This window comes from Ranitomeya variabilis, chromosome 3, assembly GCF_051348905.1.
Source record: "Ranitomeya variabilis isolate aRanVar5 chromosome 3, aRanVar5.hap1, whole genome shotgun sequence".
NCBI lineage: Eukaryota > Metazoa > Chordata > Amphibia > Anura > Dendrobatidae > Ranitomeya > Ranitomeya variabilis.
The window spans coordinates 162,156,323-162,228,411 of record NC_135234.1 but is presented as its reverse complement, the minus strand read 5'-3'; positions in this window follow the sequence as shown (position 1 = coordinate 162,228,411).

Here is a 72,089-nt window from a genome sequence, read left to right as displayed (position 1 = left end):
CTGTGTGCACATGCCATAACCCTAACCCTACCCCTAACCCTAACCCTACCCCTAGTTCTAGTTCTAACCCTAGTTCTAACCCTAGTGGAAAAAAAATATATATATATTTTCTTTATTTTATTATTGTCCCTACCTATGGGGGTGATAAAGGGGGGGGTTTATTTATTATTTTTTTATTTTGATCGCTGTGATAGAACCTACCACAGCGATCAAAATGTACTTTGCCGGCCGGCAGATGCGGCGGGCGCACTGCGCATGCGCCTGCCATTTTGGAAGATGGCGGCGCCCAGGGAGAAGACGGACCGACTTCGGGAGGCTCGGTAAGTATGAGGGGGTGGTGGGGGGGGGTGGATCGGAGCACAGGGGGGAGGATCGGAGGACCGGGGGAGCGGACAGGAGCACGGGGGAGCGGACAGGAGCACGGGGGAGCGGACAGGGGGACGGAGGGGGGTACCGGAGAGAACGGAGGACTGGGGAGGAGATCGGGGGCGGTGGGGGGGGGGCAGAACATGATTTCCAGGCATGGCAGATGCTATTGCAGCATCGGCCATGGCTGGATTGCAATATTTCACCATTTTCATAGGTGAAATATTGCAAATTGCTCTGATTGGCTGTTGCACTTTCAACAGCCAATCAGAGCGATCGTAGCCACGTGGGGGCAAAGCCACCCCCCCTGGGCTGAAGTACAACTCCCCCTCTCCCTGCAGATCGGGTAAAATAGGAGTTAACCCTTTCACCCGATCTGCAGGGATGCGATCATTCCATGACGCCACATAGGCGTCATGGGTCGGATTGGCACCGACTTTCATGACGCCTACGTGGCGTCAAAGGTCGGGAAGGGGTTAATTCATAGTTTTGATGCCTTCAGCGTGAATGTACAATTTTCATAGTTATGAAAATACAGAAAAATCTTTAAATGAGAAGGTGTGTCCAAACTTTTGGTCTGTACTGTGTATATATACACATACACACACATAGGCGTATCTAATGAAGTGGTCTGAAGTGTCTCCCCTGGGGGCTGCATTCTATCCCCCCGGGGATTGGGATTAAAGCGGCTGTCAAGCTGACAGCCGGCTCACAGAAGCTGTGGCGCCCTGGCTTTCAGAGTACAGTGAACAATTGTACTCACGTATTTCAGACGCAAGTACAATTAAAGCTCTCACCATTGGACAGAGTGACATCAGCAGCGTTATCAGATCATGTGATCAAGCTGCTGACGAGAAGAGCATCGGTGGTGGTAAGTGCTCCTGTGGCTGTGGAGCTGAAGACACCAAAGATTCAGCGTGGGGGGGATTTATACTGTGTGGGGGATTTATTCTGTGTGGGGGTTATTCTGTGTGTGTGGGGATTTATTCTGTGTTGAGGGGGAATTTATTCAGTGTGGAGGGGGATATATTCAGTGTGGAGTGGGGGATTTATTCAGTGTGGGGGAGTGTATTTATTTTGTGCGCAGGGAAGATTTATTCTGTGTGTGTGTGTGTGTGTGTGGATCTATTCTGTGTGTGAGGGGTGAGTGGGGAGATGGGTGCAGACACAATATGAGTAGCGAGGGTGATGTGATACGTGCGGAGGAAGTATGAGGAGTCGGGGAGATGTTTGAGGAAGAAGTATGGAAAGAAAAGGGATAAATACGTGAGAAGACAGTATAGTTAACAGGGGGCACGTACATGAGGAGAGAGGGGAAACATGTGAAGAGACAGTATGGGGGAGAAAAGGGTGAGTGTGCACAGAATAGAGACTGAGTAGTGTGGGGAACAGTGTAAAGGCACAGTCAGAAAGGGACAGTATGCCAAGGAGGAGTGTGATGAGGGGGCACAGTATAGAGACTGGGCCCTATAGAGGGGCAACAGTGTGAGAGGACAGTGTGAAGAGGTGGCCCAGTACGGAAAGGAGAGGGCAGTGTAGAGGACATGCACCATAAGGGACAGTGGGGGGGTCATATTTTGTGCAGGTAATATAGTGAGGGTCAATTATTTATTTAGCGGCTCAGCGTAGGCCAGATATTTTTATTCAGGGGCATTATAATGACACTGCTTTTTTAAGGGCATCTTGTGGGTATGTGCTGCACAAAACCAGAGAAGATTGAAATCTTCAGAGATGAGCCGTGGATGAGAAAAGTCATCATGGAGTCTGAACAAGATGATGAAAGAGAACGACTCCAGAGACAACGTCATCTATAATGTACCTGGATGTCATTTTTTTTGTGATATTGAATAATGCTCTTGTTTTAATTTATGTTAGGAGCATTAAAGGGGTTGTCTAAGTTTATGTTGAGTCTGCAGTCATTCTATGTGACAGCAGACCTCTGAATTCTTACAATGCGCACTGCACGCTGTCAGGATTGTCTCATGCCGGCAATTTACATGCATGCAGTCATGCAGTCAACGAGACATGTGTGACCTCACTCAAACGAAAACAAATTGAGCGAGGCCGGACACGTCTGGTGGGAATGTGGTCAGAAGTATACAAATTGCATTCTTATGTCCCACATGACCATCCACTCTTGCCACCAGCAAGAGAGAATCTTAAAATTGTGTAGTGCATGCGCAGTGAGAATACAGAATCCTGCAGTCACAAAGAGTGACTGCAGACTTAACCTCAAACCTGGACGAGCCCTTTAATCATGAAATGAAGCCCTGTAGCCAATCCTAACAGTGTGTTCTATATTCACTGCCAGATTCAGCTATGCTTGCAGGTTCCTGCAGTCATTATATGGCCACTTCACTCACGTGATTTTCATACTGACAGTCATGTGACAACTCACTTTTCTTCCTGCTTCTCTCAGTTTTCCAATGAACATTGAGAGAATTAGAGAGAGCAGCTCGTCGGCATGTGACTAAATGTGAAAATCACATATGTGCTTGGTGGGTCCCCAAATTGAATTCGATACATGTCTGCACACACACATACATATATATATATAAATTATATATACACATAATAGACATACTGTATACAGTGGGGGAAATAAGTATTTTATCCCTTGCTGATTTTGTAAATTTGCCCACTGTATATAATTTTAAGAGTAGGTTAATTTTAACATTGAGATATAGAATATCAAAAATAAAATCCAGAAAATCACATTGTATAAATTATATAAATTTATTTCCATTTTGCAATGAGAAATAAGTATTTGATCCCCTACCAACCATTAAGTGTTCTGGCTCTTACAGACCAGTTAGACGATCCTAATCAGCTAATTTTCTGCATTAAAGACAGCGGTCTTACATAGTCGCCTTTATAAAAGACTCCTGTCCACAGACTCAAGTAATCAGTCAGACTCTAACCTCTACAACATGGGCAAGACCAAAGAACTTTATAAGGATGTCATGGACAAGATCATAGACCTGTACGAAGCTGGTATGGGCTACAAAACCATAAGTAAGACACTGGGTGAGAAGAAATACAAAATGACTGTCAATCGACATCAATCTGGGTCACTATGCAAAATCTCACCTCATGGGGTATCCTTGATCATGAGGAAGGTGAGATCATGAAGAAGGTGAGAGATCAAGCTCAAACTACACGGGGGGGACTTATTAATGATCTCAAGTCAGCTGGAACCACAATCACCAAGAAAACCATTGATAACATTGCACCGTAAAGATTTAAAATCCTGCAGTGCCCGCAAGAAAGCTCATGTGCAGGCCTGTCTGAAGTTTGCCAATGAACACCTGGATAATTTTGTGAGTGATTAGGAGAAGGTGCTGTGGTCAGATGAGACAAAAATTGAGGTCTTTGACATTAACTCAACTCGCCGTGTTTGGAGGAAGAGAAATGCGGTCTATGACCCAAAGAAAATCCCATTGTCAAGCATGGAGGTGAAAACATTGTGCTTTGGGGAGTTTTCTCTGCTAAGGGCACAGGACTACTTCACCACATCAATGGGAGAATGGATGGAGCCATGTACCGTAAAATCCTAAACGACAACCTCCTTCCATCCACCAGGACATTAAAAATGGCTTGTGGATGGGTCTTCTCAGCAAGAAAATGACCCCAAACAGCTAGGCAACAAAGGAGTGGCTCAAAAAAAGCACATTAAGGTTATGGAGTGGCCTAGCCAGTCTCCAGACCTTAATCCTATAGAAAACTTATGGAGGGAGTTGAAGCTCCAAGTTCCCAACCGACAGCCTCAAAATGTTAATGATTTGAGATGATCTGCAAAGAGGAGTGAACCAAAATTCCTCCTCACATGTGCACAAACCTCATCATCAACTACAAAAAACATCTGACTGCTGTGCTTGCCAACAAGGGTTTTGCCACCATTAAGTCTTGTTTGCCAGAGGGATCAAATACTTATTTCTCACTGCAAAATGCAAATAAATTTATACAATGTGATTTTCTGGATTTTATTTTTGATATACTATCTCTCAATGTTAAAATTTAACCTACCCTTAACCCCTTCCCGACCTTTGACGCCACGTAGGTGTCATGAAAGTCGGTGCCAATCCGACCTGTGACGCCTATGTGGCGTCATGGAATGATCGCGTCCCTGCAGATCAGGTGAAAGTGTTAACTCCAATTTCACCCGATCTGCAGGGACAGGGGGAGTGGTACTTCAGCCCAGGGGTGGTGGCTTCACCCCCCCCCCCCCCCCCCCGTGGCTACGATCGCTCTGATTGGCTGTTGAAAGTGAAACAGCCAATCAGAGCGATTTGTAATATTTCACTATGAAAACTGGTGAAATATTACAATCCAGCCATGGCCGATGCTGCAATATCATCGGCCATGGCTGGAAACACTGGTCTGCACCCCCCCACCGCCACCGATCACCTCCCCAGTCCTCCATCCTGTGCTCCGCTCCCCTCCGTCATCCTGTCCGCTCCCCCGTCCTCCTGTCCGCTCCCCCCGTGCTCCGATCCCACCCCCCCTGCTCCGATCACCCACCCGTGCTCCGATCCCCCCTCATACTTACCGAGCTTCCCGCTGTCCGTCCGTCTTCTCCACGGGCGCCGCCATCTTCCAAAATGGCGGGCGCATGTGCAGTGCGCCCGCCGAATCTGCCGACTGGCTGATTCGTTCCAGCTACATTTTGATCACTGTGATAAAACCTATCACAGTGATCAAAATAAAAAAATAGTAAATGACCCCCCCCCCTTTATCACCCCCATACGTAGGGACAATAATAAAATAAAGAAAATATTTTTTTTTTCCACTAGGGTTAGAACTATGGGTAGGGTTAGGGTTAGGAGTAGGGTTAGGGGTAGGGTTAGGACTAGGGTTAGCATTAGAATTAGGCTATGTGCACACGGTGCGGATTTGGCGGCGGATCCACAGCGGATTGGCCGCTGTGGATTCGTAGCAGTGTTCCATCAGGTTTACAGTACCATCCGCTGTGCCCATGGTGCGGAAAATACCACGCGGAAATGCTGCATTGTATTTTTCACAACATGTTAATTCTTTGTGCGGATTCTGCAGCGTTTTACACCTGTTCCTCAATAGGAATCCGCAGGTGAAATCTGCATAAAAAATGGAAATCCGCGGTAAATCCGCAGGTAAAACGCAGTGCCTTTTACCTGCTGATTTTTCAAAAATGGTGCGGAAAAATCTCACATGAATCCGCAACGTGGGCACATAGCCTTAGGGTTGGAATTAGAGTTAGGGTTGGAATTAGGGCTAGGGTTGGAAATAGGGTTAAGAATAGGCTTGTCGTTAGGGTTATGGTTAGGGGTGTGTTGGGGTTAAAGTTGTGGTTAGGGTTGGGGTTAGGGTTAGGGTTCGGATTTAGGGTTAGGATTAGGGTTAGGGTTGGGATTAGGGTTAGGGTTTTGGTTAGGAGTGTGTTGGGGTTAGGGTTGTGATTAGGGTTATGGCTAGAGTTGGGATTAGGGTTAGGGGTGTGTTGGGGGTTAGTGTTGGAGTTAGAATTGAGGGGTTTCCACTGTTTAGGCACATCAGGGGGTCTCCAAACGCAACATGGCGCCACCATTGATTCCAGCCAATCTTGCGTTCAAAAAGTCAAATGGTGCTCCCTCCCTTCCGAGCCCTGACGTGCACCCAAACAGTGGTTTACCCCCACATATGGGGTACCAGCATACTCAAGACAAACTGGGCAACAACTATTGGGGTCCAATTTCTCCTGTTACCCTTGCGAAAATAAAAAATTGCTTGCTAATACATAATTTTTGAGGAAAGAAAAATTATTTTTTATTTTCACGGCTCTGCGTTATAAACTTCTGTGAAGCACTCACTTGGGGGTTCAAAGTGCTCACCACACATCTAGATAAGTTCCTTGGGGGGTCTAGTTTCCAAAATGGGGTCACTTTTGGGGGGTTTCTACTGTTTAGGCACATCAGGGGCTCCGCAAACGCAACGTGGCGCCCGCAGACCATTCCATCAAAGTCTGCATTTCAAAACATCACTACTTCCTTTCCGAGCCCCGACGTGTGTCCAAGCAGTGGTTTACCCCCACATATGGGGTATCAGTGTACTCAGGACAAACTGGGCAACAATTATTGGGGTCGAATTTCTCCTGATACCCTTGTGAAAATAAAAAATTGTTTGCTAAAACATAATTTTTGAGGAAAGAAAAATGATTTTTTATTTTCACGGCTCTGCGTTGTAAACTTCTGTGAAGCACTTGGGGGTTCAAAGTGCTCACTACACATCTAGATAAGTTCCTTGGGGGGTCTAGTTTCCAAAATGGGGTCACTTGTGGGGGGTTTATACTGTTTAGGCATATCAGGGGCTCTGCAAACATAACATGATGCCCGCAGACCATTCCATCAAAGTCTGCATTCCAAAACATCACTACTTCCCTTCCGAGCCCCGGCATGTGCCCAAACAGTGGTTTACCCCCACATATGGGGTATCAGCGTACTCAGGAGAAACTGGACAACATCACTTGGGGTCAAATTTCTCCTGTTATCCTTGGGAAAATTAAAAAATTCTGGGCTAAAAAAATATTTTTGAGGAAAGAAAACACATTTATTATTTTCACGGCTCTGCGTTATAAACTTCTGTGAAGCACTTGGGGGTTTAAACTGCTCACCACACATCTAGATAAGTTCCTTTGGGGGTCTAGTGTTGTGATTCGGTTATTTGGCTCCCCCAGTGGTCGCTTGTGGTACTGGTGTCTTGTGAGCTTTTCACCTGTTTCTATCAGGATGTGGGAGTTTCCTATTTAGCCTTGTTCCTCAGTCATTCCAATGCCGGCCATCAATGTAACCAGAGTCTTTCTGTTGCATGTACCTGCTCCCAGTCTGCTGACCAGCTAAGTTGGACATTTCTGTCCTTAGTCTATTTTTGTATGTTTTGTCCAGTTTGCAGTTATGTGATTCTCTGCAGCTGGAAGCTCTTGTGGGCTGAAATTGCCACTCCGGTGCCATGAGTTGGCACATGAGTTTAAGGTAATTTCAGGATGGTTTTTGATAGGGTTTTGTAGCTGACTGCGAAGTCCACTATTGTATCTTTCTGCTATCTAGTTAGTGGGCCTCGCTGTGCTAAATCTGTTTTCATACTACGTTTGTCTTTTCACCTTAACTCACCATTATTATATGTGGGGGGCTACTATCTCCTGTGGGGAATTTTCCTCTGGAGGCAAGCCAGGACTGTGTTTCATCTATTAGGGGTAGTTAGTCCTCCGGCTGGTGCGAGACGTCTAGCGAAAACGTAGGCACGTTCCCTGGCTACTATTAGTTGTGTGTATAGGTTTAGCATCGCGGTCAGCTCTAGTTTCCATCACCCGAGAGCTTGTCCGTTTTTCTATGTTTCTGATGTTCCCCTGCCTTTGGGAACCATAACAGTATGGCCGGCCTACATGTTTAATCTATGGGCTGAAGCAGGAGAGAAAAAGGAACTGTGTGGAATATATATTTTTTTTTTCTCTGAAGTTGCACTCCAGCTCTAATTGCAGTCTCCTGCTTTCCTCTTCTCTTAACCCCTGAATGGCTCAGATTTTATCTGTTGAAATATGGATCTCCAGAGTCTGGCTACAAATTTGAATAATCTTGCTGCTAAAGTTCAGAATATACAAGATTTTGTTATACATGCTCCTTGGTCTGAACCTAAAATTCCTTTACCTGAGTTTTTCTCCGGAGATCGATCTTGTTTTCTGAATTTTAAATACAATTGTAAATTGTTTCTTTCTCTGAGATCTCACTCTGCTGGAGATCCTGCACAGCAGGTTAAAATAGTGATTTCATTATTGCGGGGTGACCCTCAAAATTGGGCATTTTCATTGGCGCCAGGGGATCCTGCGTTGCTCAATGTGGATGCGTTTTTTCTGGCCTTAGGGTTGCTTTATGAGGAACCTAATTTAGAGATACAGGCTGAAAAGGCCTTGATAGCCCTCTCTCAGGGGCAAGATGAAGCCGAAATATATTGCCAAAAATTTCGAAAATGGTCTGTGCTTACTCAGTGGAATGAGTGCGCTCTGGCGGCAAATTTCAGAGAAGGTCTCTCTGATGCCGTAAAAGACGTCATGGTGGGGTTTCCTACGCCTACGGGTCTGAATGAGTCCATGACAATGGCTATTCAGATTGATTGGCGTTTACGGGAACGCAAACCTGTGCACCATTTGGCGGTGTCTTCTGAGAGGGTACCAGAGAGTATGCAATGTGATAGTTTTCTGTCCAGAAGCGAACGACAGAATTATAGGCGCAAAAATAAGTTGTGCTTCTATTGTGGGAATTCAACTCATGTTATATCAGCATGCTCAAAACGAACAAACAAAGTTGCTAAATCCTCTGCTATTGGCACTTTGCAGTCCAAGTTTATTTTGTCTGTGACTTTAATTTGTTCGTTATCTTCTATTGTCGCGGATGCTTATGTGGATTCTGGTGCCGCTTTGAGTCTTATGGATTGGTCCTTTGCCAGGCGCTGTGGGTTTGATCTAGAGCCTCTGGAAGTCCCTATACCTTTAAAGGGTATTGATTCTACACAATTGGCTAGTAATAAACCACAATACTGGACACAAGTGACTATGCGTATGACTCCAGACCATCAGGAGGTGATTCGCTTCCTTGTGTTGTTTAATCTACATGATGTATTAGTGCTGGGATTGCCATGGTTGCAAACCCATAACCCAGTCCTTGACTGGAAAACAATGTCTGTACTAAGCTGGGGATGTCAGGGAAATCATGAGGGCGCACCTTTGGTTTCCATTGCTTCATCTATTCCCTCTGAGATCCCGGCTTTTTTGTCTGATTATTGTGATGTTTTTGAGGAGTCTACTCTTAATTCTCTTCCCCCTCACAGAGATTGTGATTGCACCATAGATTTGATTCCTGGCAGTAAATTTCCTAAGGGTCGTTTATTCAATCTGTCTGTACCTGAACATGCTGCTATGCGAGAGTATATTAGGGAGTCCTTGGAAAAAGGACATATTCGTCCTTCTTCGTCTCCTTTAGGAGCAGGGTTCTTTTTTGTAGCCAAAAGAGATGGTTCTTTGAGACCTTGAATTGATTATAGACTCTTAAATAAGATCACAGTCAAATATCAGTATCCTTTGCCATTGCTGACAGATTTATTTGCTCGCATTAAGGGAGCTAAGTGGTTCTCTAAGATTGATCTTCGCGGTGCGTATAATTTGGTGCGAATTAAGCAGGGGGATGAGTGGAAAACCGCATTTAATACGCCCGAGGGCCATTTTGAGTATTTGGTAATGCCTTTTGGTTTGTCAAATGCCCCTTCGGTCTTTCAGTCTTTTATGCACAATATTTTCCGTGAATATCTGGATAAATTCATGGTTGTGTATCTGGATGATGTTTTGATTTTTTCGGATGACTGGGAGTCTCATGTTCAACAGGTTAGGAAGGTTTTTCAGGTTTTGCGGACCAATTCTCTGTTTCTCTGTTTGTAAAGGGTGCAAAGTGTGTTTTTGGGGTTCAGAAGATTTCTTTTCTGGGGTACATTTTTTCCCCTTCTTCTATTGAGATGGATCCTGTTAAGGTTCGGGCAATTTGTGACTGGACGCAGCCGACTTCTCTTAATAGCCTTCAGAAATTTTTGGGCTTTGCTAATTTTTATCGTCGATTCATAACTGGTTTTTCTAGCGTGGTCAAGCCTTTGACTGATTTGACTAAAAAAGGTGCTGATGTTGCCGATTGGTCTCCTGCTGCTCTGGAGGCCTTTCGAGAGCTTAAGCGCCGCTTTTCTTCTGCCCCTGTGTTGCGCCAGCCTGATGTTTCACTTCCTTTTCAGGTGGAAGTTGATGCTTCCGAGATTGGAGCGGGGGCGGTTTTGTCACAGAAAAGTTCAGATGGTTCAGTGATGAGACCTTGTGCGTTCTTTTCTCGAAAATTTTCGCCCGCCGAGCGAAACTATGATGTTGGTAATCGGGAGCTTTTGGCGATGAAATGGGCATTCGAGGAGTGGTGTCATTGGCTTGAGGGTGCTAGACATCAGGTGGTGGTCTTGACTGATCACAAGAATTTGATGTATCTTGAGTCGGCCAGACGTCTGAATCCTAGACAGGCGCGCTGGTCGTTGTTTTTCTCTCGGTTTAATTTTGTGGTCTCGTATCTGCCAGGTTCTAAAAATGTGAAGGCTGATGCCCTTTCTAGGAGTTTTGAACCTGATTTCCCTGGTGATTCCAAACCTACGGGTATCCTTAAGGATGGGGTGATATTGTCTGCTGTCTCCCCTGACCTGCGACGTGCTTTACAAGAGTTTCAGGCGGATCGGCCTGATCGTTGTCCGCCTGGTAGATTGTTTGTGCCGGATGAGTGGACCAGTAGAGTCATCTCGGAGGTTCATTCTTCTGCGTTGGCAGGTCATCCGGGAATTTTTGGTACCAGGGATTTGGTGGCTAGGTCCTTCTGGTGGCCTTCCCTGTCTCGGGACGTGCGTACTTTTGTGCAGTCTTGTGATGTTTGTGCTCGGGCCAAGCCTTGTTGTTCTCGGGCTAGTGGATTGTTGTTGTCCTTGCCTATTCCTAAGAGGCCTTGGACACACATCTCTATGGATTTTATTTCTGATCTCCCTGTTTCTCAGAAAATGTCTGTCATCTGGGTGGTGTGTGACCGTTTTTCTAAGATGGTTCATTTGGTACCTTTGCCCAAGTTGCCTTCCTCATCTGAGTTGGTGCCTCTGTTTTTTCAGAATGTGGTTCGGTTGCATGGTATCCCGGAGAATATAGTTTCTGACAGGGGATCTCAGTTTGTGTCCAGATTTTGGCGGGCGTTTTGTGCCAGGATGGGCATTGATTTGTCTTTTTCGTCTGCATTTCATCCTTAGACGAATGGCCAGACGGAGCGTACTAAGTAATCAGACCTTGGAGACTTATTTGAGGTGTTTTGTGTCTGCTGATCAGGATGACTGGGTCACCTTTTTGCCATTGGCAGAGTTTGCCCTTAATAATCGGGCCAGTTCTGCCACTTTGGTTTCCCCTTTCTTTTGCAATTCGGGGTTCCATCCTCGTTTTTCATCTGGTCAGGTGGAATCTTCGGATTGTCCTGGAGTGGATACTATGGTGGACAGGTTGCATTGTATTTGGGGTCAGGTGGTGGACAATTTAAAGTTGTCCCAGGAGAGGACTCAGCATTTTGCTAATCGCCATCGTCGTGTTGGTCCTCGTCTTCGTGTTGGGGACTTGGTGTGGTTGTCTTCCCGTTTTGTCCCTATGAGGGTCTCTTCTCCTAAGTTTAAGCCTCGGTTCATCGGTCCTTATAGGATTTTGGAAATTCTTAACCCTGTGTCTTTTCGTTTGGACCTCCCAGCATCCTTTGCTATCCATAATGTTTTCCATCGGTCGTTATTGCGGAGGTATGAGGTGCCAGTTGTGCCTTCTGTTGAGCCTCCTGCTCCTGTGCTGGTTGAGGGTGAATTGGAGTATGTGGTGGAGAAAATCTTGGACTCCCGTGTTTCCAGATGGAGACTTCAATATCTGGTTAAGTGGAAGGGCTACGGTCAGGAGGATAATTCTTGGGTTTCAGCTTCAGATGTTCATGCCTCTGATTTGGTCCGTGCCTTTCATAGGGCTCATCCAGATCGCCCTGGTGGTTCTTGTGAGGGTTCGGTGCCCCCTCCTTAAGGGGGGGGTACTGTTGTGATTCGGTTATTTGGCTCCCCCAGTGGTCGCTTGTGGTACTGGTGTCTTGTGAGCTTTTCACCTGTTTCTATCAGGATGTGGGAGTTTCCTATTTAGCCTTGTTCCTCAGTCATTCCAATGCCGGCCATCAATGTAACCAGAGTCTTTCTGTTGCATGTACCTGCTCCCAGTCTGCTGACCAGCTAAGTTGGACATTTCTGTCCTTAGTCTATTTTTGTATGTTTTGTCCAGTTTGCAGTTATGTGATTCTCTGCAGCTGGAAACTCTTGTGGGCTGAAATTGCCACTCCGGTGCCATGAGTTGGCACATGAGGTTAAGGTAATTTCAGGATGGTTTTTGATAGGGTTTTGTAGCTGACTGCGAAGTCCACTATTGTATCTTTCTGCTATCTAGTTAGTGGGCCTCGCTGTGCTAAATCTGTTTTCATACTACGTTTGTCTTTTCACCTTAACTCACCGTTATTATATGTGGGGGGCTACTATCTCCTGTGGGGAATTTTCCTCTGGAGGCAAGCCAGGACTGTGTTTCATCTATTAGGGGTAGTTAGTCCTCCGGCTGGTGCGAGACGTCTAGCGAAAACGTAGGCACGTTCCCTGGCTACTATTAGTTGTGTGTATAGGTTTAGCATCGCGGTCAGCTCTAGTTTCCATCACCCGAGAGCTTGTCCGTTTTTCTATGTTTCTGATGTTCCCCTGCCATTGGGAACCATAACAGTCTAGATTCCAAAATGGGGTCACTTGTGGGGAGTTTCTACTGTTTAGGCACATCAGGGGCTCTGCAAACGCAACGTGACGCCCCCAGAGCATTCCATCAGTCTGCATTTCAAAACGTCACTACTTCTCTTCCGAACCCCGACGTGTGCCCAAACAGTGGTTTCAGCAGTATCAGCGTACTCAGGAGAAACTGGACAACAACTTTTGGGGTCCAATTTCTCCTGTTACCCTTGGGAAAATAAAAAATTGTGGGCTAAAAAATCATTTTTGAGAAAAGAAAAATTATTTTTCATTTTCATGGCTCTGCGTTATAAACTTCTGTGAAGCACTTGGGGGTTCAAAGTGCTCACCACACATCTAGATTAGTTCCTTGGGAGGTCTAGTTTCCAAAATGGGGTCACTTGTGGGGGAGCTCCAATGTTTGGGCACACAGGGGCTCTCCAAACGTGACATGGTGTCCGCTAATGATTGGAGCTAATTTTCCATTCAAAAAGTCAAATGGCGCGCCTTCCCTTCCGAGCCCTGCCGTGCGCCCAAACAGTGGTTTACCCCCACATATGAGGTATCAGCGTACTCAGGACAAATTGGACAACAACTTTTTGGGTGAGTTCGTGGTCCAGTTTCTCCTTTACCCTTGGGAAAATAAAAAAATTGTTGCTAAAAGATCATTTTTGTGACTAAAAAGTTAAATGTTCATTTTTTCCTTCCATGTTGCTTCTGCTGCTGGGAAACACCTGAAGGGTTAATAAACTTCTTGAATGTGGTTTTGAGCACCTTGAGTGGTGCAGTTTTTAGAATGGTGTCACTTTTGGGCATTTTCAGCCATATAGACCCCTCAAACTGACTTCAAATGTGAGGTGGTCCCTAAAAAAAATGGTTTTGTAAATTTTGTTGTAAAAATGAGAAATCACTGGTCAAATTTTAACCCTTGTAACTTCCTAGCAAAAAAAATGTTGTTTCCAAAATTGTGTTGATGTAAAGTAGACATGTGGGAAATGTTATTTATTAACTATTTTGTGTCACATAACTCTCTGGTTTAACAGAATAAAAATTCAAAATGTGAAAATTGCGAAATTTTCAAAATTTTCGCCAAATTTCCGTTTTTTTCACAAATAAACTCAGAAATTATCGACCTAAATTTACCACTAACATGAAGCCCAATATGTCATGAAAAAACAATCTTTGAACCGCTAGGATCCGTTGAAGTGTTCCTGAGTTATTATCTCATAAAGGGGCACTGGTCAGAATTGCAAAAAACGGCCAGGTCATTAAGGTCAAAATAGGCTGGGTCATGAAGGGGTTAAAATTATAGACTGCTCATGTCTTTGTCAGTGGGCAAACTTACAAAATCAGCAAGGGATCAAATACTTATTTCCCCCACTGCATATATATAGTTGTGTAAAAAAGTGTTTGCCCCCTTCCTGATCTCCTATTCTTTTTACATATTTGTCACACTTATGTTTCAGATCACCAAACAAATTTAAATATTAAACAAAGATAACACAAGTAATCACAAAATGCAGTTGTTAAATGAAGGTCTTTTTTATTAAGGGAAAAAGAAATCGAAACCTACAGGGCCCTGTGTCAAATAGTGATTGCCTCCTATACGTAATAACTGGTAGAGCTATCCTTAGCAGCAGCAACGACAACGACAACAATCAAGCATTTGCAATAACTGTTTGGCAATGAGTCTTTTACAACTCTCTGGAGGATTTGTGTCCCACTTATCTTTGCAGAATTTTTGTTATTCAGCCACAATGGAGGGTTTCCGAGCATGAACCAAATTCAGTAGTAGCCATAGGAAAACCATCTTCTCAACCATCTGATGGTTCAGGGTTCCTTATTCCATCAGTGACAGCCCAGATATGAAAAAAAAACCAGAACAATCCCTGGCACCAATGATCCTACCATCGCCGTGTGTCACAAATGGAGTGAGCTTGTTTTCTTGCTTTCCCTACTGTATGATTAAAACAAAAATCTCTATACTAGTGTCATCCAGCCACAAATCATTGTTCCTGTACCTTCAGGCTTGTCCAGGTGCAGACGCGCAGCAATGATATTTTTGGGGAGCCGTGACTTTCTCCTTGCTGTCCTGCCATGTTCAATATTGTTGTTCTGTGTCCTCTTGATGGTGAACTCATGAACACGTACATACATGCAGTTTTGTAGTTTTTTTATGCAGTTGTGATGCAGATATGAACCACATTATATTGAACATTTTTTGTGTGGCCTTCCATCTTAAATATACTTCCCGTGAACAGCCTCTAAAATGTGTACACGTAGTAATCAATAAATCAATATATTTATTTATTGTGATAGTACATCATGTTGTGAGCAAGAGACAAATAATTAATGCAGTACAAGATTTCTTGGATAGGCAAACTAAGGGATAATAAGCCCAACTATAGTAAAACATCATCTTGTATATGTTTATCATCAATTAAAATGCCTTCTTGCTATGTGGATCCCGGCCAAATACTCAGTCTGTTAATGAGAACAACTCCTAGAGCCAGGAAAAAATAAAGCTGCCATGTGTTTGTAGGATTTCTGTCACCTAGAGACCGAACAGATGCAGGTCTTAATAATACGTTCGAATGTAGCATGTAGTTAGTATCTTGCACTTCAAAAAAATGCAGAATATAATCAACTTCTGTTGAAAAAAAATAGATTATGTAATTAAATCTGCGGTTTTCTACAATGTATTAGTTTCTTTATAGAACAGAGTTATCTTTGCTGGCAGTCTGTGGGCTTTTATGTGAATGGTGCTTTTAAGAAAGTCTTTCCAAACAAATACTCATTACTGACCACATATGTGGATGTATTCTATTTAAAAACTGTATACCTGGAACAATGAATACGCGTGGATATATAAAACTCCAGATGCCCAATAATACCTGTGGCTTTTAATGTCCTCATATCTTATGTCTATAATGCCCACCATATTGGGCGGATTTTGTGGAAGGTTTTGTAATTATTACAGGTATTATGCCATGAGGGATGTCCCACTCTTGACCCTAAATGTGTGTTTTACTCAAAGACAAAGCTCATTTGTCAAATTTTCTTGTGATTGTTTAGTTAAACTGCTTTTACACTGAAAGATAACCTTGAACGAGTATTCTTAAGAATGTTCATTTCTCAATTAGCTTTCACTGTAAACAGGCTGCCGATCATCCGTTGAACAAGCAAAATGGTCATTTATTGGGTGAAATTATCTTTTGCACAGTGCACAAAATCATTGTTCTTGGCAGTGCATCATCCTGTGTAGTAGACAGGACTTGCACTGCCGAAAGTCATGGCAGCCTATGCGCACTGAGTGATCTATTACAGATCGATCAGTGCGCAACGATTACTGCAGTCTGCCTGTGTAAACAATATAAACATAAGGGTGAATGACCTCGGGGAGATCAAAACATCCAACACCGCGGAGACACCATCACGTGTTTCTCAACGCAGTGATCCAGAACACTGCCCCCATCCCTAATGGGAAATATGCAAATGCATGTAAAAAAGCCGCGGAGACACCATCACGTGTTTCTCAACGCAGTGATCCAGAACACTGCCCCCATCCCTAATGGGAAATATGCAAATGCATGTAAAAAAGCCGCGGAGACACCATCACGTGTTTCTCAACGCAAGCAATGAATAGCCAGGTCTTTCACCGGGAAGGAACAACCACGGGAAGGGCAGCATCCAATAAAGGAAAACCACCTATGCCAAAACATGGTATCCATCCACAGACAGCTTTTTTTTTTTTTTTTCTTTCCCCTCAGATGGGAAGTTCCACAGTCAGGTAACCAAAACTATAAGGAACTCATCTCCCAAAACAGCGTGCCACACACTTAGTGCCACCGCCATTCCCATCATCATTGGAAAACACACAAAAAATGTTTTAATTAACAACCAAAAACCACTTCAAGATACATTAACAAAATGTTTCCACTTTTTAGTCTTCCAAATTCCCTCTGCATCCACCTCCCCTCTCCTCCTCTGATCACACACAAAGCAAAAATACAATTTTCCCAAAATAATTTTTATACAGTTTTTAACCTCAATATCCTTCCTTTTAAACACATACACATTCCTCACATCCCACAAAACCTCTTTTATACATGCCATCATCAACCACAATACTCTCTCCTTCTCCCCACACATACCCAATCCAAACATAAAGAGCTCAAAAGACAACAGATTTACCTCACACAGCTCCTTACACAAACGACCCAGACCTGCAATCACACTTCTAGCATACTGACAATTCCAAAACAAATGCACCACACTCTCACTCCCACCACATCCACTCCTCGGACACCTCTCACTCCTCACTAAACCCCGATTTTTCAGAAACTCCCTCACTGGCAACACCCCATGCAATGACTGCCATACAATCTCACTCTGCCTATTTGTCATACCATTCACACGTACCTTCTTCCATACTTTCTGCACATCATCCCCTCTTACCATTTTAAAATCTGGCAAGAACAGCCTATGGGCTCGTCCTACAATAATGTCACATTCCATCTCTCTACACTCAATCATCTTATATACAGCTTTCTTCTTTTCTAACAATCTCACATCCACATCACAAAGTTCATACTTCACTAAAAATTTGTAAACCCACACATACCACACAGGAACCTCAAAAGCCACTGGGCTCCTAAGATCTCTTTCACGCCATTTCAAACGAAACAATAAATTTCCAAACAAAAACCTGCACATACATGCATACTTCCCATCCATCCTAATCACACCTAGTACAAACACCATAATATTCACGCCGAAAAAAACATTCAAATTTGGGAAACCCAGTCCCCCCTTATCCAAACTCTTCATAACAATCTCTCTCCTTGCACGCTCCATACATGAACCCCAAAAAAAGACAAACAAAACCCTATTTAATCTTCTAATACACATGTGGCTTGGTGGAAACACCATCGCAACATACAAAAAAATAGGTAACACAACACTCTTAATAACTAAAATTTTACCAAAAAACGTAAGATCCCTCAAACTCCAAAAATTTAACTTACGCTCCACTCTCTCTCTCACATCCACCCAGCTTTCCTCTCCATCCAATTTCTCTGAAAATTTCACACCCAAAACCTTTATCGATCCACTCACCACATTCACTCCAACATCATCGCTCAGACTCCTTCCCCCAAAATTCTTACACTCACTCTTCTCCCAATTCACTTTAAAAGCAGATGCTCCACAAAAAATAGAAACCAACAACTTCACACGCCGTACCGAACACTCTGAATCACACAGCACACACACATCATCCATATAGCCACTCATCTTCCATTCTCTCCCCCCACCCCCGGGTACTTGCACACCCCGAATCACCTTATCTTTTCTTAACAAACATAACAAAGGCTCAATTGCGCAAATAAAAACGATAGGGGACAAAGGACACCCCTGCCGAACACCCAAAAATACATTTACTCTCCTCCCCACATTTCCATTCAACAACACACAACTGTAAATATTCTTATACAAACTTCTCACTCTCTCAACAAACTCAGAAGGAAAACCCATCTTCACCAACACACTAAACAAAAAACCATGCGCCAATCTATCATACGCCTTCTCAAAATCCAAACTCAACACATACACCCCTTTCTTACGATTCATGCAGTCCCACAAACAATCTCTCAACATACACAAACTTCCATGTATTCGTCTTCCAGGCACCGCACAACATTGCTCCTCACCCACCACACTCCCAACCACACCACGCATCCTGTTAGCCAAAAGTTTCGCATAAATCTTATAATCACAATTCAGCAATGTGATCGGCCTCCAATTTTTTAGATTTTTCAAATCACCTTTTTTTGGCAATAACACAACCACCCCTGCACGCATACCATTTGCCACCTCTGCATTCGCCCACATATACTTACATACATCCACAAAATCCTTCCCAATCACATCCCACATCACACGATAAAATTCCACCGGTAGACCATCCTCCCCCGGTGTTTTATTCAGTGCCATACTGCACACTACCTTCCATACTTCTTCACCCGTCACCTCACCCATCAAACTTTCCCTTTCTATCCTATTCAAACTATTTTCCAAAACACTCAACACCTCACCCTCCAAACCTTCATCCCTCCATTTCACAGCATACAAATCATCATAAAACTTTGCCACTTCCTCACACAAGTCCGCGCCACTAACTTCATTTCCATCCATCCCATTCAAAACACTCATACTCTGTCTCTTCCCAAAAACTTTCTTAAAGAAAAACCGCGAACACTTCTCATTCTTCTCCAAATTCTCTAATTTGGCCCTATACACAATACTCCTCCCTCTTTCTAACAAAAAATCATTCACTTCTTTTTTCACTTTCACTAAATCTTCACTCACATCCATCCCTCCCGCCCTCAACTTATACAACAAACTCAATCTTGCATTTAAAAAAACAAACCTTTCTCTCTTTGCAGCCGCACACTTGTACCCGAGTTTTTTAAAAAAACTCTTGGTTCTCCATTTAACCCAATCCCACCATTCACACACATTTCTGAAATCACTCCTGCACCCACACCACTCTGCATAATGTCTTTCATACTCCTCTCTCACCCCCCCTCCTTCCAGCAAACTCACATTCAACTTCCACACACCTTTCCCAGCCACCTCATTAACATGCAAATCCAATTCACACTTCATACACACATGATCCGAAAAAAACACCCTCTCCTGTGCATAACTAACAGGAATCAGATTTTTTGAAACAAAACAATAGTCCAATCTAGACTCCACCCTCCCACTGTCAGAAAAAAACGTATTTAACAACGGAGTTATCTTGCATGCCCGCTGCATATCTTTTAAACCAAAATCACTCACCATATCCATTAACACTTTCCCTGATGCATCGACATTCACACTTCCCACATCACAGTTCATATCACCCACTATCACAACAGGCACTCTTCCTGGAATAAAAAACTTAATTTTTTCAAATAAAACTCTACGCTCCTGTTTATCCACAGGCGCATATACATTAATAACGCAAAAACGAACATTTCTAAACTCAAAATTTGCCAACACACACCTTCCAACCTCAATCACCATATAGTCACACAAACTCACATCATTTCCCTTCACCAAAAAACCCACACCATCATTTTTATTACAGGCACTCCCTGACCACACAGACGCACCATGAGGCCATTCACTCCCCTTCACACCATCCACAATACCACACTCCTGCAAACAAAAAATTCCTGCATTTTGAGTTGCAAAAAAATCCAAGATGGCCGCCCGCCGCAACCTGTTTTTAAAAACCCTCACATTTTGTGATATAATAACAAAACCCATAACATACACAGAAACAAAAATACTAAGAAAATCAACCTACAAACATAACATTACGCAACTTACATAACAAAAAAAAAAAAAAAAAAAAAAAAAAACATTTTTTAAAGGCAAATGCTACTATATACAAAAACACTTAGCTACTGAAATAATAGCACATAGCTAACCAGCACCGCTACTGTCGTCCTCCACCATCTGCGCCGTGCAGCTTTCAGGGCCGCTAACCTCCATACACTCCTCCAGACGCGTCTTCTTCTGTCCAGCCTTCCTCCGGGGCACTCCTTCACCATCCTCAAAGTCACTAATTTCCCCACCACCCTCCCTGGGACACTTTCGACCTCCAGGCTCCTCTTCTGAGGAAAAAGCACCAATGTTTCCTGGGTCAGACCCATGAATCACAGACTCAGCCATCTCCTCCGCCCCAGAAGTATCAAAATCCATCAAATCACCCAACTCGACTGCTTTGGTAACTGGGGACTCCTTTTTTTTTTTATTTTTATTAATCATAGCACGCTCTTCCTGCTTTGCAGCTCTCCAGAATTCCTTGTCCTCCTGCTTCTCCCTCTTCCTCTCAGCCTCCTTGTCCTCCTGCCGTTTATCCCGCCTTCTCTCAATCATAGAGGGCGGAATTACCTCAGAGCTTTGCTGCACAGACGCCTCGCCATCCTCCCGCTTCCTCTCCTCCTCTCGCTTCTTAACCTCCTCCTCTCTCTTTTTTTCCTCCTCCTGCCTCCGCTCCTCCTTACGTTTCTTTTCTTCCTCTTCCCGCCTCTCCTCCTCTCTAGTTGGCCTCCTCGGCACACCATATGGACAATCCTTATACAGGTGCCCTGTATTACCACAACGGTCACATTCACGTGGCATCGGACACTCAGCCGCCACATGGCCTTCTCTTTTGCAGTTACGGCAAACCAAACTTTTATCGCACATATTCTGCAAGTGCCCAAACTGGAAACACTTCCTGCAGTATAGAGGCTGCCCTGCATATGTCAGAAAGCCCCTATGACCCGCCACTGAGAAATTCGCCGGGGGGTGGGTGAAACCTCCCAAACAACTTGGGTCTCTCTTCAGTTTCACACGAAACACAAGTTTACAGTTAAAAATGCCCAAGCAATTTCTCTGTTTGTCTCCACCCTTAACATATTCGCAGTACCGAGCCAGGAACTGCTCCAACAGACTTACTTCAGTATAAGGATTATAAACAGTAACCGTCACAACTTTTTCCATGAGCCCAAACAGAGGCTCCACCCGCACTCCCTCCAGGCATGGGTCACCATCATGACTTCTGAGCCACTCAAAGACTGTTAAACAGCAAGGCTCACTCACAAAGGTAACATCATAAGTACCTTGGTTATGAAATTCGTTCACGCTGAAAATATCAGTCCGATGAGCTCCAGCCTTTCCCTCCAGCAGGTCACGAACCACGTACACCACGTTGTTTTTGGCACCATCTTCCACGACCACACGAATTGTATTCTTAATGAACATCTTCAAACTTCTCTGCCGGTACGAATACCGCAGCAATAAATTAGCAGCACGCTGCTAGGAAACACTCGCACCCTCTGACCGCGACACAAGATCGCAGCCAGAAGGCCGAGAGGCACTCCTACCCACAGACAGCTGATTCGGGGTTTTTGCCCCTCATCAGTGTGGAGTAGGAAAATGGCTATTAGGAGCAGTGCCTAGTGAAAAGACTATAAACATAAGGATGAATGACCTCGGGGAGATCAAAACATCCAACACCGCGGAGACACCAACACGTGTTTCTCAACGCAGTGATCCAGAACACTGCCCCATCCCTAATGGGAAATATGCAAATGCATGTAGAAAAGCCGCAGAGACACCATCACGTGTTTCTCAACGCAAGCAATGAATAGCCAGGTCTTTCACCGGGAAGGAACAACCACGGGAAGGGCAGCATCCAGTAAAGGAAAACCACCTATGCCAAAACATGGTATCCATCCACAGACAGCTGTTTCGGGGTGTAAACAGGCATGTAAATGAACACTGATCTAGAAAGATTTAATAATTGCTGACCATATCTTGCCACTACTGGATACCGCGTCACTGATGACTGCACGCTGGCACCCCCACCCACCCAGGTACTATCTTATACAGGCTCCATGCCCAGCGCCTAGTGCATGACCAGACACATTTAAATTGACTATGGTGTCACTCCTATTATCGCACTGAACGCAATTAACCATTATACTGCAGTCTGTTACTGATGAAGGCCAGTGAGGCCGAAACATCTATATTATTTTCTGGCTGCATTAAAAAAATCCAAAAATATTCTTGAAGTTGAGTGCCAAGTTTTGTTTATTATACATGTATGGTGTGGGGCCCTACTTGAGCACCTTCTGAGGTTGTGCATACGGTGTTTTTCCTTTCCATTAAAAAATTGTCAGATTCGATGTATGCAGTTTTTTCTTTGCAGCAAGTTTAGCTAACAATAAAATGCCTACTGTTAACTGAGGAAGAGGGAGGTCACAAAAATTGGCATATAAGGGGTTGACTTATATAAAGCCCCGCTGCTGTATGGAATTGTAGAATTTACAATAGCTATCACTCATTTATGAAGTGAAATCTGGCATTGTACTATACCTATATTTCTCTGCTGTATCTGTGCATCATGAATCGTGGTATGTGCTAAAGTGGGGCCCACTGAGACTCTTTCGCCCCGGGGACCTCAAAAGCCTGGAGACCCTGGGGTGGAGACAATATATGTGAGTGGAGAATATGTGCGTGTCTGTCTGCGGATGTCTGTGTGTGTGTGGGTGTCTGTGCGGGTGTATGTGTGCGTGGGTGTCTGTGCGGCTGTATTGGTGTCTGTGCGCCTGTGTGCAGGTGTCTGTGTGTGTGCAGGTGTCTGTGTGCGGGTGTCTGTGTGTGTGTGCGGTAACACTCCCACCGGTACTGTCGATCGCAGTGCTGTGGGATCATGCTGGCAGATGTCAGCGTGATTCTACAGCTGACTGTGACCCGCAGCGGTGACCTGCGGTAAAAAAGCAGGCGTGGGCCAATGATACTATTGCTGCCATCCGGCTATGTCTGCTGTCACTGATAACAGTGACAGCAGGTGCCGCTGATGGGAGAGTAGTATCATCTGCCGGCGCCTGTGCTCACAGTAAAAAAAAGTAAAATTACATACATATTAACTTAAAAATAAAAACCCATTATAATCACCTCACACCAAATCCCCAACGCCCTCGTCTCCTAGAAATAATGTAAAATAATAAACCAGCATATACTCTCTGTCCACCGTAGTCCAGGTAATCCAAGTGTCCCACGGCGATCTCACGTGTAGAAAGGTCACATCAGGACATGTGACCGCTCTACCCGGCCTCCAGCGATACACTGACAGGAGGTAATATCTCCCACAGTGTATCAGCTGATCAGCTCTGGTGCTGTCACTTACGGCACTAGCGCTGTGTGAGAACTTTCTCACGCAGCGGTGCCGTAAGTGACAGCACCGAAGCGGATGAACTCCGGTGAACTATCAGTGATACACTGCGGGAGAGATTATCTCCTGTCAGTGTATTGCCGGAGGCCGGGTAGAGCAGTCACATCTCCTGATTTGACTGTTCTACATGTGAGATCGTTATGGGACACTCGTTATTAAATGGACTACATCAGACAGGGAGTATTATATGTTGGTTTGTTATTTTATTTTGTTGCAGGAGAATGAGGGCGTCGGGGATTAGGTATTCAGTAAGTATGGTTAACTAAGAATCAATGAAGGAGTCTGTGTGATTATTTCAAATAAAGGACTTTATTTTGGCCGTGTCTTTATTTACCATGTAACTTTTGGATTAGCAATGGATAGGTGTCTTATAGACGCTTCTCCATTACTAAGTCGTAGGTTTGATGTCACCTGACAATGCAAAGGTGATATCAGCCCCATAAATATTACCACACTTGCCACTGCTACAGGGCAAGTGGGAAGAGAGAGGCTAAGTGCCAGTATTGGCACATCTTAGAGATGTGCCTTTTCTGGGGTGACTGAGAGCTGATGTTTTTAGCCTAGGGGGAGCCAATATCCATGGCCCCTTCCCAGGCTATTAATATCAGCCCATATCTGTCTGCCTAGTCTTTGTTGGTTTGATTTTATAGGGGACCCCAAGTCAATTTTTTTCTGGGGTTCCCCTGTAAACTAGCCAGTAAAGGCTAAGCAAACAGCTGTGAGCTGATATTAATAGCCTGGGAACCTTTATGACTATTGGCTCCTTCCCAGAATATTAACATCAGCCCTCAGCCATCGGCTTTCCCTCTGCTGGTTATTAAAATTACACGGGAGCCCACGCAATTTTTTAAACATTTTTTTTTTTTTAAATAAACAGATATTGCATTTCACGCAGATTTCTGAGGGTATATTCCCACAGTCAGTAAATGCTGCAGATTGCACGCTGCGTACATCCACAGCATCCAAACCACAGTGGCCAGATGTTACAGCATAGTGGATGGGATTTCAAGAAATCCCATGTCCACTATGCGTGCACCGGAGCCCGCGGCTTCCCTGGTGAGACAGACATGTGGCGGGTCTTTCCAGACCGCACAACGTCTATTTATCTTGTGGAGACGCTCAGTCTCCACAAGATAAATATCACGGGTCCAATGTATAGGGCGCAGTGATTTCATGAGTGTGTTCATTGAACCATGCGGAATCACCTGCGTTCAAAAGCCAGCAGCGCTTTGGACACATGCTATGTCCAAAGCACTGCCAATTACTGACCATGGGGAATTAGCCTAATAACAGTTGCTGTTTTGTTATAGCAGCAGGTGCAATTTTAGCCCTACTTGCAGACAGATTTGCAGACAAATTTGAGCAGTTTTTGAAAGTGAATGATCAGTGCACCAGATAAAAAGTGACTGATAAGTGGTGAGAGAAGCTTATTTCTCTGAGAAAATATTACAAAGTTTCTTATCTACACTATGTGTACTGAGATATGATTTACTAGAAGCAATGCTTTATTGGGCCTTAATATACAGCTCTGGCAAAAACTAAGAGACCACCAAAACCCTGTCATGGCCAGCCCAATCTCCAGGACTGAACCCCATTGGAAACCTCTGGAATGTAATCAAGAGGATCATGGATAGTCACAAGCCATCAAACAAAGAACTGCTTACATTTTTGCGCCAGAAGCAGTGTGAAAGACTGGTGGAAAGCATGCCAAGCTGTGATTAAAAATCATGGTTATTCAACAGTATTGATTTTTTAACTCGTCCTGAGGTAAAACATTAGTATTGTTGTTTCTAAATGATTATGAACTTGTTTTCTTGCATCATTTGAGGTCTGAAAGCACTGTTTTTTTTTTTTTATTTTGACCATTTTTCTTTTTCACAAAAAAAAACCCAAAATGTATTGCTTGGAAATTTGGAGACATGTTATCAGAAGTTTATAGAATAAAAGAACAATTTACATTTTACTCAAAAATATACCCATAAAGAGAAAAATCAGACAAACTGAACATTTTGCAGTGGTCTCTTAATTTTTACCAGAGCTGTATAAAGTTTGGTCTAAGGTTAAACAAACTAAAAAAATAGAATTCTATACGATATATTCAACCATGTGGAATAACAAATATCTCCCAGAAATTGCAAAGTTATCTGAGCTTTGACATTGGACATCCATGGGACTTTTATATGTTAATCAGTAATGATGTACTCAAACCCAGGAGGAATTTCACCTGCCTTAAAGTACCTTATTTTTCAGACTATAAGACGCACTTTTCTCCTCCAAAATTTTGGAGGAAAGTGGGGGTTGCGTCTTATAGTCTGGATATACCATATATATGTGTCCCCTGTCACTGTGGAAGGGAGAGGAGCAGCATGGGCAGACGAGCACAGGAGGCAGGAGCCGGCTGCTGCAGCTAACACTGTGCCTGCTGTAAACAATGTTAGCTGGGGAACAGGGAATATTCCGGCAGCTGATCTCGGCGTGTGAGGGTGCATGGCAGTGACATCATGCGCTGGTTCCACGCTGCAGACAGCTGCCGGCATCCGAACAGAACACCGCTGTGAGAGAGCGAAAGGAAGAGAAGTAGAATTGTTTTTTTTTTTGTTTGTGCAGCGTGATGGGGCATGTATACCAGGGCAGGGATGAGAGGGCCATGTATACCAGGACGGGGATGAGAAGGCAATGTATACCAGGACGGGGATGAGAAGGCCATGTATACCAGGACCGGGATGAGAGGGCCATGTATACCAGGACAGGGATGAGAGGGCCATGTATACCAGGACGGGGATGAGAAGGTCATGTATACCAGGACGGGGATGAGAAGGCCATGTATACCAGGACCGGGATGAGAGGGCCATGTATACCAGGACGGGGATGAGAGGGCCATGTATACCAGGATGGGGATGAGAGGGCCATGAATACCAGGATGGGGGACCATGTAAACCATGATGGTGAACCATGCTTTGGTTCGTTAAATACAGTGGTTTACTTCAATACTTCCAATTTAAACATGTATATAAAGCACAAGGCAAGTTAAGTAATTTTGTGGTTCAAGAAGATATTACTTTAGACACTATTTGTTCAGCAGGGGTTACTAAGGGAACAATGTCTTGCATATATGATGACTTGCTATTTGTGTTTCTGAAAAAATTCCATTTGGTGGTTAAACAAAAATGGGAATTAGAGTTGGGGATCAAGTCTAAGGATAGGTGGTTTTCTATCCTGCAAAATATCCCCAGTCTTTTATTAAGTGAACCTGGTAGACTCTCACTGCTGTATGTTATACATAGAGAACACAGATCACCAGTGGTGTTGTTCAAAATGGGCATCAGACCAAACTAATTGCCGGCATTACTCTGGGGAGGAAGCAGGAATATTTCATATGTTATGGCCTTACCCGCAATTATATACATTTTGGCTTGTGGTTCTTAACCTTATAGAACTGGCATATGAATGTATTATAGGATACGTTGATGAGTTATGAGTGGAAGTGGTGGGGAAAATTGCTATTGCATGTGTGGCGCCCCTGAGGATTCAGTCGCCACAGAGGTACTGCACCTCATTCAGAGATGTGGTATACCACTCTCAGGTAAGGAGGGGGCACTACCCAGGACTCTAACACCAGCATCCAACACCTCACCACTCCAGTCAAGGCACCTGATAGTACCATATGGGAGGATGGCCTTATCCCAGTCTGGAGAGGGTTACTAGGTAGAGGGTGTGGGTGGAGAGAGTAGAGTTGTCATGGAAACAGTAGGAGGAGTCAGGAAAGGTCTAGAAAGTTAGTCAGTCTATGGGGAGGAGGAGAGCAGAGCAGACGTGCAAGTCAGCTGGAGCTGGGGACTTGAGCTAGTCCCAGCATCAGAGACAGAGAGAGAAGCTACAGAAAGTGAGAAAGAAGGGGTCCTAGGAGCATGGGTAGTGAGCAATCCACCCATGGGGTTCGCATCCACGCTGACCATCGCCAGGTGGAGGGACCAGGTCACAGTGGGGAACCGGCCCCCAAGACTAGTGGAGGACTGCAAGGCTCAGCTAGCAAGCCGGAGGCTGTGGCAGCTGTAGGTGCCACAGCCACATCCATACACATTCGCTAAAAAGGCAGCCATATAGGAGCAAGGGGACTCAGTAGAGGTCACCCGACAAGGTCCGCGGCTGCTGGCATGGGACACTGTGTGTGAAGGTGCAGGGCAGGAGAGGTAGGAACCAGCGCCGTGAGACGGCCAGGAAAGGAACATAAGAGAGAAGTGGAGAAGTGTATCCCAAATCATCTTGGCTGGACCACAGACCCGAAGGACACAGCACACGGCTGGAGACAGTAATCTGCAGAACTGTGAGTAAAGCGTTGAAAACTGCACCCAGCTGTGTCCTCTGAATTATTCCTGTGCCACTTGCCCTGCACTACAACTACCACAACCATCATCACAATTAACACCTATATCTCTCCAGGGGACTAGCTCTGCCCATGGAACAGCTGAAACATTTTGCTGCGTCACCAACTGCCCCAGTGGTTCTGAACTGCAGCGTTGGCCATATTGACTGAACACCACTGGTGACGTCACGAACAAATCCCCTATAAACTTTACTTTCCCCTTCAATTTCATTGGCTCTTTTACTGGACACCTAGGGCCATGGACTGGGTCACTGCTGCCGTGACACATCCCTTTAAGAACTGGCCCGGTACCGAGTATTCCCACGGCCCTGGCGGGTGCTCCATTTTGGCGTCACGAACAGGCTTGTCCGACCCAGTGAGCTGGGTCCCGTGCACCTATTTTGGACTGTATTTCTAAATGGTACAAAAGCTGTACCCGCTTAGTGTAAAGATTACAATGCAAAAAGAACAGGCCTGTTGGCCAGAGGGATACGCCTCTTGACTAGAAATGCCATACCAAGGAAGAGGAACCACCCAAGAAGGGAGAGAAACCGCCCACGTAGACAGGCATGGTGGAGAGAACACGCGGGAAACTGTGCTGAAGCCGGAGGAGCAGCACACCCGGGTGATGTGATGGCGGAAGGAGGAGAGCCAGTGCCGGTGCGTGGGGTGGAGGTGGAGGACTCCCCCAGCCAACGGGAAGAATATCTGGGCGATCAACTACCTGTCACGGACCCGGAGTTCCTGGGCGTGGAGGTGGAGGAGCTGACCTGCCAGCTCATGCAGACTCAGCTGGCGGCGGTGAGCAGGTGGAAATCAGTCCTGCAGAAGAAGATCAAGCTGGAGGAGCAGACTCCCATTCTGCAGCCAACGTCTCCAACCCCAGTGGAGGAAGAGACCGGCACTGGTGAGACACCAACAGCAGGTACTGTGATCTATCCTGCCTCGGTGACCAACCCCGCTCCGCTGACCGACCCTGCTCCAGCGACCAACCCTGGTCCAGTGACCGATTGGACTTTAGTAGGCCCACTTCTAACCCCGACAGCCCCTAGACCTGGCTGGGCATTCAGAAATGCATCCTGGGTCCAGATGCCTGGCATTCTGGACAGGATGGCAGCCCCGCTGACACCAATGAGTGGGCCACAAGAGGTACGCGCTGAGCCGGTGCTATTTAAAGGGTGTCCCCAGGGGGCTGATATGATTGAGCTCCAGGGGAGACCACGGCTATCACGTGGGAAGAATATCGCAGGTGGTGGGCAGCAAAATATGATTCAGAAAGGAGGGCCTGGCAGGAAGAGATGGAGAAGAGGAACCTGCAGGCTAAAGCCCAAGCCCGTAAGAGCAATTGGGAAGCAAAGTAATTGAGATCCATCATTCTGGAATAGGTTATAAAGTCATTTCTAAAGATTTGGGACTCCAGCGAACCACAGTGAGAACCATTATCCACAAATGGCGAAAACATGGAACTGTGGTGAGCCAAGAACTGCAGGCCTCACTTGCCTAAGTTAAGGTCACTGTTCTTGACTCCACCATAAGAAAGACTGGGCAAAAATGGCCTGCATGGCAGAGTTCCAAGATGAAAACCACTGCTGAGCAATAAAAACATAAAGGCTCCTCTCAGTTTTGCCAGAATACACCTTGATGATCCCCAAGACTTTAGGGAGAATACTCTGTGGACTGATGAGACAAAATTTGAACTTTTTGGAAGTTGTATGTCCCATTACATCTGATGTAAATACAGCAATTCAGAAAAGGAACATGATACCAAAAATAAAATGTGGTGGTAGTGTGATGGACTAGGGCTGTTTTCCTGCTTCAGGACCTGGATGACTTGCTATGGTAAATGGAACCATGAATTCTGCTGTCTACCAAAAAATCCTGAAGGAGAATGTCCGGCCATCTGTTCGTGACCTCAAGCTGAAGCGTACTTGGGTTATGCAGCAGGATAATGATCCAAAACACACCAGTAAGTCTACCTCTGAATGGCTTAGGAAAAACAAAATTAAGACTTTGTAGAGGCCTAGTCAAAGTCCTGACCTTAATCAGATTTAGTTGCTGTGGCATGATCTTAAAAAAAGACGGTTCATGCTCGTAAAACCTCCAATGTGGCTGAATTACAAAAATTCTGCAAAGATGAGTGGGCTAAAATTCCTCCAGAGCATTTTAAAAGACTCATTGCCAGTTATCGCAAACGCTTGATTGCAGTTTTTGCTGATAACGGTGGCCCAACCACAGGGCTACGTAGGTTTGGATTTATTTTTCCCTTAATAATAAACACCTTAATTTGTAAACTGCATTTTCTGCTTACTTGTATTATCTTTGTCTAATATTTGAATTTGATTGGTGATCTGAAACATTTAAGTGTGACAAACATGTAAAAGAATAGGAAATCAGGAAGGGGCAAACAATTTCACACCACTGTATGTCTGGCGTGTGGAGAAACGTGGCAAGGCAGAAGCCTTTTTTTTCTTTTACACAGTAAAAAAAAAATTAAAGCCATCACTATGTTTGACTTGACAAAACCTACATCGAATCTGCCAAAAGCATGTAGCATGTGGGAAAACGTGTTATGATATGATAACGCCACGGTTTAACTTTTTTTGCCATGATTTCAAAGGGTATTTTTGGTGCAAAGGCAACACTGTGCATGACCATAAGAACAACATACCAACAGTTAAGCATAGTGAAGATAGCATTATGCCTTGAAGCTTTTTAGGAACTGGGGCTTTAGTGAAGAGAATTATGAACAGTTCCAATTATCATTCAATTTGCATCAAAACCTTTAGGTCTATGCTGGAAAACTGAATATGAAGAGGAATTTCACCATAACAATGTCCCTAAGCATACCTCCTATTCCTATTAACAGAAGATTGGCTTTGCCAGTAGAAAGTCAAGGTTTTGGAATAACCCAGCCAGAGCCCAGACCTACTGAAAATCTGTGGGTGGACCTGAAAAGGGCACTGTAGACAATCTGACAGATTTGGAGTGCTGCTGCAAGGCAGTGTAGGCAAAGATTTGACAGATGTGCCATGATAAGAGACTTTTAGCCTAATAGACTGAATGACATCATAAGCTCAAAAGGTACTTCAAAGTATTTGTTTAAAGGGAACCTGTCAACAGGATTGTGCTCAGTAACCTACAGACAGTGTCAGGTTGGCGCCGTTATACAGATTAAAATGATACCTTGGTTGAGGAAATCAGTCTTGTGGTTGTTGTTTAATCTTTATTTTCATTTTTTTAGTTAATGATATGCTCGTGCTTCGGAGCGGCCTGTGAGGGGGGGGTCTTCATCTGGTGCTCTGTGTAACATCCCTGCCAGAGTGAGCAGGTTGAGGTATGCAGTAACGGAAGGGAAGCAGAGCAAGGGTTAAGACAAACTTTACTGTAACAGGGATATACTCCACACAGGGAGAACAGAGGGTAGAGGGAACACTTTCAATATACTGAAGGAGGAAACGAGGGCGGAAGGTATAACAAATGTTCAATAATAGTAAACTTATCTGTCCAACGGCTTCAGAGTGAAGAGTCTCAGATGCACGTGGAGGTGTCAACACGGTCAGCACTTGATGGATGAGATGCAGGCCTACAAGCGTCAATGTAACGGTTCCAGGCGGTGATGATGAGTCCTCGATGTCTGTCCCACGGTCCTGAGTAACAGGGAGCAGACCAGTCTTTTGCACTGCCGGGGCTGGACAGAGCCCGGCAGAAGTAAGCGTGTGAGTAAGTGTAAAGTTCTTGATAAGTCACCCGGTTCCTTTTAGGCATTATACGATGGCCCGTGATGTAGAGTTACTCGAGCAGTGGGGGCCAACGGGCAGAAAACGGTTCTCCGGTCGCTGTCTTTGTAAGGAGCAGCCGGGACAATGTAGTGCGGTCCTGTGCTGTCACGGTGCTCAGAGGAAAGAGCACCTAAATTCCCCGGTCCGGGTCTCTAAACTTTCCACCCGGACAACAAAGGTGACAGTCCCGGCCGAGATGCGAAAAAGGTACCCTCGATCCGGGCTGTCTTCTTACACCGGCATCACTGCATGACTTCCCATCTCCCATCTTACTCACCACTCCGGGCCATGCTGTGAGTTCTGTCCTTTGCCTGCTCCATTTTGTGAACCTCATGTCCTTGCTTGCTGCATACTTCCTGGCTGTATGCTTAGGACAGCGGCCCTGGAACTTCCTACATCTTATAGAGACAGTGTGTACACTTCTAATTTGTTCCCAGCCTATTGCCAAGAGGTATTGGGTACTTAAGGCATCTCCATCCATAGGGAGATGCCTGAGCAACAAACTCTCTCAGTCTGCTTTCTGCTGCTGAGTTGCCAGGTCCTGTCCTTGTCACCTGGGAGCTGTACACCCAGGCCCGTATCTGTATTCTTTGTGTCTCGTTTCTGCCTTCCTGGGGGCTGCATACCCATGCCTATACCTGTAGTCTATGCACCTTGCTTCTGTCACCCTGGGAGCTGTATACCCAGGCCTGAATCCTTTGTCCTGAACTTGTTCCTGTGTCTGTCCTTGCCTGAACTAAGTCCTTGCCTGAACCTGTTTGCATCCTTGTCTGAAGCATTCCTTACCCTGCTGTGTCTATCCTTGTGTCTGCTCCCTCTTTGCCTCTGCAGCTCTGCTCTGCTCCCATCCCACACCCTGCGGCTCTGCTCTGTTCCCGTCCCGCACCCTGCGGCTCTGCTCTGCTCCCGTCCCGCACCCTGCGGCTCTGCTATGCTCCTATTCCACACTCTGCGGGTCTTTTTCCCTCTAGTCTGAACTGGTTCCTACCTGTTCCTGATCCCTCCAGCCTGAACTGGTGCCTTACTGTTCCTTTCCCATCAGTCTAAACTGGTTCCTACCCGTTCCCATATTTCACTTGTACTTGCCAGTGTTCCTGTCCTACCCAAAACGGTTCTGGTTCCTCCAGTCTGAGCCTGCCAGAGTGCCAGCCCTGCCTGCCAGAGTGCTAGCCGTGCCCACCAGAGTACCAGTCATGCCCGTCTGTACTTGCCCACACCTGTCATTAGTTTTCTGTTCCCCTGTGGGATCAGTTGCTACTGCCAGACACAGCCCTGGATGGTACCTGGCAGCTACCTGCCGCACAAGCTTGACCTCATCATTAGAGGCTCCAGTGAAGACCAAGGTAGCTGCTTAGTCACGCCCCTCCAGGGTAGTCTGGTTTGTGGCACAGTGGGGCCACTATCCTCACTCGCGCCATCCAGTCAGGGCGCGAGCGATACACTCTGATTAGCTATTCATACTGAAGACTGCTGACAGGTGCCCCCTATTTTACATAAGGAATATTCTATGTACATACTGAAAAAAAACCTTCTACAGGCAGGCGTCAGCTGTGGCACCTATGCTGCAGCATAATTGCAGTGTATTGTGTTTATAATTAATGTGGTTGAGGTTATCCTGATATTTAAAAAAAAAATACATTTGAAAATGGCGCCCCTGACGCCTGTGCAGTAGCAGCTATCGGTGCATATAGAGGTGATCTGATAGCTGCTTTTGCGCAGTAGGCGCTATCTTGCTAGAGAAAAAGAAACATTTACTCCCACAAGATGGCGCCGCCTGTGCCTGTGCATTAGCAGCTATCGGATAACCTCTGTATGCACCGATGGTTGCTACTGCAAAATTGTTTTTTTTTATTATTAGGATAACCTGAAGCACATCTAATATATAATTGCCTAGAATACTACTTCCTGCAATTTGTGCCAACTTCCGTGGCTTTGTCCGGAGCTAATGTCCGGAGCTAATGTCCGGAGCTAATGTCCGGAGCTAATGTCCGGAGATAAGTGACGTCACCAGTGTCCTACACCCAGGCAGAGCACAGTGGCCCCAGGCAGAGCACAGGGGCCCCAGGCACAACATGGGGCCCCAGGCAGAGCACAGGGGCCCCAGGCAGAGCACAGGGGCCCCAGGCAGCATATGGGGCCCCAGGCAGAGCACAGTGCCCCCAGGCGGAGCACAAACCCAAATCGGAGGCCGAGCGGCCCCGCCCACCAAATCGAAGGCCGAGCGGCCCCGCCCACCAAAGCGGAGGCCGAGGGGCCCGGCCCCGCCCACCAAAGCGGAGGCCGAGGGGCCCCGCCCACCACATCGGAGGCCGAGGGTCCCCGCCCACCAAATCGGAGGCCGAGGGTCCCCGCCCACCAAATCGGAGGCCGAGGGTCCCCGCCCACCAAATCGGAGGCCGAGGGTCCCCGCCCACCAAATCGGAGGCCGAGGGTCCCCGCCCACCAAATCGGAGGCCGAGGGTCCCCGCCCACCAAATCGGAGGCCGAGGGGCCCCGCCCACCAAATCGGAGGCCGAGGGTCCCCGCCCACCAAATCGGAGGCCGAGAGTCCCCACCCACCAAATCGGAGGATAAGGGGCCCCGCCAACCAAATCGGAGGCCGAGGGGCCCCGCCAACCAAATCGGAGGCCGAGGGGCCCCGCCCAACAAATCGAAGGCCGAGCGGCCCCGCCCACCAAAGCGGAGGCCGAGGGGCCCGGCCCCGCCCACCAAAGCGGAGGCCTAGGGGCCCCGACCACCACATCGGAGGCCGAGGGGTCCCGCCCACCAAATCGGAGGCCGAGGGGTCCCGCCCACCAAATCGGAGGCCGAGGGTCCCCGCCCACCAAATCGGAGGCCGAGGGTCCCCGCCCACCAAATCGGAGGCCGAGGGTCCCCGCCCACCAAATCGGAGGCCGAGGGTCCCCGCCCACCAAATCGGAGGCCGAGGGTCCCCGCCCACCAAATCGGAGGCCGAGGGGCCCCGCCCACCAAATCGGAGGCCGAGGGGCCCCGCCCACCAAATCGGAGGCCGGGGGTCCCCGCCCACCACATCGGAGGCCGAGGGGCCCCGCCCACCACATCGGAGGCCGAGGGGCCCCGCCCACCACATCGGAGGCCGAGGGTCCACACCAACCAAATCGGAGGCCGAGGGGCCCCGCCCACCAAATCGAAGGTCGAGGGGCCCCGCCCACCAAAGCGGAGGCCGAGGGGCCCCGCCCACCAAAGCGGAGGCCGAGGGTCCCCGCACACCAAATCGGAGGCCGAGGGACCCCGCCCACCAAATCGGAGGCCGAGGGGCCCCGCCCACCAAAGCGGAGGCCGAGGGGCCCCGACCACCAAATCGGAGGCCGAGGGTCCCCGCCCACCAAATCGGAGGCCGAGGGTCCCCGCCCACCAAATCGGAGGCCGAGGGACCCCGCCCACCAAATCGGAGGCCGAGGGGCCCCGCCCACCAAAGCGGAGGCCGAGGGTCCCCGCCCACCAAATCGGAGGCCGAGGGTCCCCGCCCACCAAATCGGAGGCCGAGGGTCCCCGCCCACCAAATCGGAGGCCGAGGGTCCCCGCCCACCAAATCGGAGGCCGAGGGTCCCCGCCCACCAAATCGGAGGCCGAGGGTCCCCGCCCACCAAATCGGAGGCCGAGGGTCCCCGCCCACCAAATCGGAGGCCGAGGGTCCCCGCCCACCAAATCGGAGGCCGAGGGGCCCCGCCAACCAAATCGGAGGCCGAGGGGCCCCGCCAACCAAATCGGAGGCCGAGCGGCCCCGCCCACCAAAGCGGAGGCCGAGGGGCCCGGCCCCGCCCACCAAAGCGGAGGCCGAGGGGCCCCGCCCACCAAATCGGAGGCCGAGGGTCCCCGCCCACCAAATCGGAGGCCGAGGGTCCCCGCCCACCAAATCGGAGGCCGAGGGTCCCCGCCCACCAAATCGGAGGCCGAGGGTCCCCGCCCACCAAGTCGGAGGCCGAGGGTCCCCGCCCACCAAATCGGAGGCCGAGGGGCCCCGCCCACCAAATCGGAGGCCGAGGGGCCCCGCCCACCAAATCGGAGGCCGAGGGGCCCCGCCCACCAAATCGGAGGCCGAGGGGCTCCGCCCACCAAATCGGAGGCCGAGGGTCCCTGCCCACCAATAGTAAGTGCAGCCCCAAAAGTAAGTGCGCCCCCGGGTGCAAAAGTAAGTGCGCCCCCGGGTGCAAAAGTAAGTGCGCCCCCGGGTGCAAAAGTAAGTGCGCCCCCGGGTGCAAAAGTAAGTGCGCCCCCGGGTGCAAAAGTAAGTGCGCCCCCGGGTGCAAAAGTAAGTGCGCCCCCGGGTGCAAAAGTAAGTGCGCCCCCGGGTGCAAAAGTAAGTGCGCCCCCGGGTGCAAAAGTAAGTGCGCCCCCGGGTGCAAAAGTAAGTGCGCCTCCGGGTGCAAAAGTAAGTGCGCCCCCGGGTGCAAAAGTAAGCGCGCCCCCGGCCCCGGGTGCAAAAGTAAGCGCGCCCCCCAGTCCCGTGTGTGAAAAGCGCTGCTGTAAAGCTGGTAGCGCTGTTCAAGCACCATGTATTTCCTTCAGGAAATGCCCATCTAATATATAATTGCCTAGAATACTACTTCCTGCAATTTGTGCCAACTTCCGTGGCTTTGTCCGGAGCTAATGTCCGGAGCTAATGTCCGGAGCTAATGTCCGGAGCTAATGTCCGGAGCTAATGTCCGGAGATAATGTCCGGAGCTAATGTCCGGAGATAAGTGACGTCACCAGTGTCCTACACCCAGGCAGAGCACAGGGGCCCCAGGCAGCATATGGGGCCCCAGGCAGAGCACAGTGGCCCCAGGCAGAGCACAGGGGCCCCAGGCAGAACATGGGGCCCCAGGCAGAGCACAGGGGCCCCAGGCAGAGCACAGGGGCCCCAGGCAGCATATGGGGCCCCAGGCAGAGCACAGTGGCCCCAGGCAGCATATGGGGCCCCAGGCAGAGCACAGTGGCCCCAGGCAGAGCACAGTGGCCCCAGGCAGAGCACAGGGGCCCCAGGCAGCATATGGGGCCCCAGGCAGAGCACAGGGGCCCCAGGCAGAGCACAGGGGCCCCAGGCAGAGCACAGGGGCCCCAGGCAGAGCACAGTGGTCCCAGGTAGAGCACAGGGGCCCCAGGCAGAGCACAGGGGCCCCAGGCAGCATATGGGGCCCCAGGCAGAGCACAGGGGCCCCAGGCAGAGCACAGGGGCCCCAGGCAGCACATGGGGCCCCAGGCAGAGCACAGTGGTCCCAGGTAGAGCACAGGGGCCCCAGGCAGCCTATGGGACCCCAGGCAGAACATGGGGCCCCAGGCAGAGCACAGTGGTCCCAGGCAGAGCACAGTTGCCCCAGGCAGAACATGGGGCCCCAGGCAGAGCACAGGGGCCCCAGGCAGAGCACAGGGGCCCCAGGCAGCATATGGGGCCCCAGGCAGAGCACAGTGGTCCCAGGTAGAGCACAGGGGCCCCAGGCAGCCTATGGGGCCCCAGGCAGAGCACAGGGGCCCCAGGCAGCATATGGGGCCCCAGGCAGAGCACAGGGGCCTCAGGCAGCATATGTGGCCCCAGGCAGAGCACAGTGGCCCCAGGCAGAGCACAGGGGCCCCAGGCAGAACATGGGGCCCCAGGCAGAGCACAGGGGCCCCAGGCAGAGCACAGGGGCCCCAGGCAGCATATGGGGCCCCAGACAGAGCACAGTGGCCCCAGGCAGCATATGGGGCCCCAGGCAGAGCACAGCGATATTTTGGACCACTGTGAGGTGTTTCAGACCCCCTGTGTGATGTCTGGGGCCCTGTTCTTAAGTATATTAAAGATTAAAGTAACGTATATTAAAGTATATTATAGATCAAATTTGACACGTTTATGAGCACCATTGAGTGATATACTCAAGAATGACATAATTTTTCAACATTTTATGGTTTCAAACTGTAAACACTCAGAGTTTTTTTTACTTCAACCAGAAAACCTTAACGGTTCATAAAAAACTTGACTGTTCAGGATATGATAAAAGTCATAGTATTCTGAATCTTTAACTTATAAAGATACCTTTACATGGGGTGATTATTGGTTCCAGAGAGGCTTTCGGCCGATAATCGTACACATGGCTGGTGACAGGACAATACAATATAAACGTTCAAAGGTAAACACTGATAACATTAAAATCTAATATATAATTGCCTAGAATACTACTTCCGGCAATTTGTGCCAACTTCCGTGGCTTTGTCCGGAGATAATGTCCGGAGATAAGTGACGTCACCAGCGTCCTACACCCGCTCAGGGTGGACAAAGATATATGCCTTCGTGGTGCGTGGCACTTTTCTGATTGGTTGCCGCCTGCCGCGAGCGACCAATCAGAAATGTGCCGTACTGTCAAGAATTGTCAAGAGCTGGTGAGTGCAGCCATTTTTTGTTCTTTCTTACTATTATTTATTAATTGTATTATTCTTACATTTGAATAAATAAAGTATATATGGATTCTAGACTCCCGATTCTTTAGAATCGGGCTGCCATCTAGTTACTTATATAATTGTCTAAGAGTCACATCCGTCTTTCTGTCTTTCTGTCTGTCTTTCTGTCTGCAACGGAAATCCTGCATTGCTGATTGGTCGCAGCCGGCAGACCGTGAATTCGCCCCTTCCTACTCTCCGTCAGTGCCCCTACATACTCCCCTCCAGTCAGCGCTCACACAGGGTTAATGGCTGCGTTACACCGCGTTATGCCGCGGTGTAACGCAGTCTGTTAACGCTGCTATTAACCCTGTATGACCAACTTTTTACTATTGATGCTGCCTATGCATCAATAGTAAAAAGATCTAATGTTAAAAATAATAAAAAAATAAAAAATCATTATGTACTCACCTTCCGGCGCCTTTCCCGCTCCTCGCGACGCTCTGGGCCATGCATTGCGGTCTCTCGAGATGATGACGTAGCGGTCTCGCGAGACCGCTACGTCATCATCTCACGAGACCGCAATGCATTCTTGGAACCGGAGCGTTGCGAGGAGCATCGCTAAACGCCTCGCCTGGATCAGGGGGTCGCCGGAAAGTAAGTATATAACTATTTTTTATTTTAATTATTTTTTTAACAGGAATATGGTGCCCACATTGCTATATACTACGTGGGCTGTGCTATATATTACATGGGCTGTTATATACGGTGTGAGCTGTGCTATATACTACGTGGATGTGCTATATACTATGTGGCTGTGTTATATACTACGTGGGCTGTGCTATATACTACGTAGCTGTGCAATATATGTGGCTGGGCAATATACTGCGTGGCTGTGCTATATACTACGTGGCTGTGCTATATACTATGTGGGCTGTGCTAGATATTACGTGGCTGTTATATACTACGTGGGCTGTGCTACATACTATGTAGCTGTGCAATATACGTGGCTGGGCAATATACTACGTGGCTGGGCAATATACTACGTGGCTGTGCTATATACTACGTGGGCTGTGCTATATACTACATGGGCTGTGTTATACACTGCGTGGGCTGTGCTATATACTATGTGGGCTGTGTTATACACTGCGTAGGCTGTGTTATATACTACGTGGGCTGTTTTATACACTGCGTGGGCTGTGCTATACACTACGTGGGCTGTGCTATATACTACTTGGGCTGTGCTATATACTACGTGGCTGTGCTATATACTACGTGGGCTGCGCTATATACTACGTGGCTGTGCAATATATTACGTGGCTGGGCAATATACTAAGTGGCTGTGTTATATACTGCGTGAGCTGTGCTATATACTACGTGGGCTATGTTATATACTATGTGGACTGTGCTATATACTACGTAGCTGTGCAATATACATGGCTGGGCAATATACTATGTGACTGTGCTACATACTACGTGGCTGTGCTATATACTACGTCGATGTGCTATATACTACGTGGCTGTGTTATATACTAAGTGGGCTGCGCTATATACTACGTGGCTGTGCAATATATTACGTGGCTGGGCAATATACTAAGTGGCTGTGTTATATACTGCGTGAGCTGTGCTATATACTACGTGGGCTATGTTATATACTATGTAGGCTGTGCTATATACTACGTAGCTGTGCAATATACATGGCTGGGCAATATACTACGTGGCTGTGCTATACACTACATTGCTGTGTTATATACCACATGGGCTGTGTTATATACTACGTGGGCTGTGTTATATACTATGTGGGCTGTGTTATACACTGCATGGGCTGTGTTATATACTAAGTGGGCTGTTATATACTGCGTGGGCTGTGCTATACACTACGTGGGCTGTGTTATATACTACGTGGCTGTGCTATATACTACGTGGGCTGTTATATACTACATGGCTGTGTTATATGCTATGTGGCTGTGCTATATGCTACGTGGCTGTGCTATATGCTACGTGGGCTGTGCTATATTCTACGTGGGCTGTGCTATATTCTACGTGGGCTGTTATATACTACGTGGCCCGTGCTATATACTACGTGGTCAGTGCTATATGCCACAAGATGGATTTCATCAACCAAGGTATCATTTTAATCAGTATAATGGCGCCGACCTGACACTGTAGGTTACTGCGCACAATCCTGCTGACAGGTTCCCCTTAAGGGTGTGCATGTTTATTCTATCACATTATTTAAGTTAAGATTTTTCCACCTGAAAAGCGGCTTGTTTTTAATTTTATTGTACAGATTATAGGTGACATTAAAGGTGGAAATAGCTCTGAAATGGTCCTTCTTGGTATCATTTTTTACATCACAAAAACATGGCATTTTAAAAGGAATGGGTAGACTTTTTATATCCACTTTATGTGTAAGGGCTCATTTAAACATCAGTTTTTTATATAGAGTTTTATACAACTTGCACCTATTATAGTCTAAGGGACTGCTCACATCTTCATGTATTTTTGGGAACCAAGTACTCCACACAAAATCCTAGAGACATGTCCGATCTTGGTCAGATTCTTACATTAATATCGGAAATGAAAAAAATTGGACAGCACCAGCATAACATTTTTCACGGACTTGATATGCGAAGGTTGAGAAACCTTCATATTTTTTTTCATCCAAGAAAAACCGATGAAACTCAGATAAAAATATTGCTGAAACTCAGTTTCTTCAATGCTCACATTGCCTTGTCTTGCATCAGTAACTTAAGAGTAAGGCATGACATTTCTTCATTTACACTACATTCAAAGCACAAGAAAGGATCTGACCAAAGTGATCTTACCAAACCAATTCTGCCAGGACAGCAAAACCAAAGAAAGCAGCAATCCAATGATTCTTTTTAATCATAAAAAGTGATTTATTCACCAATATGTCATGTACAAGTGACATTTAAGCTCTTCTATTGAGCCAGTATCAAGCATTGCCCCTGTCTTCACCTGTACTTCTTTTTGGCAATGAGGCTTGGCATCAACCTCTTGGAGGCATTGCATCCATCTATGGATATTTTTTTTTCTACAGGGCTGTTCCCTAGTCTGCGCTATTTTTTTTCTGTGTGATGACAGTGGTGTCTAGGTTATCAAATGGGAAAATTATTAAATTATTGACTTTTTAATGTGACACTACAGGTTTATTTTGGGAAGATGCATTCCTGTCCTGAGTATTTTGTTTTATCTGAATTCTGAAACAGATATTTTTAAGCAATGTCATATTTTACTGGATTATGTTTATCAGATATTCTAGATCTAGACCCTCTGTTACCTAAATAGAACAGTGCCACACTGTGGTGAAATGATCAAGTTACAAGGTGAGCTCAGGGAATTAATATAACTTTAATAGGGCTTTTGACCATCACCAACCTGTGGCTGTCCTTTTAATTGAAGATTTAGAATTGCAGTTGTCAGTAGTCGCCCTTTACATATTATTAAAGAATAGATTGGAGTTTTGAAACGTATACAGATTGTCGCTAGGAACCATACGTACAACATTGGCATATCTATATGCTGCATTTCACTATAAAATACTGTCACTTTGCAATCAACAAGCAGTGTTCAGTGATTCTCTTAAGAAAACAGTGGGTGACCCCATTTGATAATATTTAAATAGCATTTATTTTCAAATATGCTGATAAGTGTCACTAATGCCGCAAGAAAGGACTAATTTTAACAAAAGTCACAACCGGTCCAAACTTCTGGATTTCGGGAACTTCAGAATGCACAGTAGGAAACCACCAACCTCCGCATTCCCGTGACTGTAAACACAGAAGTGCGGACCAGACTTTTGCTAGAAAGTCAGGTCCTTTACTACTGGCATCAGGTATACAGTATTTTAGATAAGTGCTATCTAGAAAAATCTTCAGCCTGCCTGACAACTGATTTCTTAAGAGAAGCCACCACAAGCCGGTAGTTGCCCTTTTTATTTAAAGAGTAATCATTGTTTTAACTTTTTTTTACATGTATCAATAGTACACATGAAAATAAGCAACTTTGTACTACACTGACAGGCAAAAGGATAACAATGTTCTGAACTTTTGACTTTCAGGCTCCATATCTCACCATCCACTACAACTTTGAATGTGACACTACCATCATTTTATAGACAATCTTGGCTATCTCATATATAAATTTGACTTGCAAATATTTTTAGCATGTGATTAGTTATGCAGATTCTTGTCATGCCAACATAATGTTATCAATTTGCTCCTTGTCGTAGAAAAATCTTTTTTCTTCCTTTATACTACAAATTACAACCTGTTCTCACATTCCCTAAGTGTTATTAGGTTGATTCCCGAGTGAAAGGTCACTGGTTCGAATCGAGGAGCAGCCATGAAGAAAATTTCCCAAGAAAAGAGAAACAATATCATCATCCAGCTCATAGATAGTGTCTCTCTGCCAAGAAAACTGCCAAACTGTATCATGTGAGTGCCTTGACAGTTAGAAGAATACATAATTGACCCTTTAGTGACAAAGCCAATTTTGTACTTAATGACCAAGCCAATTTTTACAATTCTGACCACTGTCACTTTATGAGGTTATACCTCTGGAACGCTTCAACGGATCCCACTGATTCGGAGATTGTTTTTTCATGACATATTGTACTTCATGTTACTGGTAAAACTTCTTCGATATGACTTGCATTTATTTATAAAGAAAAATGGAAATTTGGCAAAAATTTTGAAAATTTAGCAATTTTCAAACTTTTAATTTTTGTGCCCTTAAATCAGAGTCACATTGCACAAAATAGTTAATAAATAACATTTCCCACATGTCTACTTTACATCAGCACAATTTTGGAAACATAATTTTTTTTTTGTTAGGACATTATAAGGGTTAAAAGTTGACCAGCAATTTCTAATTTTTCCAACAAAATTTACAAAACCATTTTTTTAGGGACCTTCACACATTTGAAGTGAGTTTGGGGGTCAATATAACAGAGAATACCCAAAAGTGACACCATTCTAAAAACTGCGCCCCTCAAGGTGCTCACATTCAAGAAGTTTATTAACCCTTCAGGTGCTTCATAAGAACTAAAGCAATGTGGAAGGAAAAAAGGAACATTTTACTTTTTTCACAAAAAAATTACTTTGGAACCAAACTTTTTTATTTTCACAAGGGTATCAGGAGAAAAAGGACCACAAAATGTGTTGTGCAATTTCTCCTAAGTATGCCGATACCCTGTATGTGGAGGAAAGCCATTTTTTGAGCGCAAAATTGTCTGGAATCAATGGCGGGCGCCATGTTGTGCTTGGAGACCCTACTGATGTACCTAAATAGTGGAACCCCCCCCAATTCTAACTCCAACCCTAACACAGTCCTAACCCCAACCCCAGCACACCCCTAACCCTAAGCCCAACCCTAACCAAAACCCTAACCACAACACAACCCTAGCCTCAACACACCCCAAACCCCAACACAACCCTAACCCTAGCCTTAACCCTAACCCTAGCTCTAACCCCAACCCTAGGCCAACCCTAACCGTAGCTCTAACGCTAATGGAAATAAATACATTTTTATTTTATTATTTTTACCTAACTAAAGGGTGATAAAGGTGGGTTTTATTTCCTTTTTTTTTTATTTTGATCACTGTGATAGGGTCTATCACAGGGATCAAAATTAACCAATAGGAAAAATCTTTTTTTTGTTGCTGGTCGGCAGATCTCAGTGGGCGCACTGCTCATGCGCCTCTATTTTCTTCCTGGAAGATGACGCCGAGAGCCAGGGAACATCACTGGGAGGATGCAGGTGGTGACGGAGGTAGATCATATCAAAGGGGAGAGAAACAGGGTGATCGGCACTCATAGCAAGTGAGTAAATTATTATTATTATTGTACATTTTATAGTGCCATTTATTCCATGGCGCTTTACATGTAAAAAGGGGGCAAATATAGACAAATACAACTAAGCATGAGCAAAAAACAAGGCACACAGGTACATAAGGAGGGAGGACCCTGCCCGCGAGGGCTCACAGTCTGCTGGGGATGGGTGAGTGTTATGACCCCAATGGCGAGGGTCTCAGAGATATCAGCAAGTCTGCGAAGTACAAAAATCCAGCTCATAGGGCAGTGGTAACTGGGTTGACCATATATCTACTCCTAACGCCAACACTAGAAGTAGCCGGGGAACATGCCTACGTTGGTCGCTAGATGTCTCGCGCCAGCCGGAGGACTAACTACCCCTAGAAGAGGAAAACAAAGACCTCTCTTGCCTCCAGAGAATAGACCCCAAAAGTAGGATACAATAATGAACAAGCTGGACAAAAATGCAAACAAAAACAAATAGCAAAAAGCAAGAAAGCGGACTTAGCTTAATCACGCAGGAACCAGGATCAGTAGACAAGAGCACTACAGATTAGCTCTGATATCAACGTTGCCAGGCATTGAACTGAAGGTCCAGGGAGCTTATATAGCAACACCCCTGACCTAACGACCCAGGTGAGCATACAAGGGATGATAGACATACCCAGAGTAAAATCACTAGTAGCCACTAGAGGGAGCCAAAAGGTAAATTCACAACAGTACCCCCCCCTTAGTGAGGGGTCACCGAACCCTCACCAAGACCACCAGGGCGATCAGGATGAGCGGCGTGAAAGGCACTAACTAAATCGGCCGCATGCACATCAGAGGCGACCACCCAGGAATTATCCTCCTGACCATAGCCCTTCCACTTGACCAGGTACTGAAGCCTCCGCCTGGAGAGACGAGAATCTAAGATCTTCTCCACCACGTACTCCAACTCGCCCTCAACCAACACCGGAGCAGGAGGCTCAGCAGAAGGAACCACAGGCACAACGTACCGCCGCAACAAGGACCTATGAAATACGTTGTGAATGGCAAACGACACCGGAAGATCCAGGCGAAAGGACACAGGATTAAGGATCTCCAATATCCTGTAAGGACCAATGAATCGAGGCTTAAATTTGGGAGAGGAGACCTTCATAGGAACAAATCGAGAAGACAGCCATACCAAATCCCCAACACGAAGTCGGGGACCCACACCACGGCGGCGGTTGGCAAAACGCTGAGCCTTCTCCTGTGACAACTTCAAGTTGTCCACCACATGATTCCAGATTCGCTGCAACCTATCCACCACAGAATCCACTCCAGGACAGTCAGAAGGCTCCACATGTCCCGAGGAAAAACGAGGATGGAAACCGGAGTTGCAGAAAAATGGCGAAACCAAGGTGGCAGAACTAGCCCGATTATTAAGGGCAAATTCAGCCAACGGCAAGAAGGTCACCCAATCATCCTGATCAGAAGAGACAAAACACCTCAAATACGCCTCCAGAGTCTGATTAGTTCGTTCCGTTTGTCCGTTAGTCTGTGGATGAAAAGCGGAGGAAAACGACAAATCAATGCCCATCCTACCACAAAAGGATCGCCAGAACCTGGAAACAAACTGGGATCCTCTGTCCGACACAATATTCTCAGGAATGCCGTGCAAACGAACCACGTTCTGGAAGAACACAGGAACCAGATCAGAAGAGGAAGGCAGCTTAGGCAAAGGAACCAGATGGACCATCTTGGAGAAACGATCACATATCACCCAGATGACAGACATGCCCTTAGACACCGGAAGATCCGAAATGAAATCCATAGAGATGTGTGTCCAAGGTCTCTTCGGGACAGGCAAGGGCAAGAGCAACCCGCTGGCACGAGAACAGCAAGGCTTAGCTCGAGCACAAGTACCACAGGACTGAACAAATGACCGCACATCCCTTGACAAGGAAGGCCACCAAAAGGACCTGGCCACCAGATCTCTGGTGCCAAAAATTCCCGGGTGCCCTGCCAACACTGAGGAATGAACCTCGGAAATGACTCTGCTGGTCCATTTAGCAGGCACAAACAATCTGTCAGGTGGACAAGAGTCAGGCCTACCAGCCTGAAATCTCTGCAACACACGTCGCAGATCTGGAGAAATAGCTGACAAGATAACTCCTTCCTTAAGAATACCCTCAGGTTCAGCGACTCCAGGAGCATCAGGCACAAAGCTCCTAGACAGAGCATCGGCCTTCACATTCTTAGAACCTGGTAAATACGAGACCACAAAGTCAAAACGGGAGAAAAACAATGACCAGCGGGCCTGTCTAGGATTCAGGCGTTTAGCAGACTCGAGATACATCAAATTTTTGTGATCAGTCAAGACCACCACACGATGCTTAGCACCCTCGAGCCAATGACGCCACTCCTCAAATGCCCACTTCATGGCCAACAACTCCCGATTGCCCACATCATAATTTCGCTCTGCCGGCGAAAACTTCCTAGAGAAAAAGGCACAAGGTCTCATAGTAGAGCAACCAGGGCCTCTCTGCGACAAAACGGCCCCTGCCCCAATCTCCGAAGCATCCACCTCAACCTGAAAGGGAAGTGAGACGTCAGGCTGGCACAAAACAGGCGCCGAAGTAAACCGGCGTTTCAACTCCTGGAAAGCCTCCACGGCAGCAGGAGCCCAGTTAGCTACATCAGAGCCTTTCTTGGTCATATCCGTCAGCGGTTTAACAACGCTAGAGAAATTTGCGATAAAACGACGGTAGAAGTTAGCAAAACCCAAGAACTTCTGAAGACTCTTAACTGACGAGGGTTGAGTCCAATCATGAATAGCTCGGACCTTGACTGGATCCATCTCCACAGCAGAAGGGGAAAAAATGAACCCCAAAAAGGGAACCTTCTGTACACCAAAGAGACACTTTGAGCCTTTTACAAACAAAGAATTTTCACGCAGAATCTCAAAAACCATCCTGACCTGCTCCACATGCGAGTCCCAATCATCAGAAAAAAACCAGAATATCATCCAGATAAACAATCAAAAATTTATCCAGATACTTCCGGAAAATGTCATGCATGAAGGACTGAAAAACTGAAGGTGCATTAGAGAGCCCAAATGGCATCACCAAGTACTCAAAATGACCTTCGGGCGTATTGAATGCGGTTTTCCATTCATCGCCCTGCCTAATGCGCACAAGGTTGTACGCACCACGAAGGTCTATCTTGGTGAACCACTTGGCACCTTTAATCCGGGCAAACAAATCTGACAACAGCGGCAAAGGATACTGAAATTTGACAGTGATCTTATTTAAAAGCCGATAGTCAATACAAGGCCTCAAAGATCCGTCCTTTTTGGCCACAAAAAAGAATCCCGCACCAAGAGGGGAAGAAGAAGGACGGATATGCCCCTTCTCAAGAGACTCCTTGATATATGAACGCATCGCGGTATGTTCAGGTACCGACAGATTAAACAGTCTTCCCTTAGGAAACTTACTGCCAGGAATCAAATCTATTGCACAGTCACATTCCCTATGAGGAGGCAGTGCACTGGACTTAGACTCGCTGAAGACATCCTGATAATCAGACAAATACGCCGGAACTTCCGAAGGCGTAGAAGATGCAATAGACAAGGGCAGGGAATCTCCGTGAATTCCATGGCAGCCCCAGCTTGACACTGACATAGCCTTCCAGTCCAAGACTGGATTATGGGTCTGTAACCATGGCAAACCCAAAACAACCAAATCATGCATTTTATGTAGAACAAGAAAACGTATTACCTCCCGATGTTCGGGAGTCATGCACATGGTAACCTGTGTCCAAAACTGCGGTTTATTTTTTGCCAATGGCGTAGAGTCAATACCCCTAAGAGGGATAGGATTTTCCAATGGCTCAAGCACAAATCCGCAGCGCTTGGCAAATGACAGATCCATAAGGCTCAGGGCAGCACCTGAGTCCACAAACGCCATGACAGGATACGATGACAGTGAGCAAATCAAAGTTACAGATAGAATAAATTTAGGTTGCAAATTACCAATGGCGACCGGACTAACAACCTTAGTAAGACGTTTAGAGCATGCTGAGATAACATGTGTAGAATCACCACAGTAGTAACACAAGCCATTCTGGCGTCTATGAATTTTCCGCTCATTTCTAGTCAGGATTCTATCACATTGCATTAAATCAGGTGCCTGTTCAGACAACACCATGAGAGGATTTGCGGTTTTGCGCTCCCGCAACCGCCGGTCGATTTGAATAGCCAGGGCCATAGAATCATTCAGACCTGTGGGAATGGGAAAACCCACCATCACATTCTTAATGGCTTCAGAAAGGCCATTTCTAAAATTTGCAGCCAATGCACACTCGTTCCACTGGGTCAGCACGGACCATTTCTGAAATTTTTGGCAATACACTTCGGCCTCGTCCTGGCCCTGAGACATCGCCAGCAAGGCCTTTTCTGCCTGAATCTCAAGATTGGGTTCCTCATAAAGCAAACCGAGCGCCAGAAAAAACGCATCAATGTCAGCCAATGCCGGATCTCCTGGCGCCAGCGAGAAGGCCCAATCCTGAGGGTCGCCCCGTAAAAAAGAAATAACAATTTTTACTTGCTGAGCGGAGTCTCCAGATGAACAGGGTCTCAGGGACAAAAACAATTTACAATTATTCCTGAAATTTCTAAATTTAAATCGGTCTCCGGAAAATGGTTCAGGAATCGGTATCTTAGGTTCTGACATAGGATTTCTGATAACATAATCTTGTATGCCCTGCACACGAGCAGCAAGCTGGTCCACACTTGTAATCAAGGTCTGGACATTCATGTCTGCAGCAAACACAAGCCACTCAGAGTTAAAGGGGAAAAGAAAAAAAAACGAGAGAGAGAAAAAAAAAACTCAGAACTTTCTTTCTTATAATCCCGCTTCTGCAATGCATTTAACATTTAATACTGGCCTGGCAAACTGTTATGACCCCAATGGTGAGGGTCTCAGAGATATCAGCAAGTCTGCGAAGTACAAAAATCCAGCTCATAGGGCAGTGGTAACTGGGTTGACCATATATCTACTCCTAACGCCAACACTAGAAGTAGCCGGGGAACATGCCTACGTTGGTCGCTAGATGTCTCGCGCCAGCCGGAGGACTAACTACCCCTAGAAGAGGAAAACAAAGACCTCTCTTGCCTCCAGAGAATAGACCCCAAAAGTAGGATACAATAATGAACAAGCTGGACAAAAATGCAAACAAAAACAAATAGCAAAAAGCAAGAAAGCGGACTTAGCTTAATCACGCAGGAACCAGGATCAGTAGACAAGAGCACTACAGATTAGCTCTGATATCAACGTTGCCAGGCATCGAACTGAAGGTCCAGGGAGCTTATATAGCAACACCCCTGACCTAACGACCCAGGTGAGCATACAAGGGATGATAGACATACCCAGAGTAAAATCACTAGTAGCCACTAGAGGGAGCCAAAAGGTAAATTCACAACAGGTGAGGATACACTAGGAGAGGTAGCTTGAGTATCACTGCAGGCTTGTCGGAAGAGGTGAGTCTTCAGGTTCTTTTTGAAGGTTTCTATGGTAGGCGAGAGACTGATGTGTTGTGGTAGAGAGTTCCAGAGTATGGGGGAAGCACGGGAGAAGTCTTGGATGCGGTTGTGGGAAGAAGAGAAGAGAGGGGAGTAGAGAAGGAGGTCTTGAGAGGATCGGAGGTTGTTTGTAGGTAAGTAGCGGGAGACCATGTCACAGATGTATGGAGGAGACAGGTTGTGGATGGCTTTGTATGTCACTGTAAGGGTTTTGAACTGGAGTCTCTGGGTGATAGATAGGAAGCCAGTGAAGGGCTTGGCATAGGGGAGAGGCTGGGGAATAGCGGGGAGACAGGTAGATTAGTCGGGCAGCAGAGTGTAGGATGGACTATAGTGGTGCCAGAGGGGAGGACAGAGAGTAGGAGGTTGCAGTAGTCAAGGCGAGAGATGATAAGGGCATGCACTAGTGTTTTTGTGGTGTCGCGGTCAAGGGATGCGTGGATCCGGGAGATATTTTTGAGTTTGAGAAGGCAGGAGGAGGCAAGGGCTTGGATATGTGGCTTGAAAGAGAGGGCAGAGTTGAGGATCACCCCGAGGCACCGGGCATATGGGACTGGGGAACGTGAGCAGTCATTGACATTGATAGATAGGTCTGGTGGAGGGGTAGAGTGAGATGGGGGAAAGATGATGAATTCTGTTTCGTCTATGTTCAGTTTTAGAAAACAAGCAGAAAAGAAGGCCGAGATAGCAGACAGACAGTGTGGGATTTTGGTAAGATCTGCGTGTCATCGGCGTAGAGATGATACTGCATACCATGGGATTCTATGAGCTATATAGAAGGCGATCTGAACATTGCCTCTATGTAGCAGAGCCGATCGGGTTGTGGTAGCTTCTAGTCTCCTATGGAGACTATTGAAGCATGAAAAGTAAAAAAAAAATTGTTTTAAAAACATAAAAAAAATATAAAAGTTCAAATCACCCTCCTTTTGCCCTATTCAAAATATAACAGTAAAAATAAAATCAAACATACACATATTTGGTATTGTCGTGTTCAGAATCGGCCTATCAATAGAAAAAAAAAAGAATTAACCTGAACGGCAGAATTACTTTTTTTGGTCACATTAAAGGGAACCTGTCACCTGTATTTGGCGGGACCAGTTTTGGGTCATATGGGCGGGGTTTTCGGGTGTTTGATTCACCCTTTCCTTACCCGCTGGCTGCATGCTGGCCGCAATATTGGACTGAAGTTCATTCTCTGTCCTCCGGAGTACACTCCAGCGCAAGGCAATATTGCGCAGGCGTGTACTCCGGAGGACAGAGAATGAACTTCAATCCAATATTGCGGCCAACATGCAGCCAGCGGGTAAGGAAAGGGTGAATCAAACCCCCGAAAACCCCGCCCATATGACCCAAAACTGGTCCCGCTAAATTCAGGTGACAGGTTCCCTTTAAAATGCAATAACAGGCGATCAAAAGATTGTATCTGCACCAAAATGGTATCATTAAAAACATCAGCTTGGCGCACAAAAGATAAGCCTTCACCTAACCCGAGATCACGAAAAATGGAGACGCTACGGGTATCGTAAAATGGTGCAAATTGATTAATTTTTTTTAACAAGTTTGGAATTTTTTTTCACCACTTAGATAAAAAAGAACCTAGAAATATTTGGTGTCTATGAACTCATAATGACCTGGAAAATCATAATGGCAGGTCAGTTTTAGCATTTAGTGAACCTAGTAAAAAAGCCAAACAAAAAACAAGTGTTGGATTGCACTTTTTTTGCAATTTCACCGCACTTGGAATTTTTTTTCCCGTTTTCTAGTACACGACATGGTAAAACCAATGGCATCATTCAAAAGTACAACTCATCCTGCAAAAAATAAGCCCTCACATGGCCATATTGATGGAAAAATTAAAGAGTTATGGCTCTTGGAAGGAGGGGAGTGAAAAAACAAAAACGCAAAACAGAAAAAAGCTCCGGGGGTTAAGGATTATGGAGGCCACTGTGCTCTTAGGAACCTTGAGTACTGCAGAAATCATTTTGTAACCTTGGCCAGACCTGTGCCTTGCCACAATTCTGTTTCTGAGCTTCATGGCCAGTTCCTTTGACCTCATCATTCTCATTTGGTCTGACATGCACTGTGAGCTGTGAGGTCTTATATAGACAGGTGTGTGCCTTTCCAAGTCAAGTCCTATCAGTTTAATTAAACACAGCAGGACTCCAATGAAGGAGTAGAAACATCTCAAGGAGGATCACAAGGAAATGGACAGCGTGTGACTTAAATATGTGTCTGAGCAAAGGTTTTGAATACTTATGACTAGGGTTGAGAGACTTTTATTTTTATAGGATCGGGTCGGGTTTCACGAAACCCGACTTTCTCAAAAGTCGGGTCGAGTGAAATCGGCCGATCCTATAAAAAAGTCGGGGTCGGGGTCGGCCGAAACACGAAACCCAATGCAGTGCAATGGGATACTATGGTTCCCAGGGTCTGAAGGAGAGGAAACTCTCCTTCAGGCCCTGGGATCCATATTAATGTGTAAAATAAAGAATCAAAATAAAAAATATTGATATACTCACCCTCTGACGCACCCTGGTTGTAACTGCCAGCCTCCGTTCATAAGAATGAGCGCTTGAAAGACCTTAGATGATGTCACGGCTTGTGATTGGTCGCGTTGCGGCACGTGACCGCTCTGCGACCAATCACAAGCTGCGACGTCATCTAAGGTATTTCAAGCGCTTGAAAGACCTTAGATGACGTCACGGCTTGTGATTGGTCGCGTTGCGGCACGTGACCGCTCCGCGACCAATCACAGGCCGCGGCGTCATCTAAGGACTTTCAAGCGCTCATTCTTATGAACGGAGGCTGGCAGTTACAACCAGGGCGCGTCCGAGGGTGAGTATATCAATATTTTTTATTTTGATTCTTTATTTTACACTTAAATATGGATTCCGATACCGATTCCCGATATCGCAAACATATCGGAACTCGGTATCGGAATTCCGATACCAGATTCAGAAGATCGCCGACCTCATGGCCGACCCCACACAGGGGTCGGGTCGGGTTTCATGAAACCCGACTTCGCCAAAAGTCGGCGACTAGTGTTGAGCATTCCGATACCGCAAGTATCGGGTATCGGCCGATACTAGCGGTATCGGAATTCCGATACCGGGATTCCGATACTTGCCGCGTATCGGATACCGGAATCGGAAGTTCCCAGATTCAAAATGCAGAAATTCAGCCAATGAGAATGATTCCAAGTGTGGGCACATCCTGTTTAGCATGGAGGGCATGAAACTACTGGCAAGGCTGTGATTGGCTGCTGAAATGATGTCATGATGCAGTTTAAAAGTCGCTGGCGCCATTTTGCGATCACTCTGCTGTGAATTCAGTTAGTGACAGGACGCTGTTTGCTGACTGAGGGACAGTTTAGAGATAGCGATTTGCTTCTTTGTGCTTTCCAAAGGCTAATTTAGCAACCGCTGTGTTCACCTACTATTCACCTTCCTTTTGCCTTGTAGCGCTGTTTTCACAGCGATCTGCAAGGTCTCTCTGTGTGTGTGTGTGTGAGTGCAGCCCACTCTCTAGTCTGAGTGCAGCCACATAGGCCATCCATAGCTGGTTGTATTCAGTTCAGGGAGGGTGGTTCATTGCCTCATACTGTCCTTTTTTTTTTTTTTTTTGAAGTAGTGCAGGCTGCTGCACATTTTTTCCAAAAATTCCTATTAGTGTCTTTCCACCCGTCTCCAGCTAATTTGTGGAAAAACACTACATAGGATAAAGTAGAGGAGGGTTTTTGGGCCTTGCAGCGCCGTTTACGGCTGTCTGCACGGTCTCCGTGTGACTGCAGCTCGCCCTGTAATCTGTGAGCAGCTATAGCCTGGTTGTCTCCAGCTCAGGGTTTTTCACTGCGTCATACCGCCAAATCAATTTTCTTTTTTTTCAAAGTAGTGTAGTCTGCTGCTAATTTATTTTAAAAAATCCTATTAGTGTCTTTCCACCCGTCTCCAGCTAATTTGTGGAAAAACACTACATAGGATAAAGTAGAGGAGGGTTTTTGGGCCTTGCAGCGCCGTTTACGGCTGTCTGCACGGTCTCCGTGTGACTGCAGCTCGCCCTGTAGTCTGTGAGCAGCCGTAGCCTGGTTGTCTGCAGCTCAGGGTTTTTCACTGCGTCATACCGCCAAATCAATTTTCTTTTTTTTCAAAGTAGTGTAGTCTGCTGCTAATTTATTTTAAAAAATCCTATTAGTGTCTTTCCACCCGTCTCCAGCTAATTTGTGGAAAAACACTACATAGGATAAAGTAGAGGAGGGTTTTTGGGCCTTGCAGCGCCGTTTACGGCTGTCTGCACGGTCTCCGTGTGACTGCAGCTCGCCCTGTAGTCTGTGAGCAGCCGTAGCCTGGTTGTCTGCAGCTCAGGGTTTTTCACTGCGTCATACCGCCAAATCAATTTTCTTTTTTTTCAAAGTAGTGTAGTCTGCTGCTAATTTATTTTAAAAAATCCTATTAGTGTCTTTCCACCCGTCTCCAGCTAATTTGTGGAAAAACACTACATAGGATAAAGTAGAGGAGGGTTTTTGGGCCTTGCAGCGCCGTTTACGGCTGTCTGCACGGTCTCCGTGTGATTGCAGCTCTATCCGTTGTCAGTTCAGCCCCAAAAAAATAAATAAATAATAAAGTTCACCAAACACACCAGTTACACACCACTTTACATTTGTGTAGGCCACATTAGCTCATATTCAAGTCTAGTCCACACTTTAGAAAATTAGTGTGTCTTATACCTGTTAGGAGGAGTTGCTCAGGAATAAGCACACAAAGCCGTTAGTACTTTTCTGCTTATCTTTATCAGTCAACCAAGATGAAGAAGGCAGTGAGTAAGGCACGTGGGCGTGGGCGTGGGCGCGGAGCAGGGAGGGGACGTGGGGATTCTGTGCCTGCTGCGGGCACCGGTGAGTCATCAGCACCCACTTTCACAAGGGAACAGTCGTTCATGCGCAGCTTTGTCGCCGAGCGCCGTACACCGCTGCTGCGTGAAGACCAAATTGAAGCCGTTGTGGGATGGATGGCAGCTAATGCATCAACTTCCATTAGTGCCACATCCTCTCAGACACAGAGCACTGGAGAGCAGCCATCTGTCTCTTCACCACCTGCAAAATTGCCCAGGCAGACAGAGATCCCAGGACAGGAGCAGTCTCTACTTCTGTTCTCTGAATCATCTCTTGGCTTGGAAACAGGGGGCCAGCCAAGCAGCATTGGAGAAATGGAAGAAGAGGCAGGGTGCAGTGATGCCCAACCGCTTTTTCTGTCTTCCTCTGAAGAGGCGGGTGGGCCAGTGGCTCCGGTCACCACCTCGCAGGCCGCATCAGCTGATGATGACACTCAGGTGCCACTTACTGGTGCGTGCTCTGCTGCTGAGACTACCCAGGAGGAGCAGTTGGGGGCAGAGGGTAGTGTAGATGATGAGGTCCTTGACCCATCTTGGCGTCAGGGACAGGAAGGTGGTGGGAGCAGCTCTGAGGAAGAGATTCCCCGTACGGCCCAAAGAGGGAGAGGGAGGGGGAAGACTGCGGATCCTGCAGCCTCCGCTTTGGCACCCGTAAGGAGCATGTCTCTTCCAAAAGTCAAAAGGGGGGCTCCCAAGACTTGCAGTGCCTGGTCCTTTTTTGACCCAGTTGCAGATGACATTTGCTATGTCAGATGCAAGGTGTGTCATCAAAAAATCAAAAGAGGTCAAAAAGTCGCCAACCTCAATACCTCCAACATGTGGAAACATGTGCGCAACAGGCACCCGGCGGAGTTAGACAAACACACTGAAGAGCTAGGCCAACCAACAGCGGCAGCTACCACCTCTTCAGCTCGTGTTGCCTCTTCCTCTAGCTCACACGCAGCTGGTTCGGCTTCCTCCCAGGATCGCCGTGGAAGAACCTCTGGCCCTGTTGTCCAGAGACCCGCTGTCATTCCACCCGCAGCACCACTTTCCCAGTCATCCACACACTCCCAGCCCAGTCTACAGCCATCGGTAGTACAGGCATGGGAGAAAAGGCGGCCTTTTTCGTCAAACCACCCACGAGCACAGGCTCTGACTGCAGGCATTGCCAAACTTCTGTCACTGGAAATGCTGTCATTCAGGCTGGTGGAGACTGACAGCTTCCGTGACTTGATGTCATTGGCAGTCCCACAGTACAATGTGCCCAGCCGCTTTTACTTCAGCAGGCAAGCCGTCCCTGCCCTGCACAAGCATGTGGAGGGACACATAAAACACGCGCTACTGAACGCCGTCAGTAGCAAGGTCCACCTCACCACCGATGCGTGGACCAGTCAACATGGACAGGGGCGATACCTTTCCCTCACTGCCCATTGGGTTAATGTAGTTGAGCCGGGTACAGACCGTGCGAGTGGCGCAGGACGTGTCCTGCCCACTCCAAGGATTGCAGGAATCCATTCTGTACGCATTGACTCCTCCTCTTACACCAGTTCCTCAGAATCATCGCTGCAGGAGCCGTCACAGTCCACCTCCACATGGACCCGTGATGAACGTGTACCTGTTACGACCGACATGAGCACAGCCGTGGCCAAACGTCAACAGGCCGTCTTGAAATTAATTTTTTTGGGGAATCGTAGCCACACAGCGCAGGAGCTCTGGAATGCCATCAAGCAGGAGAGCGATGTGTGGTTTGAGCCAGCGAATCTCCAGCCAGGCATGGTAGTGTGTGATAATGGCCGAAATCTGGTGGCAGCCCTGGGCCTCGGCAACCTCACTCACATCCCATGTCTGGCACATGTGCTCAATTTGGTCGTGCAGAGTTTTTTGAGGGACTATCCGGATCTTGATGCACTGCTGCACAAGGTCCGCCTAGAGTGTGCCCACTTGCGGCGTTCCAGCACGGCAAAAGCGCGCATTGCGGCTCTGCAGCGCCGACACCGCCTGCCGGAACATCGCATCATATGTGACCTACCTACCAGGTGGAATTCCACGTTACATATGTTGGAGCGGTTGTGTGAGCAGCAGCAAGCTGTAATGGAGTACCAGCTGTATCAGGCGCAAAAAAGTCGCAGTCAGCGCCGTACAGACTTCACAACCACAGAGTGGGCCACTATGAAGGATGTCTGCCAGGTTTTGCGTCCCTTTGATTATTCCACGCGGATGGCGAGTGCAGATGATGCACTAGTCAGCATGACTGTCCCCCTTATCTGCCTGCTTGAAAAATCACTGCAAGCGCTAAGGGATGATGTTGTGGAAGAGGTGGAGGATGAGGATTCACCACTTCCATCATCTTCTGGACAGTCAGCGCCACGTGGTTCCTCACAAACGCGTAGGCAGGGGACAGTTTGTGAGGAGGATGAGGAGGAGTCAATGGAGGAGGAAGACATCCGTCCAGAGGAGGGAGTTCCCGAATTGTCCAGTACTCAGTGTGTACAGCGAGGGTGGGGTGATGACGAGCGGTCAGAGATCACGCCTCCAGCTGGGGACAGCGTTTCTTGGGCAGTTGGCAGTCTGCAGCACATGGTGGATTACATGCTGCAGTGCCTGAGAAACGACCGCCGCATCGACCACATTCTCAACATGTCTGATTATTGGGTGTTCACCCTCCTCGATCCTCGCTACCGGGACAACGTAGAAAGCCTCATCACACCGTTGAACCGGGAGCGAAAAATGCGGGAGTACCAAGACACACTTGTCAGTTCCATCATCTTCTCCATTCCAACTGAGAGAAGTGCTGCTAGTGCATTCCAAAGCAGCTCAGTGCGTCCAGGCAGTGGTGGAGGCTCTGCACAAAGAGGGAGCAGAAGCAGTGCCTCTGCCCAAGGCAAGACCAGTATGGCCGAACTGTGGCACAGTTTTCTGTGCCCGCCACAAAAGTCTACACCATCACAGACGGCTCCAGTCAGCAGGAGGCAACGGTTCCGTCAGATGGTGACAGACTACATGTCTTGCCCTCTTGCTGTACTCCCAGACGGCTCTTCCCCTTTCAAGTTTTGGGTCTCAAAGCTGGATACATGGCCAGAGCTAAGCCAGTATGCATTGGAGGTGCTGTCTTGCCCTGCGGCCAGTGTATTATCGGAACGTGTCTTTAGTGCTGCAGGTGGTGTACTAACTGACCGTCGCATGCGACTATCCCCCGATAACGTTGACCGGCTTACTTTTCTGAAAATGAACAAGGCCTGGATCTCGCAGGAATTTGCCACTCCTCCTCCTGATTAAATAATTAGGTCACTGTATACGTTATCCAGGTCTCCTGTTGTGTTCATCTTTCTACCACCTGAACTTAAATTCCTGGGCTCCAACACCGCCAGTTGAGGCTCAGACGTGCCGTCTGCACAGTCAAAACATACGACCCAGTGTTATTGGGTTTCAGTAACGTCAGCTGATCCCCATCTGTGTAGCCGGCAATGTGTCATGCGACCGCCACGCTGACACAACAACTGAAATGTAAGGGAATCTGTCCCCCCCCCCCCCAAGGCGTTTGTTACTGAAAGAGCCACCTTGTGCAGCAGTAATGCTGCACAAGGAAAAAGGTAGCTATTTTGGTTTTGCTCCTTGCACACGCAAAACTTAACACTTATAAAATGTGTCCACTGATACCGTAAAACCGTCCCGGAGGTGGGACTTTCCTTCGTAATATGACGCAGCACAGCCGTCATTCCTACCCCCCCGGCGCCGCGCCCCGGCTCCTCAGCATTGTTTGATTCCGTCCCGGAGCCTGCGCTGTTATGTTATCCCGTGGCCAGGCACACTTAGCGCTGCCCGTCTTCTGGCATCATTTGGTGTCAGGCTGGCTGCGCCTGTGCGGCCACGCTGGCCGAGAGCCCGCCTCGCAGTGTCTTCTGATTTAATCCCACTGGGGGCCTGGGATCTATGGACATGCGCAGTGCATATCTGAACCTCCACCTCTCACTCATCTCCCTATGGCTTCTTCAGACTGTTCGGTGTCAGCTGGTCCCTAATAGCATGCCACGGCCGTGACACCGCACAGTCTGAAAAAGAAGCCGTAGGGAGGGGAGTGAGAGGCGAGGATATGCACTGCGCATGGCCATGGATCCCAGGCCCCCAGTGGGATTACATCAGAAGACACTGCGAGGCGGGCTCTCGGCCAGCGCGGCCGCACAGGCGCAGCCAGCCTGACACCAAATGATGTCAGAAGATGGGCAGCGCTAAGTGTGCCTGGCCACGGGATAACATAACAGCGCAGGCTCCGGGACGGAATCAAACAACGCTGAGGAGCCGGGGCACGGCGGCGGGGGGGTAGTAATGATGGCTGTGCTGCGTCATATTACGAAGGAAAGTCCCACCTCCGGGACGGTTTCACGGCTTCAGGGGACACATTTTATAAGTGTTTAGTTCTGTGTTTGCAAGGAGCATGATGAAAAGAGCCACCTTTTCCTTTTGCATCTTTTGTGCTGCACAAGCTGGCTCTTTCAGCTACAAACGCCTTGGGGGGGGGTTAAAGGTTCCCTTTCGACTTTCTCAGGCTTCGGCCTACATTGTGTTCCTCTGCTTTTCCACCTGCCCCTGGGCTCCAACACCGCTAGTTGCCGTCCAGAAGTGCTGTACGCACAGTCAACAGTCGCTCCTCTGTTATTGGGGTTCAGTAACGTCAGCTGTTCCCCTGCTGTGTGTGTGGCAATCCCTCCTACCTCCTCCAACCTCCTCCAACCTCCTCCTCCTCCACCTGTCCCTGGGCTCCAACACCGCCAGTTGCCGTCCAGAAGTGCTGTACGCACAGTCAACAGTCCCTCCTCTGTTATTGGGGTTCAGTAACGTCAGCTGTTCCCCTGCTGTGTGTGTGGCAATCCCTCCTACCTCCTCCAACCTCCTCCTCCTCCACCTGTCCCTGGGCTCCAACACCGCCAGTTGCCGTCCAGAAGTGCTGTACGCACAGTCAACAGTCCCTCCTCTGTTATTGGGGTTCAGTAACGTCAGCTGTTCCCCTGCTGTGTGTGTGGCAATCCCTCCTACCTCCTCCAACCTCCTCCTCCTCCACCTGTCCCTGGGCTCCAACACTGCCAGTTGCCGTCCAGAAGTGCTGTACGCACAGTCAACAGTCCCTCCTCTGTTATTGGGGTTCAGTAACGTCAGCTGTTCCCCTGCTGTGTGTGTGGCAATCCCTCCTACCTCCTCCAACCTCCTCCTCCTCCACCTGTCCCTGGGCTCCAACACCGCCAGTTGCCGTCCAGAAGTGCTGTACGCACAGTCAACAGTCCCTCCTCTGTTATTGGGGTTCAGTAACGTCAGCTGTTCCCCTGCTGTGTGTGTGGCAATCCCTCCTACCTCCTCCAACCTCCTCCTCCTCCACCTGTCCCTGGGCTCCAACACTGCCAGTTGCCGTCCAGAAGTGCTGTACGCACAGTCAACAGTCCCTCCTCTGTTATTGGGGTTCAGTAACGTCAGCTGTTCCCCTGCTGTGTGTGTGGCAATCCCTCCTACCTCCTCCAACCTCCTCCAACCTCCTCCTCCTCCACCTGTCCCTGGGCTCCAACACCGCCAGTTGCCGTCCAGAAGTGCTGTACGCACAGTCAACAGTCCCTCCTCTGTTATTGGGGTTCAGTAACGTCAGCTGTTCCCCTGCTGTGTGTGTGGCAATCCCTCCTACCTCCTCCAACCTCCTCCTCCTCCACCTGTCCCTGGGCTCCAACACTGCCAGTTGCCGTCCAGAAGTGCTGTACGCACAGTCAACAGTCCCTCCTCTGTTATTGGGGTTCAGTAACGTCAGCTGTTCCCCTGCTGTGTGTGTGGCAATCCCTCCTACCTCCTCCAACCTCCTCCAACCTCCTCCTCCTCCACCTGTCCCTGGGCTCCAACACCGCCAGTTGCCGTCCAGAAGTGCTGTACGCACAGTCAACAGTCCCTCCTCTGTTATTGGGGTTCAGTAACGTCAGCTGTTCCCCTGCTGTGTGTGTGGCAATCCCTCCTACCTCCTCCAACCTCCTCCTCCTCCACCTGTCCCTGGGCTCCAACACTGCCAGTTGCCGTCCAGAAGTGCTGTACGCACAGTCAACAGTCCCTCCTCTGTTATTGGGGTTCAGTAACGTCAGCTGTTCCCCTGCTGTGTGTGTGGCAATCCCTCCTACCTCCTCCAACCTCCTCCAACCTCCTCCTCCTCCACCTGTCCCTGGGCTCCAACACCGCCAGTTGCCGTCCAGAAGTGCTGTACGCACAGTCAACAGTCCCTCCTCTGTTATTGGGGTTCAGTAACGTCAGCTGTTCCCCTGCTGTGTGTGTGGCAATCCCTCCTACCTCCTCCAACCTCCTCCTCCTCCACCTGTCCCTGGGCTCCAACACTGCCAGTTGCCGTCCAGAAGTGCTGTACGCACAGTCAACAGTCCCTCCTCTGTTATTGGGGTTCAGTAACGTCAGCTGTTCCCCTGCTGTGTGTGTGGCAATCCCTCCTACCTCCTCCAACCTCCTCCTCCTCCACCTGTCCCTGGGCTCCAACACCGCCAGTTGCCGTCCAGAAGTGCTGTACGCACAGAGCCAAACACCTCGCCTATGTGTTAGTGGGGTTCAGCACCGCCAGCTGTTCCCCTGCTGTGTATACGGCAACGTGTACTGCGACCACCACGCAGGCACAACAAGTTAAATTTAAGGGAACCTGTCCCCCCCCCCCCCATGCGTTTGTTACTGAAGGAGCCACCTTGTGCAGCAGTAATGATGCAAAGGGAAAAAGTGCCTCTTTTCGTGGTGCTCCTTGCATATGCTGAACCTAACACTTATGAAATGTGTCCCCTCACAGCGTTCAACCGTCCGGTCGGTGGAACTTTCCTTTGTCATGTGACGCAGCACAGCCGTCATTTTTACCCCCTTGTCGCCGTGCGACGCCTCCTCAGCGTTGTTTGAATCTGTCCCGGAGCCTGCGCTGTTAGGTTACCCCTTGGCCATGCACACATTTTGCGCTGCCCGTCTTCTGACATCATTTGCTGTCAGGCTGGCTGCGCCTGTGCGGGTGCGCTGTCCGAGATTCAGCCTCGCGGTGTCGTCTAATGTAATCCCACCGCGGGCCTGGGATCCGTGTCCATGTGCAGTGCATATCCTCGCCTCTCACTCCCCTCCCTACGGCTTCTAAAGACTGTTCGGTGTCAGCTGGTCCCTAATAGCATGCCACGGCCGTGACACCGCACAGTCTTTAGAAGCCGTAGGGAGGGGAGTGAGAGGCGAGGATATGCACTGCGCATGGACACGGATCCCAGGCCCGCGGTGGGATTACATTAGACGACACCGCGAGGCTGAATCTCGGACAGCGCACCCGCACAGGCGCAGCCAGCCTGACAGCAAATGATGTCAGAAGACGGGCAGCGCAAAATGTGTGCATGGCCAAGGGGTAACCTAACAGCGCAGGCTCCGGGACAGATTCAAACAACGCTGAGGAGGCGGCGCACGGCGACAAGGGGGTAAAAATGACGGCTGTGCTGCGTCACATGACAAAGGAAAGTTCCACCGACCGGACGGTTGAACGCTGTGAGGGGACACATTTCATAAGTGTTAGGTTCAGCATCTGCAAGGACCATAATTAAAAGAGCTAAGTTTACCTTTTCCAGCATTAGTGCTGTACACGATGGCTCTTCCAGCTACAAACGCCTGGGGGGGGGGGTTAAAGGTTTCCTTTCAACTTGCTCCAGTGCAGGCTTCGGCCTACACTCCGCTCCCCCTGCTCCTCCTGCTGACCCTGGGCTCTAACACCGCCAGTTGGGGCCCAGATGTGCTGGCTGCACAGAGCCAAACACCTCGCCAATGTGTCAGTGGGGTCCAGCACCGCCAGCTGTTCCCCTGCTGTGTAGCCGGCAACGTGTCCTGCAAAAGCCACGCAGACACAACAGACCCAAAGCTGCCGCCAGTGCAGGCTTCGGCCTACACTCCCCTCCCCCTGCTCCTCCTCCTCCTGCTCCTCCTCCTGCTGACCCTGGGCTCTAACACACCGCCAGTTGGGGCCCAGATGTGCTAGCTGCACAGAGAAAAACACCAGCCAATGTGTCAGTGGGGTCCAGCACCGCCAGCTGTTCCCCTGCTGTGCAGCCGGCAACGTGTCCTGCAAAAGCCACGCAGACACAAGAACTGAAATTGAAGGGAACCTGTCCCCCCTCCCCCAGGCGTTTTTACGTTATCCAGCCACCTTGTACAGCGGTAATGCTGCATGTGTGCAAGGTGGCTCAGAAACGTATTCTCCTCGCACATGTGGAACTGAAAACACGTCTGAAATGTGTCCTCTGTGTGACCATTTAACCGTCCCGGTGGTGTGACTTTCCTTTGTAATGACACGCTGCAACCCCCTTGGTAGCGCTGCCCGTCTTCTGGCATCATTGTTTGGCTGGCTGCGCCTCTGCGGCCGCCCTGACCCACACAACGCCCCTCGGTGTCTTATTTATTGGGACTGCGAGGGTGTGATTCATGGGCAGGATCAGTGCATCAGTTCGCCTGTCCCTCCTCTCCTTCCGCCTTCTTCGGACTGTGCGGCTTCATGGCCGTGGCATGCGATAAGGGATCAGATGACGCCGCACAGTCTGAAGCGGGTGTAAGGACCCGAGTGTGAGAGGCCAACATATGTGCTGCGCCAGGCCCTGAATCCCAGCCCCGCAGTGTTTTAACAATGTTAAGACACTGCGGGGCTGGGATTCATGGTCATCGCGAACCGCACCGGCCGACATTACATGATGCCAGAAGATGGGCAGCGCTAACGGCGCTAGGCCAGGGGATAACACGACAGCGCAGACTCCTGTACAGCAAATAACAACGCTCGGGAGGCTGCACCCAGCACCAAGGTGGGATTCTTGACACCTGTGCTGCGTCTCATTACAAAGGGAACTCGCGCCTCCATTACACAGTTTGACTGTATAAAGGGCTGAATGTTATACGTGTTCCATTCAGCGTGTGCAAGGAGAAAAATTACAAGAGCAACCTTTGACTTGCGCAGCACTGCTGCTGCATAAGCTGTGGCTCTTCTACTTTGTAACCCCTGAGGGGGGGTTAAAGGTGACTTTTGAAATCGGTTCAATTAGGCTTCGGCCTACACTCTGCTCCACCTGCAGAGCCCGGGCTCCAACAACGCTAGTTGCTGTCCGGAAGTGCTGGCTGCACAGAGCCAAACACCTCGCCAATGTGTCAGTGGGGTCCAGCACCGCCAGCTGTTCCCCTGCTGTGTAGCCGGCAACGTGTCCTGCAAAAGCCACGCAGACACAACAGACCCAAAGCTGCCGCCAGTGCAGGCTTCGGCCTACACTCCCCTCCCCCTGCTCCTCCTCCTCCTGCTCCTCCTCCTGCTGACCCTGGGCTCTAACACACCGCCAGTTGGGGCCCAGATGTGCTAGCTGCACAGAGAAAAACACCAGCCAATGTGTCAGTGGGGTCCAGCACCGCCAGCTGTTCCCCTGCTGTGCAGCCGGCAACGTGTCCTGCAAAAGCCACGCAGACACAAGAACTGAAATTGAAGGGAACCTGTCCCCCCTCCCCCAGGCGTTTTTACGTTATCCAGCCACCTTGTACAGCGGTAATGCTGCATGTGTGCAAGGTGGCTCAGAAACGTATTCTCCTCGCACATGTGGAACTGAAAACACGTCTGAAATGTGTCCTCTGTGTGACCATTTAACCGTCCCGGTGGTGTGACTTTCCTTTGTAATGACACGCTGCAACCCCCTTGGTAGCGCTGCCCGTCTTCTGGCATCATTGTTTGGCTGGCTGCGCCTCTGCGGCCGCCCTGACCCACACAACGCCCCTCGGTGTCTTATTTATTGGGACTGCGAGGGTGTGATTCATGGGCAGGATCAGTGCATCAGTTCGCCTGTCCCTCCTCTCCTTCCGCCTTCTTCGGACTGTGCGGCTTCATGGCCGTGGCATGCGATAAGGGATCAGATGACGCCGCACAGTCTGAAGCGGGTGTAAGGACCCGAGTGTGAGAGGCCAACATATGTGCTGCGCCAGGCCCTGAATCCCAGCCCCGCAGTGTTTTAACAATGTTAAGACACTGCGGGGCTGGGATTCATGGTCATCGCGAACCGCACCGGCCGACATTACATGATGCCAGAAGATGGGCAGCGCTAACGGCGCTAGGCCAGGGGATAACACGACAGCGCAGACTCCTGTACAGCAAATAACAACGCTCGGGAGGCTGCACCCAGCACCAAGGTGGGATTCTTGACACCTGTGCTGCGTCTCATTACAAAGGGAACTCGCGCCTCCATTACACAGTTTGACTGTATAAAGGGCTGAATGTTATACGTGTTCCATTCAGCGTGTGCAAGGAGAAAAATTACAAGAGCAACCTTTGACTTGCGCAGCACTGCTGCTGCATAAGCTGTGGCTCTTCTACTTTGTAACCCCTGAGGGGGGGTTAAAGGTGACTTTTGAAATCGGTTCAATTAGGCTTCGGCCTACACTCTGCTCCACCTGCAGAGCCCGGGCTCCAACAACGCTAGTTGCTGTCCGGAAGTGCTGGCTGCACAGAGCCAAACACCTCGCCAATGTGTCAGTGGGGTCCAGCACCGCCAGCTGTTCCCCTGCTGTGTAGCCGGCAACGTGTCCTGCAAAAGCCACGCAGACACAACAGACCCAAAGCTGCCGCCAGTGCAGGCTTCGGCCTACACTCCCCTCCCCCTGCTCCTCCTCCTCCTGCTCCTCCTCCTGCTGACCCTGGGCTCTAACACACCGCCAGTTGGGGCCCAGATGTGCTAGCTGCACAGAGAAAAACACCAGCCAATGTGTCAGTGGGGTCCAGCACCGCCAGCTGTTCCCCTGCTGTGCAGCCGGCAACGTGTCCTGCAAAAGCCACGCAGACACAAGAACTGAAATTGAAGGGAACCTGTCCCCCCTCCCCCAGGCGTTTTTACGTTATCCAGCCACCTTGTACAGCGGTAATGCTGCATGTGTGCAAGGTGGCTCAGAAACGTATTCTCCTCGCACATGTGGAACTGAAAACACGTCTGAAATGTGTCCTCTGTGTGACCATTTAACCGTCCCGGTGGTGTGACTTTCCTTTGTAATGACACGCTGCAACCCCCTTGGTAGCGCTGCCCGTCTTCTGGCATCATTGTTTGGCTGGCTGCGCCTCTGCGGCCGCCCTGACCCACACAACGCCCCTCGGTGTCTTATTTATTGGGACTGCGAGGGTGTGATTCATGGGCAGGATCAGTGCATCAGTTCGCCTGTCCCTCCTCTCCTTCCGCCTTCTTCGGACTGTGCGGCTTCATGGCCGTGGCATGCGATAAGGGATCAGATGACGCCGCACAGTCTGAAGCGGGTGTAAGGACCCGAGTGTGAGAGGCCAACATATGTGCTGCGCCAGGCCCTGAATCCCAGCCCCGCAGTGTTTTAACAATGTTAAGACACTGCGGGGCTGGGATTCATGGTCATCGCGAACCGCACCGGCCGACATTACATGATGCCAGAAGATGGGCAGCGCTAACGGCGCTAGGCCAGGGGATAACACGACAGCGCAGACTCCTGTACAGCAAATAACAACGCTCGGGAGGCTGCACCCAGCACCAAGGTGGGATTCTTGACACCTGTGCTGCGTCTCATTACAAAGGGAACTCGCGCCTCCATTACACAGTTTGACTGTATAAAGGGCTGAATGTTATACGTGTTCCATTCAGCGTGTGCAAGGAGAAAAATTACAAGAGCAACCTTTGACTTGCGCAGCACTGCTGCTGCATAAGCTGTGGCTCTTCTACTTTGTAACCCCTGAGGGGGGGTTAAAGGTGACTTTTGAAATCGGTTCAATTAGGCTTCGGCCTACACTCTGCTCCACCTGCAGAGCCCGGGCTCCAACAACGCTAGTTGCTGTCCGGAAGTGCTGGCTGCACAGAGCCAAACACCTCGCCAATGTGTCAGTGGGGTCCAGCACCGCCAGCTGTTCCCCTGCTGTGTAGCCGGCAACGTGTCCTGCAAAAGCCACGCAGACACAACAGACCCAAAGCTGCCGCCAGTGCAGGCTTCGGCCTACACTCCCCTCCCCCTGCTCCTCCTCCTCCTGCTCCTCCTCCTGCTGACCCTGGGCTCTAACACACCGCCAGTTGGGGCCCAGATGTGCTAGCTGCACAGAGAAAAACACCAGCCAATGTGTCAGTGGGGTCCAGCACAGCCAGCTGTTCCCCTGCTGTGCAGCCGGCAACGTGTCCTGCAAAAGCCACGCAGACACAAGAACTGAAATTGAAGGGAACCTGTCCCCCCTCCCCCAGGCGTTTTTACGTTATCCAGCCACCTTGTACAGCGGTAATGCTGCATGTGTGCAAGGTGGCTCAGAAACGTATTCTCCTCGCACATGTGGAACTGAAAACACGTCTGAAATGTGTCCTCTGTGTGACCATTTAACCGTCCCGGTGGTGTGACTTTCCTTTGTAATGACACGCTGCAACCCCCTTGGTAGCGCTGCCCGTCTTCTGGCATCATTGTTTGGCTGGCTGCGCCTCTGCGGCCGCCCTGACCCACACAACGCCCCTCGGTGTCTTATTTATTGGGACTGCGAGGGTGTGATTCATGGGCAGGATCAGTGCATCAGTTCGCCTGTCCCTCCTCTCCTTCCGCCTTCTTCGGACTGTGCGGCTTCATGGCCGTGGCATGCGATAAGGGATCAGATGACGCCGCACAGTCTGAAGCGGGTGTAAGGACCCGAGTGTGAGAGGCCAACATATGTGCTGCGCCAGGCCCTGAATCCCAGCCCCGCAGTGTTTTAACAATGTTAAGACACTGCGGGGCTGGGATTCATGGTCATCGCGAACCGCACCGGCCGACATTACATGATGCCAGAAGATGGGCAGCGCTAACGGCGCTAGGCCAGGGGATAACACGACAGCGCAGACTCCTGTACAGCAAATAACAACGCTCGGGAGGCTGCACCCAGCACCAAGGTGGGATTCTTGACACCTGTGCTGCGTCTCATTACAAAGGGAACTCGCGCCTCCATTACACAGTTTGACTGTATAAAGGGCTGAATGTTATACGTGTTCCATTCAGCGTGTGCAAGGAGAAAAATTACAAGAGCAACCTTTGACTTGCGCAGCACTGCTGCTGCATAAGCTGTGGCTCTTCTACTTTGTAACCCCTGAGGGGGGGTTAAAGGTGACTTTTGAAATCGGTTCAATTAGGCTTCGGCCTACACTCTGCTCCACCTGCAGAGCCCGGGCTCCAACAACGCTAGTTGCTGTCCGGAAGTGCTGGCTGCACAGAGCCAAACACCTCGCCAATGTGTCAGTGGGGTCCAGCACCGCCAGCTGTTCCCCTGCTGTGTAGCCGGCAACGTGTCCTGCAAAAGCCACGCAGACACAACAGACCCAAAGCTGCCGCCAGTGCAGGCTTCGGCCTACACTCCCCTCCCCCTGCTCCTCCTCCTCCTGCTCCTCCTCCTGCTGACCCTGGGCTCTAACACACCGCCAGTTGGGGCCCAGATGTGCTAGCTGCACAGAGAAAAACACCAGCCAATGTGTCAGTGGGGTCCAGCACAGCCAGCTGTTCCCCTGCTGTGCAGCCGGCAACGTGTCCTGCAAAAGCCACGCAGACACAAGAACTGAAATTGAAGGGAACCTGTCCCCCCTCCCCCAGGCGTTTTTACGTTATCCAGCCACCTTGTACAGCGGTAATGCTGCATGTGTGCAAGGTGGCTCAGAAACGTATTCTCCTCGCACATGTGGAACTGAAAACACGTCTGAAATGTGTCCTCTGTGTGACCATTTAACCGTCCCGGTGGTGTGACTTTCCTTTGTAATGACACGCTGCAACCCCCTTGGTAGCGCTGCCCGTCTTCTGGCATCATTGTTTGGCTGGCTGCGCCTCTGCGGCCGCCCTGACCCACACAACGCCCCTCGGTGTCTTATTTATTGGGACTGCGAGGGTGTGATTCATGGGCAGGATCAGTGCATCAGTTCGCCTGTCCCTCCTCTCCTTCCGCCTTCTTCGGACTGTGCGGCTTCATGGCCGTGGCATGCGATAAGGGATCAGATGACGCCGCACAGTCTGAAGCGGGTGTAAGGACCCGAGTGTGAGAGGCCAACATATGTGCTGCGCCAGGCCCTGAATCCCAGCCCCGCAGTGTTTTAACAATGTTAAGACACTGCGGGGCTGGGATTCATGGTCATCGCGAACCGCACCGGCCGACATTACATGATGCCAGAAGATGGGCAGCGCTAACGGCGCTAGGCCAGGGGATAACACGACAGCGCAGACTCCTGTACAGCAAATAACAACGCTCGGGAGGCTGCACCCAGCACCAAGGTGGGATTCTTGACACCTGTGCTGCGTCTCATTACAAAGGGAACTCGCGCCTCCATTACACAGTTTGACTGTATAAAGGGCTGAATGTTATACGTGTTCCATTCAGCGTGTGCAAGGAGAAAAATTACAAGAGCAACCTTTGACTTGCGCAGCACTGCTGCTGCATAAGCTGTGGCTCTTCTACTTTGTAACCCCTGAGGGGGGGTTAAAGGTGACTTTTGAAATCGGTTCAATTAGGCTTCGGCCTACACTCTGCTCCACCTGCAGAGCCCGGGCTCCAACAACGCTAGTTGCTGTCCGGAAGTGCTGGCTGCACAGAGCCAAACACCTCGCCAATGTGTCAGTGGGGTCCAGCACCGCCAGCTGTTCCCCTGCTGTGTAGCCGGCAACGTGTCCTGCAAAAGCCACGCAGACACAACAGACCCAAAGCTGCCGCCAGTGCAGGCTTCGGCCTACACTCCCCTCCCCCTGCTCCTCCTCCTCCTGCTCCTCCTCCTGCTGACCCTGGGCTCTAACAAACCGCCAGTTGGGGCCCAGATGTGCTAGCTGCACAGAGAAAAACACCTCGCCAATGTGTCAGTGGGGTCCAGCACCGCCAGCTGTTCCCCTGCTGTGAAGCCGGCATCGTGTCCTGCAAAAGCCACGCAGACACTTGCTCTTGTACCTTCTGCTCCCCATCCTGGTTCCAGTACCGTCAGCTGGTTCCGGGCAGAGCCTTTGGCTTAGGTGCCTCCCTTTGGTATCCGAGTTCCACCAACGTCAGGTGGTCCTTGGTAGTGCTTTCAGGCACGGGTACCTCCTGCTTAGTAACCGGGTTCCAGTAACGTCAGCTGGTCCTCGGTAGTTCCATTGGCTCTTGGACCTTCGGCTACCCATCCGGGTTCCAGCACCGTCAGCTGGTTCTCGGCAGTGTCTTTTGCTCTTGTACCTTCTGCTCCCCATCCTGGTTCCAGTACCGTCAGCTGGTTCCGGGCAGAGCCTTTGGCTTAGGTGCCTCCCTCTGGGTATCCGAGTTCCACCAACGTCAGGTGGTCCTTGGTAGTGCTTTCAGGCATGGGTACCTCCTGCTTAGTAACCGGGTTCCAGTAACGTCAGCTGGTCCTCGGTAGTTCCATTGGCTCTTGGACCTTCGGGTAGCCATCCGAGTTCCAGTTCCATCAGCTGGTTCTCGGCATTTTCTCAGCCTTCTTGTACCTTCTGCTACATTTCCAAGTTCAAGAGACTAAACACGATGACCCGGAAGACCACCCCTAAGATGACGACGACACCAGAGACGACAACCACCGTGATGACGACGACCCTGGAGACGATGACCCCGAAGACCACCCCGATGACGACGACCCCGGAGACGACGACCCTGAAGACCACCCCGATGACGACGACCCCGGAGACGACGACCCTGGAGACGACGACGACCTGGAAGACCGAGAAGCAGAAGAACAAGAGGCTGCAGAACAAAGAGCAGAAGAACATTAAGCATAACACTAAATATCAGAGCAAAAAATATTATCTAAATTATAAGCAGAAGAAGACTAAGCAGTGTATGGGGGTGAGTCCGTTCCTCCTCGTGGTGCCCCTGGATAAAGCCTGATGCTGCAGGCCAAACTGAACGCGGACAAATGTAACTGTTTTGTGACAGGCAGAACGGAAGGTGTAATCTTCAAACTTTTATAGATAACAACTACGGGAATGCCTGTCACAAATAAGAATATGATGAAGAAGTTGAATATGATGAAGATAATAGTAAAATAAAAAGAATATGAACAATGTAACCCAAAAAATAATAGGTAGAAGATGAAGAAGAAGATGAATAAGGTGAAGAAGTTGATGTCAAAGAAGCTGATGATGAGGATAATTAAGAAGAAAGCGTGGGAGAAGTAAAAAAGAAGGTGAAGGGCGTGGAAGTAGTGAAACATCAATATCTGACATAAAAAAAAAAAAAAAAACATAGTCAAATTCTTTCTAACGCCGAACTTCATAAAAAAAAATAAAAAATCCTGCTATTCTATTACATTGGGCTAAACCTCTGTCCCTTTAATATCTCCGCCACGTCCCCCAATACATCCTACAATATTCTTAGTTGTTTTCCTTCATGTAGAATGAACCTACAAGTGTATAAAGGGTTTATTTTAATTCCGATATTTTCGTCCCATTGACTTGCATTGGGATCGGGTATCGGTATCGGATTGGATTCCGATACTGTGACGGTATCGGCCGATACTTTCCGATACCGATACTTTCCGATATCGGAAAGTATCGCTCAACACTATCGGCGACTTCTGAAAATGGCCGACCCGTTTCGCTCAACCCTACTTATGACCATGTGATATTTCAGTTTTTCTTTTTTAATAAATGTGCAAAAATGTCTACATTACTGTTTTTTTTCAGTCAAGATGGGGTGCAGAGTACATTAATGAGAAAAAAATGAACTTTTTTGAATTTATCAAATGGCTGCAATGAAACAAAGATTGAAAAATTTAAAGGAGTCTGAATACTTTTCGTACCAACTGTATGGGTTGACCTCTGATATATGCCATGACCTCTGACATGATCTTTGTGAAGATCCATGGGGCCGAGGATAGGCCAAATGGTAGAACATTGTACTGATAATGGACTGTGTGTTCTCCCTCTGCATTTGCAAACCTTAAGAATTTCCGATAAGTTGTATGGATCGGGATGTGGTAATATGCATCCTGTAGGTCTATTGTTGCCATGACGAAATCCTGCCCAATAAGAGGTGTTGCTGACCTGACAGACTCCATCTTGAATCTCTGTATGTTATGTATTGATTCAGGGGTTTCAAATTGACTACAACCCAATGGGCCCCTTTGTTTTTGTTTTTTTTATCAGGAACAGGTTTGAATAATGTCCATTGTTTCTATCCCTTTCCGTGACTATGGAGACTACCTTTGAAGATAATAGGTCCCTTACCCCCAAGGTGAACTGTAGCTCCGGAGAGGAGAGCTGCATTGTCTTTACTGTCTTTGGAGGATACGAGGCAAACTCTCTCTTTATTCCTTCCATGACTGATGTTAGAGTCCATTGGTCTGAACTGATCTTGTGCCACTGTGGAAGGAAGATTAGATGCGACCTCCTACTGTGTTGGCATCATGGCTTATTTTGTCTCTGGGAGTGGGGAAGAAAAAGATTCCTGCCCTTTCCCCCTTTTGGGTAGCTCGTGACCTGATTTTCCTTTCCCTTAGGCCGGCGTCACACTCAGCGTATGAAAATACAGTCCGTATTTTACGGCCGTAATACGCAGAAATGTTCCCAAAATAGTGATCCGTATGTCATCCGTAGGCAGGGTGTGGCAGCGTATTTTGCGCATGGCATCCTCAGTATGTAATCCGTATGGCATCCGTACTGCGATATTTTCTCGCAGGCTTGCAAAACCGACATCTAATGGATTTTTCGGCTCAAATGTTCGTTAAAACATATATACAGTATATATATATATATATATATATATATATATATATATATATATATATATATATATGTCATTGAGACACATATATATATATATATATATATATATATATATACTGTATATATATATATATACTGTATTTATATTTAATTCAGCGCTAGA